Raw genomic sequence first — 72089 nt, 5'->3', positions numbered from 1 at the left:
GCTAGTGATTATGCCATAGGTGCTGGTCTAGGACAAAGAGTTGATAAGAAACTAAATGTTATTCAATATGCTAGTAAAAATCTAGACAGTGCCCAGAAAAATTAGGCTACTACTGGAAAAAAAATTAGCAGTTGTATTTTCTTGTGATAAGTTTAGACCTTATATCGTTGACTCTAAAGTAACTGTTCACACTGATCATGCTGCTATTAAATATCTTATGGAAAATAAAGATGCTAAACCTAGACTTATTAGATGGGTTCTCCTACTACAAGAATTTGATTTGCATATTATTGATAGAAAGGGAGCTGAGAACCCCATTGCAGACAACTTGTCTAGGTTAGAGAATGTTCTTGATGACCCACTACCTATTGATGACAGCTTCCCTGATGAACAATTAGCTATCATAAATGCTTCTCATACTGCTCCATGGTATGCTGATTATGCTAATTACATTGTTGCTAAATTTATACCACCTAGTTTCACATACCAGCAAAAGAAAAAGTTTTTCTATGATTTAAGACATTACTTCTAGGATGACCCACACCTTCATAAATAAGCAGTAGATGGTGTTATTAGACATTGTGTACCTGAGCATGAACAGGAACAGATCCTACGCAAGTGTCACTCCGAGGCTTATGGAGAACACCACGCTGGAGATAGAACTGCGCATAAGGTATTGCAATCCAGTTTTTATTGGCCTACTCTCTTCAAGGATGCCCGTAAGTTTGTCTTGTCTTGCGATGAATGTCAAAGAATTGGTAACATTAGTAGACGTCAAGAAATGCCTATGAATTATTCACTTGTCATTGAACCGTTTGATGTTTGGGGCTTTGATTATATGGGACCATTTCCTTCCTCTAATGGGTATACACATATTTTAGTTGCTGTTGATTACGTTACTCAGTGGGGTAGAAGCTATTCCAACTAGTAGTGCTGATCATAACACCTCTATTAAGATGCTTAAAGAAGTTATCTTTCCGAGGTTTGGAGTCCCTAGATACCTAATGACTGATGGTGGTTCACATTTTATTCATGGTGCTTTTCGTAAAATGCTTGCTAAGTATGATGTTAATCACAGAATTGCATCTCCATACCACCCACAGTCTAGTGGCCAAGTAGAACTGAGTAACAGAGAGCTTAAATTGATTTTGCAAAAGACTGTTAATAGATCTAGACAGAATTGGTCCAAGAAACTTGATGATGCATTATGGGCTTATAGAACTACATATAAAAATCCTATGGGTATGTCTCCATATAAAATGGTTTATGGAAAAGCATGTCACTTACCTCTCGAACTAGAACATAAGGCATATTGGGCCATTAAAGAGCTCAATTATGATTTCAAACTTGCCGGTGAGAAGAGGTTATTTGACATTAGCTCACTTGATGAATGGAGAACTCAAGCATATGAGAATGCCAAACTGTTTAAAGAAAAAGTTAAAAGATGGCATGACAAAAGGATACAAAAGTGTGAGTTTAAAGTAGGTGATTATGTGTTGCTTTTCAACTCTCGTTTACGATTTTTTGCAGGAAAACTCCTCTCTAAATGGGAAGGTCCTTACGTTATCAAGGAGGTCTATCGTTCCGGTGCCATAAAAATCAACAATTTCGAAGGCACAAATCCGTAGGTGGTGAACGGTCAAAGGATCAAACATTATATCTCAAGTAATTACATAAATGTTGAAACCAATGTAATTGAAACCATAACCCCGGAGGAATACATAAGGGACACTTTCTAGAACGTTTCAGAATCCGAAAAGGAATAGGTATGTGGTACGGTAAGTAAACCGACTCCAAAATAGTTCTAATGGCACTTTCTCTCCGCTTTGGAATATTTAAGAAAATAGGAAAATAAGAAGTAGTCCAGGAAGGAAATGAGGCGTCCACGAGGGTGGAGGGCGCGCCCCACCCCCTGCCTCGTGGGCACCTTGTTTGCTCTCCGGACTCCGTTTTCTTGCACGATACTTCTTGTCGTCTGTAAAAATTCATTATATAATCTCCCGAAGGTTTTGACCACCGTACCACGACGAAATCCTCTGTGTTTTTTTTGAGTTGTTTCTGCCACAGATTAGAGCAATATGTCGTCCCAGGATTCGGAGGGAGAAAGCTATGTGGTTGATTACCTTGCAGACCCTAAGGTCTACGGGGACTTGGAGCATTATGGTTGGACCACTGAGGAAGAAGAAGAGTATGAGCCTAAGGGAAAGGAGGAGACGAGCTCAGATGAAGATGAAGTCCCATTACCTCAACCTGGGGACATGCATGTGGAGTTTAAAAAGTCAAGCCTCCCTGACAGAGCAAAGAAACCTAAGATCGAGTTTATCCCTTTTCGTCTCTTTCACGAGAACAAACGGAACTATGCAAAAGGATATTAAGCCTTGAGCAAAAGATCGATGATCTAAGGGAGCAAAATTCCATCCTCAAGCGCAAATTAAGGAAGAAGCCTACATCATCAACAACTCCATCATCATCACCTCCAAAGAAGGAGACATAATCACATGGATATGGGCACTCCCCTTGGCAACTGACAAGCTTGGGGGAGGTGCCCCGGTATCGTATCACCATCACACTCCTATCTTTACCGTTTTTTCTTAGTTTGATCCTTTTGGTAATATCTTGATCTAGTAGAATAAAGTTTTAGAATGATCTAGTTTTGAGTTTTGCTTTATGATTCCTCTATGTAATTGAGTCCATGAGCTATATATAATAAAGATTAGTCTTGAGTCGAGGGCTTTGCTATCTTGCTATGATCTTGAGGGAATAAAAGAAAAAGAAAGAATAAGAAGAAATAAAGAGATCATATGTATCTTATGGAGAGTAATGACTTCACATATTGAGAGTATGATGAATAAAAGTTGTTGAGAGTTGACAAACATAGTTTTGGTCATCGTTGCAATTAATAGGAAGTAATAAAGAAAGAGAGGTTTTCACATATAAATATAGACATCTTTTATGATTGTGAGCACTCATTAAAATATGACATGCTAAAGAGTTGATGTTGGACAAGGAAGACAACGTAATGGGTTATGTTTTCTTATATCCTAAATAAAGTATATTGTCATGGATCATCCAACATGTTGAGCTTCCCTTTCCCTCTCATGCTAGCCAAATTCTTTGCACCAAGTAGAGACACTACCTGTGCTTCCAAAATATCCTTAAACCTGGTTTTGCCATGAGAATCCACCATATCTACCTATGGATTGAGTAAGATCCTTCAAGTAAGTTGTCATGTTGCACGCAATAAAAATTGCTCTCTGAATATGTATGATTTATTAGTGAGGAGAAAATAAGCTTTATACGATCTTGTGATGTGGAAGCAATAAAAGCGATGCACTGCATAATAAAGGTCCATATCACAAGTGGCAATATAAAGTGATGTTCTTTTGCATTAAGATTTCGTGCATCCAACCATAAAAGCACATGACAACCTCTGCTTCCCTCTGCGAAGGGCATATCTTTTACTTTTGTCTTATACCTTTTACAAGAGTCATGGTGATCTTCACCTTTCCTTTTTACATCTTATCCTTTGGCAAGCACATTGTGTTGGAAAGATCCTGATATATATATATATATATATATATATATATATATATATATATATATATATATATATATATATATATATATCTATACTCCTATATAGTGTATCAATATGAAAGGATATAGACCGTTGGATCTTTGTAATCCGACGGCTCACACTCAACTAGTTCAGATAGAGGACTGTGTGGCCACATATAGACCGTTAGATGGAGTGATCGGACGCCCCATGGTGGAGGGATTCGCGTGCACATCTTCGCTGGCAGACTGCCAATGCAATAGAGAGTACGTGCAGGTTCATGATTCTTCCGCCGGACACAGCATCCAAGAAATCTCTGGGAGGCTCCCATGGAGTGCTACCCTACAGTACTACTACTAGCAAGCCATTCCACCATGCAAAAGAAGTACTGCTACACGTGATGAGAGAGAGAGAGGGAGAAGTGCATGCAGCAGTGCATGCATGGCAAGGCCAAAATGTTAACTGGAGGGATTTTATTTAGTACAAATAATCAGAAGCTTAATACTACTATTCACTAGCTTCTTTTTTCAATTGATTGGTCTGCCTGGTTATCAGATTACAAACGCAAATAAAGTGAAAGCTTAATATGTGTTGTAATTAAATAGCTTATTACCTTGTCTTATAAATTCATTTTATAAATATGATCCAGGTTTTTTCATTGTCTCCATCAATAATCCCTAAATCCACACGTGCATGGCACGTGCCATCGACTAGTGTATATATATATACATATATATATAGGGTGGGTCTATTATGATAACACCCCCTTAAGACCTTATTCTACACACCCGGGGCTTATTCTGATAACACCCTAACTAGCCCACGCGAACCGAACCACACGCAAAAAAAAGAAACTCACCCCACCTCCCCCCACTCCTCCGCCGATCCCCTCCACCTTCTTCCTCCCATGCCCAGCCCCCGATCCACCTTCTTCCTCCCATGTACCAGCCCTCGATCCACCAACCCACCGCCGCGCCCCCCAGGCCGGCAAACTACCACCGCCGGTGCTCCGCCCAACCGCCCCACCTTCGCTGGTGCGCCCCTCCCTCGACAAGTCCACTCCCTCCCATCCCCACCTCCCTCGTCGCCCCGCCCCGACCTCCCCGCCAGCCTCGACCAACTCCTATGGTGTATCCGTCGGGAGGTGGCCAGATCTGAGCTCCGATGGGCAACTGCTCATCCAAATCGCTGGGACGCGCCCCCATCCACACCGCAACCACCCCCGTTCCCTCATGTGTACTGCAGCAAAGCCGACCGGCGAGCTGCCTCCTCCCCGCCGAGATCCAGCAAGCCGCAGGCTAGCTCCCCCTGACCCTGTGCACTTTGGTGCGTCGGGGCACGACCACAAGGTAGGCAGAGGAGGTGCCCGCAGCACAGGAAGAGGTGTGGGGGGGTCGTTGGAGGCGCTGCCAGCATTCAGTTCATCAGGTACACCATGCAGCTCGGCAGCACACGCGTGTCTTACGGTCATGTGTGTGAATGCAGTGCACCACGTTGGTGGGCTGATGAAGGAGGGATTCTGATCCATGGGCGTCCCTGTCCTCTGTTCCAACTCCCCTCCTCTGCCGATGGAGCAGTACGGCCATGGCGGTGCAGCTGTTTTACTTGCGCACATCACTGCAATTTCTGTTGGGGAGTCAGTGCGGTGCGGCTGGATGTCCAGTCCACCGACGATCGTGCTTGCTTGCAGTCCGGTGGCACGAGGCTCGTGGTCGGATGTATAGTGCAGTGCAGTGCTATTCGCCCTTCCAAGATCAACTGCACCGCCCTTCCCCCGCGCCATGCAGTCCAGTACGTGGGTGCACGCAGCACGCCCCACCGGCGTCGTGGCCGTGCAATCCAAACTGTGCATGCAGTACTCTAGGTGTAGTGCATCGACCGCACGGCTTGCGGTTCAGGCATCACGCGAGTTGCCGTTCGGTGCCTTTTCCAGCGAGGAGCAGTGGCAGTAGTAGCTACTAGAGCAGAGTAGTGGGTGGCAGTCTGGCATGGAGGTTGTTTGATCCATTGCTCATGGCCTCTGCTGGCTCCGCCGCTACTCTTCTCTCATTTCTTCTGCTCATTGACTGCAGGTTGCCTCTGTCCAGCCGCTAGCAAGCTGGTTCCTTCCTTCTGAACTGATTCCTCTCTGCTGCATATTTCCTCCTCTGAGCCAACTACTGCTGTCGCATGAAGGCATCTATTATTGAGCTTTTTTTCTCCTCTGATTTTCCAATCGAATCTTGGTGTTGTAGCTTCAATGGGTTTGTGCGCACAAGGAAGAAAATATAGCTGAGCAGCAAACCCACTGAAAACCTATGAGTAGATGAGGCCGGCGAATCCCTGCAGAAAATGGAAGATCCTATCCATCAGTTCTTGCATCTTTGTCATGTTTTTCTAGTGATTGCTCTGATGATCCCTTGTGCAAGATAGGCTGAAGGCCCAGCCTTCTTTGGTACGACATCAACATAGTACTCTTTGTGCTGAAACCATGCCTTTTTTGTTGTTGTGAAACACAAGTTTATTATAGTACTAGAATCATTAGCAAAGAATGTCTGGGAACTTGCTTTCAGTCAGATATAGGTTATTTTTTCAAGGCAGAAATGGGCGTTTACAAAAACCTACGAAACTAGTAGATTGCAATGCTCATTATCTGAGACCACAAGTTATCTTGTTTAGTTGCATAAGGTGGAAGGAGAGAGTTTCCAAACTGCATGCCATGGCCAGGGCTCATGTTTTATACTTTGTAATTGAGAAGTTATCTTGAGGGCTCATGTTTTATACTTTGTAATTGAGAAAATGCAGAGAGGAAATGAGAGTAAAAAATGGGTGTGGATGAATGCTTGTGTGTAATGTGTAGCGTGCAAACAAAAAAATGTAGTCCACTCGCGTCGTCCCCGTAGTGCATATTTCATTAACCAAACAAATGTATGCAGTGCACTAGGGGGAAACTAAACTCTAGAGAAAAAATAAAGAGGAAACTACAGTGCACTCCGGTCTTAAAAGAAGTCCACTCCGAACGACTTTGAAGTAGACTTCACTTGGAAAAATGTATTTAAAAAATTTATGTTGTGTTTGTTGGAAGACATTTAAACTAGTAAAAGAAAGTAATGAGGTTCACCCTCAAGAGTGTTGGGGTTCACTTCCCGTCCTCTATGCGGTCCACTCGTTCATAATTTTTTTATAGAAAAGATAAAAGAATCCACACAGCTCGCTTAACCCTTGTATGCAGTGCGGTTTTTCGTTTGAAGTAGTGTGATTTTATGTTGCATGAAGCTCACTCGTCGATTTGAGTGTCGAAAAATGTTTTCGTGTGTTTCAGAATTCAGTCGACTACGTTAACACTTGCAGTGCCTTTGGTTTTCGAATGTCGTTCACTTTTGAGAGTGATGTCGTTCACTTGCGCCCAACATGAGAAGTGTGAAAATTTTAGCGAAACAACAAGATAGAATTGTGGTTCACTTTGATATATGTCACGGTTCACTTGCCTCATCTTTGCGGTCCACCCTCGTTCATAAAAAAAAGTTGGAAAAAACACAACAAAAACTTTTGCGAGGAAGTTTATGTCCGACAAAAAGAAATCATGAAATTCACTTGACTGCCTGCTGCAGTGCGGTTTTCCGATTGAAGCGGTGCGTTCTTCTGTCCGATGAAAGGTCCACTCGCTTGGTCAACGCGCGTAAAAATTAAGAAGTATGAAAAAAAATACAACAAAAACTCATGAGGTTCATTTTTGATAGTGTTGCGGTTCATTTTTGGGAGTGTTGCGGTCCACTCTCGTTCATAAAAAAGTTGAAAAAAAGACAACAAAAACTTGTGCAAGAAAGTTTACGTTTGACAAAAAGAAATGATGCAGTGCACTTCACTGTCTGTTGCAGTGCGGTTTTCAGTTTGAAGCAGTGCGTTCTTCTGTCCCACAACGATTTTGGTGTCGCGAAAAAACAGAGTGTCCGCTTTTCACTAATTTTAAAACTGCTCTTAAACAGTAAACAATTAGAGAGTGTGTTCTACATGAAAAAGTTCCGTCTTGTCGATATCTTTCCAATGGCATATCATTTGAATCATTTTGACAAGCAGTTTGTAAAAATTTCACGAAAAACGGCCGCTACCTCTCAAAGTCAGCCACACGATTTTCAAAATTAACTAAAAATCGTAAGGAATCTCAAAACCATTTCAACATATGAAAGTTGCGCCTTGTCCGTAGCTTTCCAACGACGTATCATATGTCTCGTTTCGACAAACGGCTAGAAAACTGAAGCAAAAACACTACCGAAAATTTCAAAAAATTTGAAAAACAGAGTTCCGCGATTTAGTAAATTTGAAACTGCTCTTAAACCATAATGAATTAGAGAAATATTTATATATGAAAAAGATGCACCTCGACGATATCTATCCAACGGCGTATCATTTGCTTCATTCCGACAAGCGGTTTAGAAAAAAACGCGAAAAAACGCTCGCTGCCACTCGTCATCCGCCTCACTATTTTCAAAACTGCTCTTAAACCGTGTGGAATCTCGAAAAGTGTTCAACATGTCGAAGTTGCGCCGAATCCATAGATTTTCAATGGTTTATTACACGCCTCATTCCGATAAACGGTTAAAAAATTAGAGCGAAAACAGTACCGAAAAAATAACGCGTGCAGTTTTTTCCGACAAGAAGTTCACTAGTCTCTATTGCAGTGCTCGTCGTCAAAATGATGCAGTGCGCTTCTGTTGAGCGTGCAGTGCCGAAGTGGTGTGCAGAATAGTTATTCTGCTAATATTAGCAAAATAGACCGTCTGTGTGTGTGTATATATATATATATATATATATATATATATATATATATATATAGGAAATGGTTGTGTACTCCTGGGAGTACGTACTCCCGCTCCTCATATACCACATAAATGAGTTTTCTATACCTCTTTATTATTTTTAATATACTTCATTAGTAATTATTAGATACCCCAAAATGAGTTTCATGGAAAAATTCATGTGAGTCTACATATTTCTAAATGTTTACGTATATACTGATGTGTTTGTACGTGAAAAAGGTATATGACAAAAAGTACGTCCCAGATGATATTTTTTCAACAAAACTCATACTGAGGTATCTTAAAATATTTAATGAAGTATATTGAGAATGATAAAGAGGTATAATTAATACGTATATGATGTATATTGAGGATGGGAGTACATACTCCCAGGAGTACAGAAAAGGAGTCATATTATTATTGTTGACATTACCCTTGAGGTAAAACGTTGGGGGGCAACACTATAAGCATGTGGTGTGTGTGTGTGTGTGTGTGTGTGTGTGTGTGTGTGTGTGTGTGTTGCTGTTAGAAGAATGATCATGATGCCCTCATGTCCGTATTTTATTTTATCGACACCTTTATCTCTAAACATGTGGACATATTTTTCGTTATCGGCTGCCGCTTGAGGACAAGCGAGGTCTAAGCTTGGGGGAGTTGATACGTCCATTTTGCATCATTCTTTTATATCAATATTTATTGCATTATGGGATGTTATTACACGTTATGTCACGATACTTATGCCAATTCTCTCTTATTTTACAAGGGTTACATGAAGAGGGAGAATGACGGCAGCTGGAATTCTGGGCTGGAAAAGGAGCAAATATTAGAGACCTATTCTGCACAACTCCGAAAGTCCTGAAACTCCACGGAAGTTATTTTTTGAATTAATAAAAAGTACTGAGCGAAGAAAATACCAGAGGGGGCCATCCTCCGGCCACGAGGGTGGGGGCGCGCCCTACCCCCTGGGCGCGCCCCCTGCCTCGTGGGCCCCCTGGCAGGCCTCCGGTGCCCATCTTCTGCTATATGAAGTCTTTTACCCTGGAAAAAATCATAAGCAAGCTTTCGGGATGAAACACCGCCTCCACGAGGCGGAACCAATCTAGGGCTCCGGCGGAGCTGTTCTGCCGGGCAAACATCCGTCCGGGAAGGGGAAATCATCACCATCGTCATCACTATCGATCCTCTCATCGGGAGGGGGTCAATCTCCATCAACATCTTCACCAGCAGCATCTCCCCTAAAACCCTAGTTCATCTCTTGTATCCAATCTTTGTCCCAAAACCTCAGATTGATACCTGTGGGTTGCTAGTAGTGTTGATTACTCCTTCTAGTTGATGCTAGTTGGTTTATTCGGTGGAACATCATATGTTCAGATCCTATATGCATATTAATACCCCTCTGATTACGAACATGAATATGATTTGTGAGTAGTTATGTTTGTTCCTCAAGACATGGGAGAAACCTTGCTATAAGTAGTCATGTGACTTTGGTATTCGTTCGATATTTTTATGAGATGTATGTTGTCTCTCCTGTAGTGGTGTTATGTGAACATCGACTACATGACACTTCACCATTGTTTGGGCCTAGAGAAGGCATTGGGAAGTAATAACTAGATGATTGGTTGCTAGAGTGACAGAAGCTTAAACCCTAGTTTATGCGTTGCTTCGTAAGGGGCAGATTTGGATGCATATGTTTCATGCTATGGTTAGGTTTACCTTAATTCTTCTTTCGTAGTTGTGGATGCTTGTGAGAGTAGTTAATCATAAGTGGGATGCTTGTCCAAGAAAGGGCAGTACCCAAGCATCGGTCCACCCACATACCAAATTATCAAAGTAACGAATATGAATCAGATGAGCGTGATGAAAACTAGCTTGACGATAATTCCCATGTGTCCCCGGGAGCGCTTTTCTCTATATAAGAGTTTGTCCGCAAAAAGGATTGGGCCACCTTGCTGCACCTTATTTACTTTTGTTACTTGTTACCCGTTAAGAATTACCTTATCACAAAACTATCTGTTACCCATAATTTCAGTGCTTGCAGAGAATACCTTACTGAAAACCGCTTGTCATTTGCTTCTGCTCCTCGTTGGGTTCGACACTCTTACTTGTCGAAATGACTATGATAGATCCCCTACACTTGTGGGTTATCACTATTCATCTCCACCGTCGATCTCCTCCAGCCTCCACTGGCTACCGTTCATCCACCGTCGACCTCCTCTAGCCTCCATCTGCGACTGTTCATCCACAGGCTCCTGTCCATCCAGCCTCCAGCGCGCACTACTCCACCGGCTACTGTTCAACCAGCCCTTCCCACGGGCTACTATTCAACCACCCCTCCACGGGCTACTGTTCATCCAGCCCTCCACCGGCTACTGTTCAACCAGCCCTCCACGGGATCGTCTTGTTCATCTTCCCTCCATGGGGTCCTGTTCATCCACCCCTAACCAGCTCGATCGGGGTCCTGTTCACCAGAGGCAACACCATGGGGTCCTGTTCATCCACCCCCACCAGGAACTGTTCATCCAAACCCCCCAACATTGCTCACTGTTCATCAAGGGAAGGAGGCGGCAGGACGTTCGATCGGCTTCAGTTAGTAGCAGTAGCGAAAGAATCACTCGGGTTCAGTAACGTAGCCAGTGCAATCGCCCGGGTTCAGTTAGAGCCAAACGCCTCGCTCGGGTTCAGTTAGAGCCCAACGCCTCGCACACACGCGCATACATGTACAAGAGAAACATGCATCGCTCGGCCCCCGACCACCCATCGTAACCAGGAACTCCCTGAAATTTTCCTCGCCCTCGCTTCTACCACGGTTTTTTCCGTCATGGATGTCCCAAAGAATGTCATGCAGCTGCGTCTCCAACCCGCCCAAGACGAATAGTCAATTTTCTGTCATAATTTTTTTTCATAGAAGTAGGAGCCCACCACATCTATGATGATATCGGGTTTTGTCACAATTATCATCATAGAAGTGTCATAAGTATGACAGAAAAATTTCGTTCGGCCCAAAATGTCATGGATGTGTCTTTTTTTTGTAGTGCCACCTGGTGCACCTCCCTCAGGTATTATTTCCACCAGAAATTCATAAATATTCAGAAAAAAATCGTGTTAGGTTTTCAGAGCATTCTGAGAACTTTTATTTTTGGATCATTTTTTATTGCACAGAAAAAGCTGAAAATAGAAAAAGCATGGCATTTTATTTTATTTGATAATTAAAAACAGAAAAACAAAAGGTAGGGACAGAAGGTAGTGCTTACTAAATTCATCAACTTCATACCTCTCAAAAATGATCCATTAATAAGGTTGATCAAGTCTTATTAACAACCACTTTCGATTAGCATGAAACCGAAGAACTTTCGTAAATCACTAAATTACCTCAATGGGGATATGAATGTCCCCAACAATAAGCATTTCATATTTCTTTTTGACAGTAGGTAGAGGTAGTTGAAAACTTCCAATAGTGATTGCCGGAGATTTTTCAATAACATTAATACCATTCACTTGGAATTGTTTCTTCGCAAAGTGCACCATATGCTAATTACCATTGATATGAAAAGTGACCTTGCTTTTATTGCAATCAATAACAGCCCCTGCGGTATGCAAGAAGGGTCTACCAAGGATAATTGACATGTTTTCATCCTCGGGCATCTCAAGTATAACAAAGTTAGTCAAAATAGTAACATTAGCAACAACAACGGGCACATCCTCACAAATAACGATAGGTATGGCAGTTGATTTATCAGCCATTTGCAATGATATTTCAGTAGGTCTGAGTTTATTCAAATCAAGTCTTTTATATAAAGAGAAAGGCATAACACTAACACTAGCTCCCAAATCACATAAAGCAGTTTTCACATAATTTCTTTTAATGGAGCAAGGTATAGTTGGTATTCCCGGATCTCCAAGTTTTTTAGGTACTCCATCTTTGAAAGTGTAATTAGCAAGCATATTGGAGATTTCATCTTCCGGTATTTTTCTCTTATTAGTGATGATGTCTTTCATGTACTTTGCATAAGGAGGCATTTTCAAGATATCAATCAAGCGTGTGCACAAAAGGACAGGCCTAATCATTTCAGCAAAGCGTTCAAATTCTTCATCATCTTTCTTTTTAGTTGACTTAGGTGGAAAGGGCATAGGTATTTGAACCCATGGTTCCCTTTCCTTTCCATGTTTTCTAGCAACAAAGTCTCTTTTGTCATATCTTTTATTCTTAGGTTGTGGGTTATCAAGATCAATAGCTGGTTCTATCTCAACATCATTATCTGGTTCTTTATCATTAGGTTGAGTGTTTTCATGAACCTCATCATTACCTTTTTCATTATCACAAGGTGAGTGTTCATTACCAGATTGAGTTTCAGCATCAGATATAGAAACTTCATTATCATTAAGAGGAGGTTTTTCTATTTCAGGTTCACTAGAAGCAGGCAAAGTCTTATCATTTTTCTTCTTCTTTTTCTTTTTAGAAGAACTAGGTGTAGTGGTGTTGTTCCTTTGAAAATCTTATTCAATTCTCTTTGGGTGTCCCTCAGGATAAAGTGGTTCCTGAGTCATTTTACCTCCTCTAGTTGCTACTCTAACAGCAAAGTCACTTATATTATTGTTCATTTCATCAAGTAACTCTCTTTGAGATTTAGCAACTTTTTCTAATTGAGTTTGAACCATAGAGGCATGTTTTCCTACACCTCTAACATCATTTGAGATTCTAAATAACAATTCACTTAAGTGAGCAATCATATCAGAGTTGTATTTCAATTGTTTCATGACATTTGCATTGAAGTGATCTTGCTTTCTAATGTAATTATCAAACTCATAATGGCATTGACTAGGAGGTTTATTCTGAGGATCATCACTAGCATTGAATTTCATTAAAGATTTTACCTCTACCACCTTGGTGGGTGGTGGTGCTTCAATCCCATGTATTTCTTTGATAGGTGGTAAATTTTTACCATCCTCGGCCTTAATACCTTTTTCCTTCATAGATTGCTTTGCCTCTTGCATATCTTCAGGATAGAGATATAAGATACCCCTCTTCTTCGGAGTGGGCTTAATAGGTGCTTCAGGAGGAGTCCAATCATCATAATTTTTCAATATGTTATTCAATAATTCCTCAGCTTGTTCAATGGTTCGTTCCCTGAAAACACAACCAGCACAACTATCTAGGAAGTCCCTAGAAGCATCGGTTAGTCCATTATAGAAGATATCAAGTATTTCATTTTTCTTAAGAGGATGATCAGGCAAAGCATTAAGCAATTGGAGAAGCCTCCCCCAAGCTAGTGGGAGACTCTCTTCTTCAACTTGCACAAAGTAAAATATTTCCTGCAAGGCAGCTTGTTTCTTATGAGCAGGGAAATATTTTTCAGAGAAGTAATAGATCATATCCTGGGGACTACGCACACATCCAGGAGCAAGAGTATTGTACCAAGCTTTAGCATCACCCTTTAATGAGAACGGAAATAACTTGAGAATATAGTAATAGCGAATCTTCTCATCATGAGCAAAAAGGGTAGCTATATCATTCAACTTAGTAAGATGTGCCACAACAGTTTCAGTTTCATAACCATGGAAAGGATCTGATTCAACCAAAGTGATCAGCTCTGGGTCGACAGAGAATTCATAATCCTTATCAGGAATAACAATAGGTGAAGTAGCAAACTCAGGATCACATTTCATTTTAGCATTCAGAGATCTTTCTTTATACTTGCACAATAATTTCTCTAGATCATCTCTATCCTTACAAGCAAGAATATCTCTAGTTGCCTCCTCACTCATAGTATAACCTTCCGGTACCTTCGGCAATTCATATCTAGGAGGACTAGTTCTAGTAGGTGTTTCAGTAGTTTCAGTTTCAAGTTCATCATCAGATTGAACAATATCATGTTGTCTTACTCTAGCACTTTGTTCCTCGAGAAATTCACCTAGTGGCACATCCTCAAGCAAGTTACTAGCATTCATAGCAGAAGTAGCATCATCAATAACTAGCGACATATCAGAATTAATAGCATGTTGTGGTGTTGCAACTTTACTTATAACAGAAGGCGAATCTAAAGCAGAACTTGATGGAAGTTCCTTACCTCCCCTTGTCTTTGAGGGAAAATCGTAGTCTTAGCATCCTTCAGATTCTTCGTAGTGATAATATGATAATAATCCCAAGTGACTCAACAAATATAGTTATGCTCCCCGGCAACGGTGCCAGAAAAAGGTCTTGATAACCCACAAGTATAGGGGATCGCAACAGTTTTTGAGGGTAGAGTATTCAACCCAAATTTATAGATTCGACACAAGGGGAGCGAAAGAATATTTGAAGGTATTAGTGGTGTCTACTACACAACCTTCTTCTTGTAGACGTTGTTGGGCCTCCAAGTGCAGAGGTTTGTAGGACAGTAGCAAATTTCCCTCAAGTGGATGACCTAAGGTTTATCAATCCGTGGGAGGCGTAGGATGAAGATGGTCTCTCTCAAACAACCCTGCAACCAAATAACAAAGAGTCTCTTGTGTCCCCAACACACCCAATACAATGGTAAATTGTATAGGTGCACTAGTTCGGCGAAGAGATGGTGATACAAGTGCAATATGGATGATAGATATAGGTTTTTGTAATCTGAAATTATAAAAACAGCAAGGTAACTAATGATAAAAGTGAGTGTAAACAGTATTGCAATGCTAGGAAACAAGGCCTAGGGTTCATACTTTCACTAGTGCAAGTTCTCTCAACAATAATAACATAACTGGATCATATAACTATCCCTCAACATGCAACGAAGAGACACTCCAAAGTCACTAATAGCAGAGAACAAACGAAGATATTATTGTAGGGTATGAAACCACCTCAAAGTTACCCTTTCTGATCCATCTATTCAAGAGTTCGTAATAAAATAACATGAAGCTATTCTTTCCGTTCGATCTATCATAGAGTTCGTACTAGAATAACACCTTAAGACACAAATCAACCAAAACCCTAATGTCACCAAGATACTCCAGTCTCACCTCAAGTATTCGTGGGCATGATTATACGGTATGCATCACACAATCTCAGATTCATCTATTCAACCAACACAAAGTACTTCAAAGAGTGCCCACAAAGTTTCTACCAAAGAGTCAAGATGAAAACATGTGCCAACCCCTATGCATAGATTCCCAAGGTCACGGAACCCGCAAGTTGATCACCAAAACATACATCAAGTGAATCAATAGAATACCTCATTGTCACCATGGGTATCCCACGCAAGACATACATCAAGTGTTCTCAAATCCTTAAAGACACAATCTGATAAGATAACTTCAAAGGGAAAACTCAATCCATTACAAGAGAGTAGAGGGGGCGAAACATCATAAGATCGAACTATAATAGCAAAGCTCGCGATACATCAAGATCGTGCCAAATCAAGAACACGAGAGAGAGAGAGAGAGAGAGATCAAACACATAGCTACTGGTACATACCCTCAGCCCCGAGGGTAAACTACTCCCTCCTCGTCATGCAGAGCGCCGGGATGATGAAGATGGCCACCGGTGAGGGATCCTCCCTCCGACAGGGTGCCGGAATAGGGTCCTGGTTGGTTTTTGGTGGCTACAGAGGCTTGCGGCGGCGGAACTCTCGATATATTGTGTTCCTCGATGTTTTTAGGGTATATGGATATATATAGGCGAAAGAAGTCGGTCAGGGGAGCCATGAGGGGCCCACGAGGGTGGGGGCGCGCCCAGGGAGGTAGGGCGTGCCTCCCTGCCTCATGGCCACCTCGAAGCTGCCCTGACGTCTACTCCAAGTCTCCTGGATTGCTTCCGTTCCAAAAATAACTCTCCCGAAGGTTTCATTCCGTTTAGACTCCGTTTGATATTCCTTTTCTGCGAAACACTAAAATAGGCAAGAAAACAGCAATTTGGGCTGGGCCTCCGGTTAATAGGTTAGTCCCAAAAATAATACAAAAGTGTATAATAAAGCCCATAAATGTCCAAAACAGATAATATAATAGCATGAATACTTCATAAATTATAGATACATTGGAGACGTATCAGCATCCCCAAGCTTAATTCATGCTCGTCCTCGAGTAGGTAAATGATAAAAGAAATAATTTATGAAGTGTGAATGCTAGCAGGTGCATAAGTTTGATCAATGATAATTTCAATCACCTTTTCTAGCATCATTATATGTCATAACAGTAGCTTATCTCATAAAACTTCTCATGATCAAGTAACAAGCTATTCAAACGTTAAAGCATAGACCATGAACTTTCTTGAAAACCAGCAAACTATGTTCTCAGTCATCAAATAATTGCAATTCATCTTATTTTCAGGAAGGGTCTATGTAAGAGCTTTGATTTAGCAAATCCCACATACTCAACTATCATATAGTCTTCCATGATTGCTACCACTCAAAGCATATTTTTAAAACAAATAGCATCGATCGAATACAGAGAAAGATAGGGGCTTAATGTTTCGCCTCCCAACTTACTTATCATATAGATAATTGTCAACAGTAATAACTCATGATAAAATATATTTGAATGGCCATATATGCTTAGATCTTTCCCCATCACACGATGCTTGCCAACTAAAGAGTAGGTTGGAATGAGAAGGAATACTACTGACTCTTGCATAAAAGTAAAAGATAGGCCCTTCGCAAAGGGAAGCAGGGATTTGCAGAGGTGCTAGAGCTTGAAGCTTTTAAACAGAGATGAAAATAATTTTGAGAGGTATGCTTTCATTGTCAACATAACAACCAAGGGTTCCCAGTTTCTTCCATACTAAATACATTATATGCGGTTCCCAAACAGAATGGTAAAGTTTTTACTCCCCCTCCACCAACAATCATCAATCCGCGGCTTGCCCGAAACAACGGGTGCCTCCAACTAACAACAATCCTGGGGGAGTTTTGTTTGCAATTATTTTGATTTGATTTTGATCTTTTGATCATGGGACTGGGCATACCAGTTACCAGCCATTTTTCTCATGAATGATGAGCGGAGTCCACTCATCATGAGAATAACCCACCTAGCATGGAAGATACTGACAGCCCCTAGTCGCTACATGAGCAATTCGGGCATACAAAACAGATTATTATTTGAAGGTTTAGAGTTTGGCACATGCAAATTTACTTGGAACGACAGGTAAATACCGCATATAGGTAGGTATGGTGGACACTCACGGAAGAAACTTGGTTCAAGGGATTTGGATGCACAAGTAGTATTCCCTCTTAGTACATATATTTTGGCTAGCAAAGGATTCTAAATAGCAAGCACCACATGTTGGAGGATCTATAACAATATAACTTCTATACAAATATACCCAAGCATAACTCATTATGTTGTCTTCCTTGTCCAACTTCAACTAATTTGCTCAAGTTTGAAAATAATTAATGGGGCTCACAATCATAGAAGATGTCCAAGATAGTATATTTATATGTGAATTCTCTCTTCCTTCAATATTCTTTCGTGAATTGTTCAAATGACCAATAAAATTACCACCTCTACTTCTTATAAGTGAAGTCATTATTCCCCTGGGATAAGCATATGAAACATATATAATTTCAGATTTATGATATTCAACTCATTCAACCATTTACTCATAGGATATAAGTGAAGCACACAAGTAAATGACAAACTACTCCAAAAAGATATACATGAAGATCAATGAGTAGTTAAATAATTAAGTAGCTATGTGAAGACTCTCTCTCAATTTAGAATTTCAGATCTTGGTATTTTATTACAACATCAAGAAAAACGAAATAAAATAAAATGATGCTCCAAGCAAAACACATATCATGTGGTGAATAAAAATATAGCTCCAAGTAAAGTTACTGATGAACGAAGACGAAAGAGGGGATGCCTTCCGGGGCATCCCCAAGCTTAGGCTCTTGCTTGTCCTTGAATATTACCTTGGGTTTCCTTGGGCATCCCCAAGCTTATGCTCTTGTCACTCCTTATTCCATAGTCCATCGAATCTTTACCCAAAACTTGAAAACTTCACAACACAACACTCAACAGAAAACTCGTAAGCTCTGTTAGTATAAGAAAATAAATCACCACTTAGGTACTATTATGAACTCATTATAAATTCATATTGGTGTAATATCTACTGTATTCCAACTTCTCTATGGTTCATACCCTCCGATACTACTCATAGATTCATCAAAATAAGCAAACAACACATAGAAAACAGAATCCGTCAATAACAGAACAGTCTGTAGTAATCTGTATCATTCGAATACTTATGTAACTACAAAATTCCTACCAAATTAGGAAAGCCTGAGAAAATTGTGTATAAATCTAGAGCAAAAAGAATCATTTCAAAATCATGTTTCTGTGAATTATTAAAACTAATTTACTGGGTGCAAAAGTTTCTGATTTTCAGCAGGATCAACACAACTATCACCATAAGCTATCCTAAAGGTCTTACTTGGCAATTTATTGAAACAAAAGATATAAAACATGATTACTACAGTATCATAATCATGTGGACACACAAAAACAGTAAGGGTAAATATTGGGTTGTCTCCCAACAACTGCTTTTCTTTAATGCCTTTCTAGCTAGGCATGATGATGACAATGATGCTCACATAAAAGATAAGAATTGAAACATAAAGAGAGCATCATGAAGAATATGACTAGCATATTTAAGCCTAACATACTTCCTAGGCATAGGGATTTTGTGAGCAAACAACTTATGGGAACAATAATCAACTAGCATAGGAAGGCAAAACAAGCATAACTTCAAGTTTTTAAGCACATAGAGAGGAAACTTGATATTATTGCAATTCCTACAAGCATATGTTCCTCCTTCATAATAATTTTCAGTAGAATCATGAATGAATTCAACAATATAACCAGTACCTAAAGCATTCTTTTCATGATCTACAAGCATAGAAATTTTATTACTCTCCACATAAGCAAAATTCTTCTTTATTCGGAATAGTGGGAGTATCATAAGAGACTCGAATACTATAAATTGTTTCCATATTAAAAGAGTAATGTTCAGAAAAAGGGTAATCATAATCATGACAAGTTTTATAAATATAATCATCACTACTATTTATAGCACAAGTTTCAGCACAATAATCATCATAAGTAGCAACTTTGTTCTCATCATAATCAATTGAAACCTCTTCCAAAATAGTGGATTCATCACTAAATAAAGTCATGACCTCTCCAAATCCACTTTCATAAATATCACAATAAGATTCAACATTCTCCAAAATAGTGGGATCATTACTTCCTAAAGTTGACACTCTTCCAAACCCACTTTCAACAATATAATCATCATAAGTAGGAGGCATGCTATCATCATAACAACTTTGCATATCAAAACTTGGGAGGCTAGAAATATCATCTCCATTAAACATAGCATCCCCAAGCTTGGGACAAACATTAATTGCAGAAAATATATTCTCAAACATGTAGCATCCCCAAGCTTGGGCCTTTTCATATCACAAGCATAATCACTCTCATCATTAATACTATGGATAGCACCAATAGTATAGCAATTATCATCATCACAATGAGTAATAGGAGAAACATCATTTGGGAGGGATACCTTTCTACCTTTGCTTCTCCTGCTTTCCTTTTTCTTCTTCACATCATGTGTGGGTTTAGCCCTCTTTTTTGAGCTCCTTATTAATGAGATTGGTTGAATAGAAAGCTCCTCCTCGTTACCTGATTCATCATAAGAAATAATACGAGGATATTGGGAAGTCTCTTCCCTTTCATTAGTATTCTATTCATCTTCTATTTGCTTTCCTTTCTTTATGTAATTGGCAATATAAGTACTTTCAATGCAATTCACCGCACAATACATATAAATTTCCTCTAGATCAATATCAAGGAATTTCTCAAGGTTATATTCTGGAATATACTTAGTTATACGTTTCATTTCTTCATAACCCAAAAGCAAACTAAGTTCATTATGATGTGTAAGGGAAATCAAGTCATCACAATTTTTGGACATGATTCGATCATGAAACAATTTGCATCGGAGATTTAAATGACCACGTTCATTGCAAAGTTCACAAGTATGGCAAAGAAATTTTAAATTTTCAGCACAAACATCTAGCCTTTCTTGCAACCATTTAGTTTCTAAATACTTATGTCTCTTGTAGAATCTATCTTCTCTATTTGGTGTGTACTTGCAAACTCTATGCACTCCACAAAAATGGGCATGCTTATAAGAGACATTTTCATCATTACTAGTGCAATCATCATTAGTACTATGGATATTCAAAGAGTTCATACTAACAATATTGCAATCATGCTCATCATTGAAAGATTTAGTGCCAAACATTTTATAGACTTCTTCTTCTAGCACTCGAGTACAATTTTACTTTCCATCATTCTCACGAAAGATATTAAAACGATGAAGCGTATGAGGCAAACTTAATTCCATTTTTTGTAGTTTTCTTTTATAAACTAAATTACTGATAAAACAATAAACTAAAAGATTCGATTGCAAGATCTAAAGATATACCTTCAAGCACTCACCTCCCCGGCAACGGCGCCAGAAAAGAGCTTGATGTCTACTACACAACCTTCTTCTTGTAGACGTTGTTGGCCCTCCAAGTATAGAGGTTTGTAGGACAGTAGCAAATTTCCCTCAAGTGGATGACCTAAGGTTTATCAATCCATGGGAGGCGTAGGATGAATATGTTCTCTCTCAAACAACCCTGCAACCAAATAACAAAGAGTCTCTTGTGTCCCCAACACACCCAATACAATGGTAAATTGTATAGGTGCACTAGTTCGGCGAAGAGATGGTGATACAAGTGCAATATGGATGATAGATATTGGTTTTTGTAATCTAAAATTATAAAAACAGCAAGGTAACTAATGATAAAAGTGAGCGTAAATGGTATTGCAATGCTAGGAAACAAGGCCTAGGGTTCATACTTTCACTAGTGCAAGTTCTCTCAACAATAATAACATAACTGGATCATATAACTATCCCTCAACATGCAACAAAGAGTCACTCCAAAGTCACTAGTAGTGTAGAACAAACGAAGAGATTATTGTAGGGTACGAAACCACCTCAAAGTTACCCTTTCTGATCGATCTATTCAAGAGTCCGTAGTAAAATAACATGAAGCTATTCTTTCCGTTCGATCTATCATGGAGTTCGTACTAGAATAACACCTTAAGACACAAATCAACAAAAACCCTAATGTCACCTAGATACTCCAATGCCACCTCAAGTATCTGTGGGCATGATTATACGATATGATCACACAATCTCATATTCATCTATTCAACCAACACAAAGTACTTCAAAGAGTGCCCCAAAGTTTCTACTGAAGAGTCAAGACGAAAACGTGTGCCAACCCCTATGCATAGATTCCCAAGGTCACGGAACCCGCAAGTTGATCACCAAAACATACATCAAGTGCATCAATAGAATACCCCATTGTCACCACGGGTATCCCACGCAAGACATACATCAAGTGTTCTCAAATCATTAAATACTCAATCTGATAAGATAACTTCAAAGGGAAAACTCAATCTATTACAAGAGAGTAGAGGGGGAGAAACATCATAAGAACCAATTATAATAGCAAAGCTCGCGATACATCAAGATCGTGCCAAATAAAGAACATGAGAGAGAGAGAGATCAAACACATAGCTACTGGTACATAACCTCAGCCCCGAGGGTGAACTACTCCCTCCTCGTCATGGAGAGCGCCGGGATGATGAAGATGGCCACCGGTGAGGGATCCCCCTCGGGCAGGGTGCCGGAACAGGGTCCCGATTGGTTTTTGGTGGCTACAAAGGCTTGCGGCGGCGGAACTCCCGATCTATTGTGTTCCTCGATGTTTTTAGGGTATATGGATATATATAGGCGAAAGAAGTCTGTCAGGGGAGTCATGAGGGGCCCACGAGGGTGGGGGCGTGCCCAAAGAGGTAGGGCATGCCTCCCTGCCTCGTGGCCACCTCAAAGCTGCCCTGACGTCTACTCCAAGTCTCCTGGATTGCTTCCGTTCCAAAAATAACTCTCCCGAAGGTTTGATTCTCTTTGGACTCCGTTTAATATTCCTTTTCCGTGAAACACTGAAATAGGCAAGAAAACAGCAATTTGGGCTAGCCCTCCGGTTAATAGGTCAGTCCCAAAAAATATATAGAAGTGTATAATAAAGCCCATAAACGTCCAAAACAGATAATATAATAGCATGAATACTTCATAAATTATAGATACGTTGGAGACGTATCAATTAGCAGCTGAGTTGTCAATTCAACCACACCTGGAGATTAATTATCTATAGCAAAGTAATTAGTAGCACAGTAGTATGGTAGTTTTGATGATAGCAGCAGTAGTAATGGTAACAGTAACAGTGGTAGCAGTGACGATAGCAGTAGCAACTATAGTAACTTAGCAAGAACAATATATGATAAATTCGTAGGCATTGGATCAGTAACTCGTTGGATGATATTCATCATGAGACAGTTATAACCTAGGGCGATACGGCACTAGCTCCAGTTCATAAATATACTGTAGGCATGTATTCCGTAAATAGTCATACGTGCTTATGGAAAGAACTTGCATGACATCTTTTGTCCTACCCTCCTGTGGCAGCGGGGTCCTATTGGAAACTAAGGGATATTAAGGCCTCCTTTTAATAGAGAACCGGAACAAAGCATTAACACAAGGTGAATACATGAACTCCTCAAACTACGGTCATCACCGGGAGTGGTCCCGACTATTGTGACTTCGGGATTGCCGGATCATAACATGTAATAGGTGACTATAACTTGCAAGATCGTATCTAGAACATGGATATAATGGTGATAACATAAACGGTTCAAATTTGAAATCATGGCACCCGGGCCCAAAGTGGCAAGCATAAGTCATAGCAACATCAATCTTAGAACATAGTGGATACTAGGGAGCAAGCCCTAACAAAACTAACTCGATTACATGATGAATCTCATCCAACTCCTCATCGACCAATGAGCCTACGAAGGAATTACTCACTCTCGATGGGGAGCATCATGGAATTGGCGATGGAGATGTGTTGGTGATGACGAAGATCGAAGATCCCCCTCTCCGGAGCCCCAAACAGACTCTAGATCTGCCCTCCTCAGGAAGAACGGGGCTTGGCGGTGGCTCCGCCTCATGAAATGCAATATTTCTTTCTCCCTCATTTTTCTGGAAATATGGGATTTTATAGCGTCAGTTTGAGGGTCAGCGGGGCCACCAGGTGGGCAACACCCACCTGGGCGCGCCTGGGGGGGGGGGGGGGGCTGGCGCGCCCTGTTGGGTTGTTCCCACCCAGGTGCCCCCCTCAGGTCCATCGTGGCTCCAGAAATTATCTTATTTGATATAAAAAATCCTCGCAAAGTTTCGTTCCATTCCGAGAACTTTTATTTCTGCACAAAAATAACACCATGGTAGTTCTACTGAAAATAGCGTCAATCTGGGGTTAGTTTCATTCAAATCATGCAAATTAAAGTCCAAAATAAGAGGAAAAGTGTTGGGAAACGTAGATACGTTGGAGACGTATCAGTAGTGCCCAGACATTTTGAGCACATGCTCACTAGCTGAGCTATTCTCCTCCATCTTGTAGGCAAAGTACTTGCCAGAGGTCTCATACCTCTCGACACGGGCATGAGTCTGAAATACCAATTTCAGCTCTTGGAACATCTCATATGCTCCATGGCATTCAAAACATTTTTGAAGTCCCGATGCTAAGCCGTAAAGCATGGCGCACTAAACTGTCAAGTAGTCATCATTATGAGCTTGTCAAACGTTCATAAAATCTACATCTGCTCCTACAATAGGTCTGTCACCTAGCGGGGCATCAAGAACATAATTGTTCTATGCAGTAATGACGATAATCCTTAGATCACAAACCCAGTCCGCATCATTGCTACTATCATCTTTCAACTTATTTTTCTCTAGGAACATATCAAAAATAAATGGGGAGCTACATCGCGAGCTATTGATCTACAACATAGATATGCAAATACTGTCAGGACTAAGATCATGATAAATTAAGTTCTATTAATCAAATGACTTAAGAACTCCCACTTAAATAGACATCCCTCAAGTCATCTAAGTGATATGTGATCCAAATCAACTAACCCATGTCCGATCATCACGTGAGATGGGGTAGTCATCAATGGTGAACATCTCTATGTTGATCATATCTACTATATGATTCACGTTCGACCTTTCGGTCTCTAGTGTTCCGAGGCCATGTCTGTACATGCTAAGCTTGTCAAGTTTAACCCGAGTATTCCGCATGTTCAAAACTGTCTTGCACCCATTGTATGTGATCGTAGAGTCTATCACACCCGATCATCACCTGGTGTCTCAACACGACGAACTGTCGCAACGATACACACTCAGGCAGAACACTTATACCTTGAAATTTAGTGAAGGGATCATCTTATAATGCTATCGCCATACTAAGAAAAATAAGATGCATAAAGACAATCATCACATGCAATCAAAATATGTGACACGATATGGCCATCATCTTGTGCTTTTGATCTCCATCTCCAAAGCATCGTCATGATCTCCATCATCACCGGCTTGGCACCATGATCTCCATCGTTGCGTCGTGGTTGTCTCTGAAGGGAATATGCCCTAGAGGCAATAATAAAGTTATTATTTATTTCCTTATTTCATGATAAATGTTTATTATTCATGCTAGAATTGTATTAACAGGAAACATAATACATGTGTGAATACATACACAAACATAGTGTCACTAGTATGCCTCTACTTGACTAGCTCGTTAATCAAAGATGGTTAAGTTTCCTAACCATAGACATGAGTTGTCATTTGATTAACGGGATCACATCATTAGGAGAATGATGTGATTGACTTGACCCATTCCGTTAGCTTAGCACTTGATCGCTTAGTATGTTGCTATTGCTTTCTTCATGACTTATACATGTTCCAATGACTATGAGATATGCAACTCCCGTTTACCGGAGGAACACTTTGTGTGCTACCAAATGTCACAACGTAACTGGGTGATTATAAAGGTGCTCTACAGGTGTCTCCGAAGGTACTTGTTGAGTTGGGGTATTTCAAGATTAGGATTTGTCACTCCAATTGTTGGAGAGGTATCTCTGGGCTCTCTCGGTAATGCACATCACTATAAGCCTTGCAAGCAATATGACTAATGAGTTAGTTGCGGGATGATGCATTACATAACGAGTAAAGAGACTTGCCGGTAACAAGACTGAACTAGGTATTCAGATATCGACGATCGAATCTTGGGCAAGTAACATAGCCATGACAAAGGGAACAACATATGTTGTTATGTGGTTTGACCGATAAAGATCTTCGTAGAATATGTGGGAGCCAATATGAGCATCCAGGTTCTGCTATTGGTTATTGACCGAAAATGTGTCTCAGTCATGTCTACATAGTTCTTGAACCCATAGGGTCCGCACGCTTAACGTTCGATGATGATTTATATTATGAGTTATGTGTTTTGATGTACCGAAGTTAGTTTGGAGTCCTGGATGAGATCGGGGACATGACGAGGAGTCTCGAAATGGTCGAGACGTAAAGATCAATATATTGGATGACTATAATCGGACATCGGAAAGGTTCTGAGTGATTCGGGTATTTATCGGAGTACCGGAGAGTTACGGATATTTGCTGGGGAGTATATGGGCCTTACTGGGCTTTAGGGGAAAGAGAGAGGGGAGGTTGCGCCCCCCCCCCAAGCCCTAGGCCGAATTGGACTAGGGGGAGGGGCTGCGCCCCCTCCTTCCTTCTCTTCTCTTTTCCCTTTCCTTGACTCCTACTACTACTTGGAAGGGGGGAATCCTACTCCCGGTGGGAGTAGGACTCCTCCAGGGCGCGCCATAGCAGGGCCGGCCCTCCCCCCTCCTCCACTCCTTTATATACGGGTGCAAGGGGGCACCTCTAGACACACAAGTGGATCTGTTGATCTCTCCCAGCCGTGTGCGGTGCCCCCCTTCCACCATATTCCACCTCGGTCATATCGTAGCGGTGCTTAGGCAAAGCCCTGCGTCGGTAGCAACATCATCACCGTCATCACATTGTCGTGCTGACGGAAATCTCCCGCAAAGCTCTGCTGGATCGGAGTACGTGGGACGTCATCGAGCTGAACGTGTGCTGAACTCGGAGGTACCGTACGTTCGGTACTTGGATCGGTCGGATCATGAAGACGTATGACTACATCAACTATGTTGTGCTAATGCTTTCGCTTTCGATCTACGAGGGTACATGGACTCACTCTCCCTGCTCGTTGCTATGCATCACCATGATCTTGCATGTGCGTAGGAATTTTTTTGAAATTACTACGTTCCTCAACAGTGGTGTCAGAGCCAAGTTTATGCGTAGATGTTATATGCACAAGTAGAACACAAGTGAGTTGTGGGCGATACAAGTCATACTGCTTACCAACATGTCATACTTTGGTTCGGCGGTATTGTTGGATGAAGCGGCCCGGACCGACATTACGCATACGCTTATGCGAGACCGGTTCTACCGACGTGCTTTGCACACAGGTGGCTGGCAGGTGTCAGTTTCTCCAACTTTAGTTGAATCGAGTGTGGCTACGCCCGTTCCTTCTGAAGGTTAAAACAGCACTAACTTGACGAAATATCGTTGTGGTTTTGATGCGTAGGTAAGAACGGTTCTTGCTCAGCCCATAGCAGCCACGTAAAACTTGCAACAACAAAGTAGAGGACGTCTAACTTGTTTTTGCAGGGCATGTTGTGATGTGATATGGTCAAGACGTGATGAGATATAAGTTGTTGTATGAGATGATCATGTTTTGTTGAAGTTATCGGCAACTGGCAGAAGCCTTATGGTTGTCTCTTTATTGCATAAGATGCAAGCACCAAATAATTGCTTTACTTTATCGCTATGCGATAGCAATAGTTGCAAGAGCAATAGTTGGCAAGATGACCATGTGATGACACATTGATATAGATCAAGATGATGGAGATCATGGTGTCATGCCGGTGACGATGGAGATCATGACGATGCTTTGGAGATGGAGATCAAAGGCACAAGATGATGATGGCCATATCATGTCACATATTTTGATTGCATGTGATGTTTATCTTTTATACATCTTATTTTGCTTAGTTTGGCACTAGCTTTATAAGATGATCTCTCACTAAATTTCAAGGTATAAGTGTTCTCCCTGAGTATACATCGTTGCGAAAGTTCTTCATGCCGAGACACCACGTGATGATCGGATGTGATAAGCTCTACGTTCAAATACAACGGGTGTAAGATAGTTTTGCACACGCAGAATACTCAGGTTAAACTTGACGAGCCTAGCATATGCAGATATGGCCTCGGAACACTGGAGACTGAAAGGTCGAGCGTGAATCATATAGTAGATATGATCAACATAGTGATGTTCACCACTGAAAACTACTCCATCTCACGTGATGATCGGACATGGTTTAGTTGATTTGGATCACGTGATCACTTAGATGATTAGAGGGGTGTCTATCTAAGTGGGAGTTCTTAAGTAATATGATTAATTGAACTTTAATTTATCATGAACTTAGTCATGCTAGTATTTTGCAAATAATGTTGTAGATCAATAGCTCGCGTTGTTGCTTCCCTGTGTTTTATATGTGTTCCTAGAGAAAACTAAGTTGAAAAGATGATAGTAGCAATGATGCGGATTGGATCCATGATCTGAGGATTACCCTCATTGCTGCACAGAAGAATTATGTCCTTGATGCACCGCTAGGTGACAAACCTATTGCAGGAGCAGATGCAGACGTTATGACCGTTTGGCTAGCTCAAAATGATGACTACTTGATAGTTTAGTGCACCATGCTTAACGGCTTAGAATCGGTACTTCAAAGACGTTTTAAACGTCATGGACCATATGGGATGTTCCAGGAGTTGAAGTTAATATTTCAAGAAAATACCCGAGTTGAGAGATATGAAGTCTCCAACAAGTTCTATAGCTAAAAGATGGAGGAGAATAGCTCAAGCAGTGAGCATGTGCTCAGATTGTCTGGGTACTACAATCGCTTGAATCAAGTGGGAGTTAATCTTCTAGGTAAGATAGTGATTGACAGAGTTCTCTAGTCACCATCACCAAGTTAGTAGAACTTCGTGATGAACTATAGTATGCAAGGGATGACGAAAATGATTCCTGAGCTTTTCGTGATGATGAAATCGATGAAGGTAGAAATCAAGAAAGAGCATCAAGTGTTGATGATTGACAAAACCACTAGTTTCAAGAAAAGGGCAAAGGGGAAGAAAGGGAACTTCATGTAGAATGTCAAGCAAGTTGTCACTTCCGTGAAGAAGCCCAAAGCTAGACTAAAGCCTGAAACTGAGTGTTTCTACTGCAAAGGAAATGGTCACTGGAAGCGGAAATTCCCTGAATATTTGGTGGATAAAAAGGATGGCAGAGTGAACAAGGGTATATTTGATATACAGGTTATTGATGTGTACCTTACTAGTGTTTATAGTAGCCCCTGGGTATTTGATACTTGTTCGGTAGCTAAAAAATAGTGACTCGAAACAGGAGTTACAGAATAAACAGAGACTAATTGAGGGTGAAGTGATGATGTGTGTTGGAAGTGGTTCCAAGATTGATATGATCATCATTGCACACTCCCTATACTTTCGGGATTAGTGTTAAACCTAAATAAATGTTATTTGGCGTTTGTGTTGAGCATGAATATGATTTGATCATGCTTATTGCAATACGGTTATTCATTTAAAGTCAAAAAATAATTGTTGTTCTGTTTACATGAATAAAACCTTTGATGGTCATACACCCAATGAAAATAGTTTGTTGGATCTCGGTCGTAGTGATACACATATTCATAATATTGATTCCAAAAGATGCAAAGTTGATAATCATAGTGCAACTTATTTGTGGCACTGCCGTTTGGGTCATATCGGTGTAAAGCGCATGAAGAAACTCCATAAAGATGGACTTTTTTGAATCACTTGGTTATGAATCATTTGATGCTTGCGAACCGTGCCTTTTGGGCAAGATGACTAAAACTCCTTTCTCCAGAACAATAGAACGAGCTACTAACTTGTTGGAAATAATACATATCGATGTATCCAGTCCAATGAGTGTTGATGCTCGTGGTGGGTATCGTTATTTTCTGACCTTCATAGATGATTTGAGCAGATATGAGTATATCTACTTAATGAAGCACAAGTCTGAAACATTTGAAAAGTTCAAAGAATTTCAAAGTGAAGTGGAGAATCATCGTAACAAGAAAATAAAGTTTCTACAATCTGATCGTAGAGGAGAATATTTGAGTTACGAGTTTGGCCTTCATTTAAAACAATGTGGAATAGTTCCACAGCTCACGCCACATGGAACACCATAGCATAATGGTGTGTCTGAACATTGTAACCACACTTTATTGGATATGGTGCGATCTATCATGTATCTTACTAATTTACCACTATCATTTTGGGATTATGCATTAGAGACAGCTGCATTCACTTTAAATAGGGCACCATCAAAATCCGTTGAGATGACGCCTTATAAAATGTGGTTTGGCAAAAAACAAAAGTTGTCGTTTCTTGAAGTTGGGCTATGATGCTTATGTGAAAAAGTTTCAACCTGATAAGCTCGAACCCAAATCGGAGAAGTGCGTCTTCATAGAATACCCAAAGGAAACTATTGGGTACACCTTCTATCACAGATCCGAAGGCAAGATATTCGTTGCTAAGATGGATCCTTTCTAGAGAAGGAGTTTCTCTTGAAAGAAGTGAGTGGGAGGAAAGTAGAGCTTGATAAGGTAATTGTACCTTCTCCCGAATTGGAAAGTAGTTCATCACAGAAATCAGTTCGAGTGATTCCTACACCAATTAGTGAGGAAGCTAATGATGATGATCATGGAACTTGGGATCAAGTTACTACAAAACCTCATAGGCCTTCCAAAGTACAGTCTGCACCAGAGTGGTACGGTAATCCTGTTCTGGAAGTCATGTTACTAGACCATGATGAACCTATGAACTATGAGGAAGCGATGATGAGCCCAGATTCCGCGAAATGGCTTGAGACCATGAAATCTGAGATGGGATCCATGTATGAGAAAAAGTGTGGACTTCGGTGGAGTTGCCCGATGATGGGCAAGCCATATTGTATAAATGGATCTTCAAGAGGAAGACAGACACCGATAGTAGTGTTACTATCTACAAAGCTCGACTTGTCGCAAAAAGTTTTTTGACAAGTTCAAGGTGTTGAATACGATGAGATTTTCTCACTCGTATCGATGCTTAAGTCTGTCCGAATCATGTTAGCAATTGCCACATTTTATGAAATCTGGCATATGGATGTCAAAACTGCATTCCTTAATGGATTTATTAAAGAAGAGTTGTATATGATACAACCAGAAGGTTTTGTCAATCCTAAAGGTGCTAACAAAGTGTACAAGCTCCAGTGATCCATCTATGGACTGGTGCAAGCATCTCGGAGTTGGAATATACGCTTTGATGAGTTGATCAAAGCTATAGTTTTATATAGACTTGCGGTGAAGCATGTATTTACAGGAAAGTGAGTGGGAGCACTACAGCATTTCTGATAAAGTATATGTGAATGACATATTGTTAATCATAAATAATGTAGAATCTTCTGGAAAGCATAAAGGAGTATTTGAAAGGAGTTTTTTCAAAGAAAGACCCCGGTGAAGCTGCTTACACATTGAGCATCAAGATCTATAGAGATAGATCAAGACGCTTGATAATATTTTTCAATGAGTAAATACCTTGACAAGTTTTTGAAGTAGTTCAAATTGGAACAGTCAAAGAAGGAGTTCTTGCCTGTGTTGCAAGGTGTGAAGTTGAGTAAGACTCAAAACCCAACCTTGGCAGAAAATAGAAAGAGAATGAAAATTCATTCCCTATGCCTCAGTCATAGGTTCTATAAAGTATGCTATGCTGTGTACCAAACCTATTGTATACCTTGCTCTGAGTTTGGCAAGGGATTACAGTTTTGATCTATGAGTAGATCACTAGATAGTGGTCAAGATTATCCTTAGTGAGGACTAAGGAAATGTTTCTCGATTATGGAGGTCATAAAAGAGTTTGTCGTAAAGAGTTACATCGGTGTAAGCTTTTACACCGATCCAGATGACTCTAAGTCTCAATCTGGATACATATTGAAAGTGGGAGCAATTAGCTAGAGTAGCTCCGTGCAGAGCATTGTAGACATAGAAATTTGCAAAATACTTACGGATCTAAATATGGCAAACCCGTTGACTATACTTCTCTCACAAGCAAAACATGATCACACCTTAGTACTCTTTGGGTGTTAATCACATGACGATGTGAACTAAGATTACTGACTCTAGTAAACCCTTTGAGTGTTGGTCACATGGTGATGTGAACTATGGGTGTTAATCACATGGTGATGTGAACTATTAGTGTTGAATCACATGGCGATGTGAACTAGATTATTGACTCTAGTGCAAGTGGGGGACTGAAGGAAATATGCCCTAGAGGCAATAATAACGTTATTATTTATTTCCTTATTTCATGATAAATGTTTATTATTCATGCTAGAATTGTATTAATCGGAAACATAATACATGTGTGAATACATAGACAAACATAGTGTGACTAGTATGCCTCTACTTGACTAGCTCATTAGTCAAAGATGGTTAAGTTTCCTAACCATAGACATGAGTTGTCATTTGATTAACGGGATCACATCATTAGGAGAATGATGTGATTGACTTGACCCATTCCGTTAGCTTAGCACATGATCGTTTAGTATGTTGCTATTGCTTTCTTCATGACTTATACATGTTCCTATGACTATGAGATTATGCAACTCCCGTTTACCGGAGGAACACTTTGTGTGCTACCAAACATCACAACATAACTGGGTGATTATAAAGGTGCTCTACAGGTGTCTCCGAAGGTACTTGTTGAGTTGGCGTATTTTGAGATTAGGATTTGTCACTCCAATTGTAGGAGAGGTATCTCTGGGCCCTCTCGGTAATGCACATCATTATAGGACTTGCAAGCAATGTGCTAATGAGTTAGTTGCGGGATGATGCATTACATAACGAGTAAAGAGACTTCCCGGTAACGAGATTGAACTAGGTATTGAGATACCGACGATCGAATCTCGGGCAAGTAACATACCGATGACAAAGGGAACAACATAGGTTGTTATGCGGTTTGACCGAAAGATCTTCATAGAATATGTGGGAGCCAATATGAGCATCCAGGTTCCGCTATTGGTTATTGACCGGAGATGTGTCTCGGTCATGTCTACATAGTTCTCGAACCCATAGGGTCCGCACGCTTAACGTTCGGTGACGATTTATATTATGAGTTTTGTGTTTTGATGTACCGAAGGTAGTTCGGAGTCCCGGATGAGATCGGGGACATGACGAGGAGTCTCGAAATTGTCGAGACGTAAAAATCGATATATTGGATGACTATATTCGGACATCAGAATGGTTCCGAGTGATTCGGGTATTTATCGGAGTACAGGAGAGTTACGGGAATTCGACGGGGAGTATATGGGCCTTATTGGGCTTTAGGGGAAAGAGAGAGGGGAGGCTGCGCGCCCCCCCAAGGCCTAGTACGAATTGTACTAGGGGGGGCTGCGCCCCCTCCTTCCTTCTCTTCTCTTTTCCCTTTCCTTGACTCCTACTCCTACTACTTGGAAGGGGGGAATCCTACTCCCGGTGGGAGTAGGACTCCTCCAGGGCGCGCCATAGGAGGGCCAGCCCTCCCCCTCCTCCACTCCTTTATATACGGGGGCAGGGGGCACCTCTAGACACACAAGTTGATCTATTGATGTCTCCCAGCCGTGTGCAGTGCCCCCCTTCAACCATATTCCACCTCGGTCATATTGTAGAGGTGCTTAGGCGAAGCCCTGCGTCGGTAGCAACATCATCACCGTCATCACGCCGTCGTGCTGACGGAACTCTCCCACAAAGCTCTGCTGGATCGGAGTTCGTGGGACGTCATCGAGCTGAACGTGTGCTGAACTCGGAGGTGCCGTACGTTCAGTACTTGGATCGGTCGGAACTTTAAGACGTACGACTACATCAACCGCATTGTGCTAACGCTTTCACTTTCGGTCTATGAGGGTATGTGGACTCACTCTCCCTGCTCGTTGCTATGCATCACCATGATCTTGCATGTGTGTAGGAAATTTTTTGAAATTACTACGTTCCTCAACAGTCTCGCCAACTATTGCTTCTACAACTTTCGCTAACGCATAGTGATAAAGTAAAGCAATTACATGGTGTTTGCATTTCATACAATAAAGAGACAACCATAAGGCCCCTGCCTATTGTCGATAACTTTTACGAAACATGATCATCTCATACAATAACGTATATCACGTCATGTCTTGACCATATCACATCACAACATGCCCTGCAAAAACAAGTTAGATGTCCTCTACTTTGTTGTTGCAAGTTTTACGTGGTTGCTACGGGCTTCTAGCAAGAACCGTTCTTACCTATGCATCAAAACCATAACGGTGTTTTGTCAAGTTTGTTATTTTAACCTTCTTCCAGGACCGTCCGTAGTCAAATTCGATTCAACTAAAGTAGGAGAAACAGACACCCGCCAGCCAGCTTTATGCAAAACTAGTTTCATGTCTGTCGGTGGAACCGGTCTCATGTGCGTGGACATGTAAGGTTAGTCCGGGATGCTTCATCCCACAATATCGCCGAATCAAAATAAGACGTTGGTGATAAGCAATATGACTATCGCCTCCCATAACTCTTTATGTTCTACTCATGCATATCATCTACACATAGACCTGGCTCGGATGCCACTGTTGGGAAACATTGCATGGAAAACAAAAAAATTATACGCACACGCAATGATCTATCCATGGAGATGCATAGAAGCGAGGGGGAGAGTGTGTCTATGTACCCTCGTAGACCAAAAGTGGAAGCGTTTGAAAACGCGGTTGATGTAGTCGAACTTCTTCTAGCTCCGACCGATCAAGCACCGAACGTACGGCACCTCCGAGTTCTGCACACGTTCAGCTCGGTGACATTCCTCGCCTTCTCGATCCAGCAAGGTGTCGAGGTAGTAGATGACTTCCGTCAGCATGATGGCGTGGTGATGGTGATGGTGAAGTGATTTGCGCAGGGCTTCGCATAAGCACCGCAAGAATATGACCGGGGGTGTAAACTATGGAAGGGGGCGCTGCACACGGCTAACAATTGATGTTGTGTGTTCTAGGCGCCCCCCTACCCAAGTGGCGCCCCCTTTCCTTTTTCCACCGGAGAAGAAAGGAAGGGGGAAGAAGAGAAGGAAGGGAGGCTGAACCCCCTCTTCTCCTTCTCCTATTCATCCACCTGCCATAGGGGGGGCACCACCCCTTGTGGGATGGTGTGCTCCCCTCTCATGGCCCATATGGCCCATATATTTGAAGGAAATATGTCCTAGATGCAATAATAAAGTTGTTATTTTATATTTCCTTATTTCACGATAAATGTTTATTATTCATGCTAGAATTGTATTAACCGGAAACTTGATACTTGTGTGAATACATAGACAAAACACTGTGTCCCTAGTATGCCTCTACTAGACTAGCTCGTTGATCAAAGATGGTTAAGTTTCCTAGCCATGGACATGTGTTGTCATTTGATAAACGGGATCACATCATTAAGAGAATGATGTTATGGACAAGACCCATCCATTAGCTTAGCATAATGACCGTTCAGTTTTATTGCTACTGCTTTCTTCATGTCAAATACATATTCCTCCGACTATGAGATTATGCAACTCCCCGACACCGGAGGAATACCTTGTGTGCTATCAAACATCACAATGTAACTGGGTGATTATAAAGATACTCTACAGGTATCTCCGAAGGTGTTTGTTGGGTTGGCATAGATCGAGATTAGGATTTGTCACTTCGAGTATCGGAGAGGTATCTCTGAGCCCTGTCGGTAATACACATCATATGAAGCCTTGCAAGCAATGTGATTAATGAGTTAGTTGCGGGATGATGCATTACAGAACGAGTAAAGAGACTTGCCGGTAACGAGATTGAACTAGGTATGAAAATACCGACGATCGAATCTCGGGCAAGTAGCATACTGATGACAAAGGGAATAACATATGTTGACATAGCGGTTCGACCATTAAAGATCTTCGTAGAATATGTGGGAACCAATATGAGCATCCAGGTTCTGCTATTGGTTATTGACCGAAGAGGGGTCTCGGTCATGTCTACATAGTTCTCGAACCCGTAGGGTCCGCATGCTTAACGTTCGATGATGATATGTATTATATGAGTTATATGTTTTGGTGACCGAAGGTTGTTCGGAGTCCCGGATAAAATCACGGACATAATGAGGAGTCTCGAAATGGTCGAGAGATAAAGACTGATAAATTGGAAGGTGGTATACAGACACTTGAATGGTTCCGGTGTGTTTCGGATATTTATCGGAGTACCAAGGGGTTACCGGAACCTCTCAGGGGAAGTAATGGGCCATATGGGCCATAGGGGAGAGGCAAGGCAGCCCATAAGGGGGTGCCCCCCCCCATGGGGAGTCTGAGTTGCACAAGGGGAGGGGGCGTGGCCCCCCTTTCCTTCTCCATCTCCCTCTCCTTCCCTCTTTCCCCCTCCGATAGAAGGAAGGGGCCGAATAGGACTAGGAGTCCTAGTAGGACTCCCCACACTTGGGGCGCGCCCTAGGCCGGCCTCCTCTCCCTCCCTCCTTTATATATGGGGGCGCCCCTATGAGACACAACCATTGCTCATAGCCGTGTGTGCCACCCCCCCTCCACATTTTAGGCCTTCGGTCATATTCTCGCAGTGCTTAGGCGAAGCCCTGCACCGATCACATCATCCTCACCGTCACCATGCCGTCTTGCTGACGGAACTCATCTACTCCTTCGACCCTCTACTGGATCAAGAGCTCGAGGGACGTCATCGCGTTGAACGTGTGCAGAACACAGAGGTGCCGTATGTTCGGTACTTGATCGATCGGAACAAGAAGACGTTCGACTACATCAACCGCTTTGAGCAAACGCTTCCACTTTCGGTCTATGAGGGTACGTGGACACACTCTCCCCCTCTCATTTCTATGCATCTCCTAGATAGATCTTTAGTGGGAAATTTTTTGAAATTGCATGCTACGTTTCCCAACAGTGGCATCAGAGCCAGGTCTATGCATAGATGATATGCACGATAAAACACAAAGAGTTGTGGGCGGTGATCATCATACTGCTTACCACCAATGTCTTTTTTGATTCGGCTGTATTGTTGGATGAAGCGGCCCGGACCAACCTTACATGACCACGTTCATGAGACCGCTTTCATCGACATACATGCAACTAGTTTTGCATAAAGGTGGTTGGCGGGTGTCTGTTTCTCCAACTTTAGTTGAATCGAATTTGACTGTGGCCGGTCCTTGTGAAGGTTAAAATAGCAAACTTGATAAATCACCGTTATGGTTTTTTGTGCCGTAGGTAAGTACGGTTATTGCTAGAATACCGTAGCAGCCACGTAAAACTTGCAACAACAAAGTAGAGGACATCTAACTTGTTTTTGCAGGGCATGTTGTGATGTGATATGGTCAAGACATGATGTGATATACGTTGCTGTATGAGATGATCATGTTTTGTAAAAGTTATCGGCAACTGGCAGGAGCCTTATGGTTGTTGCTTTATTGTATCAAATACAAACGCCATGTAGTTGCATTACTTTATCACTAAGCAGTAGCGATAGTCGTAGAAGCAATAGTTGGCGAGACGACCACGACGCTACGATGGAGATCAAGGTGTCAAGCCGGTGATGATGGAGATCATGACGTTGCTTTGGTGATGGAGATCAAAAGCACAAGATGATGACGGCCATATCATGTCACATATTTTGATTGCATGTGATGTTTATCTTTATGCATCTTATTTTGCTTAGTACGGTGGTAGCATTATAAGATGACCCCTTAACTAAATTTCAAGGTATAAGTGTTCTCCCCGAGTATGCACCGTTGCGAAAGTTCTTCGTGCTGAGACACCACGTGATGATTGGGCGTGATAGGCTCTACGTTCAAATACAACGGGTGCAAGCCATTGTTGCACAAGCGGAATACTCGGGTTAAACTTGACGAGCCTAGCATGTACAGACATGGCCTCGGAACACTGGAGACCGAAAGGTCGAACGTGAATCATATAGTGGATATGATCAACATAGAGATGTTCACCATTGATGACTACTCCATCTCACGTGATGATCGGACATGGTTTAGTTGATTTGGATCACATATTATTTAGATGACTTGAGGGATGTCTATCTAAGTGGGAGTCATTAAGTTATATGATTAACTAAACTTTAGTTTATCATGAAATTAGTCATGATAGTATTTGCAACTTATGTTGTAGATCAATAGCTCGCGTCGTAGCTCCCCTATGTTTTTTGATATGTTCCTAGAGAAAACTAAGTTGAAAGATGATAGTAGCTATGATGCAGACTGGGTCCGTGATCTGAGGTTTATCCTCATTGATGCATAGAAGAATTATGTCCTTGATGCACCGCTAGGTGACATACCTATTCCAGGAGCAGATGTAGACGTTTTGAACGTTTGGCTAGCTCAATATGATGACTACTTGATAATTTAGTTCACCATGCTTTACGGCTTAGAACCGGGACTTCAAAAACATTTCGAATGCCACAGAGCATATGAGATGTTCCAAGAGCTGAAATTGGTATTTGAGACTCATGCCCGTGTCGAGAGGTATGAGACCGCTGACAAGTACTTCGCCTAAAAATGTAGGAGAATAGCTCAGCTAGTGAGCATGTGCTCAGAATGTCTGGGTACTACAATCGCTTGAATCAAGTGGGACTTAATCTTCCAGATAAGATAGTGATTGCCAGAGTTCTCTAGTCACCATCACCAAGTTACTGGAACTTCATGATGAACTATAGTATGCAAGGGATGATGAAAGCGATTCCCGAGCTCTTCATGATGCTGAAATCGACGAAGGTAGAAATCAATAAAAAGCATCAAGTGTTGCTGATTAAATAAGACCACTAGTTTCAAGAAAAGGGCAAAAGGGAAAGAAAGGGAACTTCAAGAAGAATGGAAAGCAAGTTGTCACTCACGTGAAGAAGCCCAAAGCTGGACCTAAGCCTGAAATTGAGTGCCTCTACTGCAAAGGAAATGGTCACTGGAAGAGAAACTACCCCAAATATTTGGCGGATAAGAAGGATGGCAAAGTGAACAAAGGTATATTTGATATACAAGTTATTGATGTGTAGCTTACTAGTGCTCGTAGTATCCCCTGGGTATTTGATACCTGTTCGGTTGCTAAGATTAGTAACTCGAAACAGGAGTTTCAGAATAAATAAAGAGTAGTTGAGGGTGAAGTGATGATGTGTGTTGGAAGTGGTTCCAAGATTGTTATTGTCATGATCACACAATCCCTATTAGGCCTGGGCGTTCGGTATAAACCGAAAATTCGGTTTCTACCGTTTGTTTTTTTTTGTTCGGTTTGCAAAGTGAGAAACCGAAAATACCATTACGAAATGAATAACTGAAAATTTGGTTAACCAAGTTTTCCGGTTTGGTTTTCGGTTTATACCGAACTAGCTGCATATGCCATCCGACTGTGTAGCTTCTTTCCACCTGCGCTACTATATAGACTAGTTATTGACCTCCTTGTGTGTGCCTGGCCGAGGTGGTACTAAAGAAAACTAGCAGCACCTCATGGGAATCACAAGCGGGCTAGCATGCATGCACATGGTTGGCCATGGTCAAACTGTCAAAGAAAGGGATGTCCCATCTTGTCATTTTTTTAAAACGTCCAAGTTTGCTGGTGGCACATGGGCTAGTGGCCAGCTACGTCTAGACCTTGCCTATAAAAAAACAACATCGATGCCTTCAGCGTAGGGAAGTGTGTGAGGTCGGCGTTGCGTACGAAAAGATGGGACAACAGCATTCGCTCCAGCCTGTTTTGTGTCTGCTTACTGTCTTTTGTCACACATACACATAGACTTCGGTTTTGTTTGGCTAACCGAATCAAAAACCAAACCAACCAAACTTAGTTTGGTTAGTACAAGCAGAAACCGATTTTTTCTGTACTATTGACAAAAACCAAAAATTCGGTTTTTTCAGTTTCAGCTTCGGTCCGGTGTTCGGTTTGTCGGTTTTTATGCCCACCCCTACTCCCTATACTTTCGGGATTAGTGTTGAACCTAAATAAATGTTATTTGGTGTTTGCATTGAGCATGAATATGATTAGATCATGTTTATTGCAATACGGTTATTCATTTAAGACAGAGAATAATTGCTATTCTGTTTACATGAATAAAACCTTCTATGGTCATACACCAATGTTAATGGTTTATTGAATCTCGATCATAGTGATACACATATTCATAATGTTGATGCCAAAAGATGCAAAATTGATAATGATAGTGCAACATACTTGTGGCACAGCCGTTTAGGTCATATTGGTGTAAAACGCATGAAGAAACTCCATGCTGATGGGCTTTTGGAATCACTTGATTATGAATCATTTGATACTTGCGAACCATGCCTTATGGGCAAGATGACTAAAACTCTGTTCTCCGTAACAATGGAACAAGCTAATGACTTATTGGACATAATACATATTGATGTATGGGGTCCGATGAGTGTTGAGGATTGTGGCGGGTATCGTTATTTTCTGACCTTCACAAATGATTTGAGCAGCTTTGGGTATATCTTCTTAATGAAACACAAATCTGAAACATTTGAAAAGTTCAAAGAATTTTAGAGTGAAGTGGAGAATCATCGTAACAAGAAAATTAAGTTTCTACGATCTTATCGTGGATCTGAATATTTGAGTTATGAGTTCGGCCTTCATTTAAAACAATGTGGAATATTTTCACAGCTCACGGCACCTGGAACACCACAGCGTAATGGTGCGTCCGAACGTCGTAACCGCACTTTATTAGATATGGTGCGATCTATGATGTCTCTTACCGAGTTACCACTATCATTTTGGGTTATGCATTAGAGATAGATGCATTCACGTTAAACAGGCCACCGTCAAAATCCGTTGAGATGACACGGTATCAATTGTGGTTTGGCAACAAACCTAAGCTGTCGTTTCTTAAAGTTTGGGGATGTGATGCTTATGTCAAAAGGCTTCAGCCTGATAAGCTCGAACCCAAATCGGAGAAATGTGTCTTCATAGGATACCCTAAGGAAACAATTGGGTACACCTTCTACCACAGATCCGAAGGCAAGATCTTTGTTGCTAAGAATGGGACCTTTCTAGAGAAGGAGTTTCTCTCGAAAGAAGTGAGTGGGAGGAAAGTAGAACTTGATGAGGTAGTTGTACCTTCTCTCAATTTGGAAAGTAGCTCATCCGAGAAATATGTTCCTGTGATGCCTAGACCAACTGGAGAGGAAGCTAATGATAATGATCATGAAACTTCAGATCAAGTTGCTACAGAACCTCATAGGTCAAACAGAGCACGATCCGCACCAAAGTGGTACGGTAACCCTGTTCTGGAAGTCATGTTGCTTGATCATGACGAACCTACAAACCATGAAGCTATGATGAGCCCAGATTTCGATAAATGGCTTGAGGCCATGAAATATGAGATAGGATCCATGTATGAGAACAAAGTGTGGACTTTGGTGGATCTGCCTGATGATCGGCGGCCCATAGAGAATAAATGGATCTTCAAGAAGACTGACGCTAATGGTAATGTTACTGTCTATAAAGCTTGACTTGTTGTAAAAAGTTTTTGACAAAGTTTAAGGAGTTGGCTACGATGAGATTTTCTCACCCATAGTGATGCTTAAGTCTGTCCGAATAATGTTAGCAATTGTCGCGTTTTATGATTATGAAATCTAGCAAATGGATGTCAAAACTGCATTCCTTAATGGATTTCTTAAAGAAGAGTTGTATATGATGCAACCAAAAGGTTTTTTCGATCCTAAAAGTGCTAACAAAGTGTGTAAGCTCCAAGGATCCATCTATGGACTGGTGCAAGCATCTCAGGAGTTGGAATATACGCTTTGATGAGGTGATCAAAGCATATGGTTTTATATAGACTTATGATGAAGCCTGTATTTACAGGAAAGTGAGTAGGACCACTACAGCCTTTCTCATAAGTATATGTGAATGACATATTATTGATCGGAAATGATGTAGAATTTTTTGGAAAGCATAAAGCAGAGTTTAAAAGGAGTTTTTCAAAGAAAGACCTCGGTAAAGCTTCTTGCATATTGGGCATCAAAGATCTATAGAGATAGATCAAGACGCTTGATAAGATTTTTCAATGAGTACATACCTTGACAAGATTTTGAAGTAGTTCGAAATGGAACAGTCAAAGAATGAGTTCTTGCCTGTGTTGCAAGGTGTAAAGTTGAGTAAGACTCAAAACCCGACCATAGCAGAAAATAGAAAGAGAATGAAAGTCATTCCCTATGCCTTAGGTTCTATAAAGTATGTTGTTGTGTACCAGACCTATTGTGTACCTTATCATGAATTTGGCAAGGGGGTACGATAGTGATCCAGGAGTGGATCACTAAACAATGGTTAAAGTTATCCTTAGTTACCTAAGAGGACTAAGGAAATATTTCTCGGTTATGGAGGTGATGAAGAGTTCGTCGTAAAGAGTTACGTCAATGCAAGCATTAACACTGATCTGGATGACTCTGAGTCTCAATCTGGATCCATATTGAAAGTGGGAGCAATTAGCTAGAGTAGCTCCAAGCAGAGCATTGTAGACATAGAAAATTTGCAAAATACATATGGCTCTGAATATGGCAGACCTGTTGACTAAACTTCTCTCATAAGCAAAACATGATCACACCTTAGTAAACTTTGGGTGTTAATCACATAGCGATGTGAACTAGATTATTGACTCTAGTAAACCCTTTGGTTATTGATCACATGGTGATGTGAACTATGGGTATTAATCACATAGAGATGTGAACTATTGGTGTTAAATCACATGGCGATGTGAACTAGATTATTGACTCTAGTGCAAGTGGGAGACTCGAGGAAACATGGCCTAGAGGCAATAATAAAGTTTTTATTTTATCTTTCCTTATTTCATGATAAATGTTTATTATTCATGCTAGAATTGTATTAACCGGAAACTTGATACATGTGTGAATACATAGACAAAACACCGTGTCCCTAGTATGCCTCTGCTAGACTAGCTCATTGATCAAAGATGGTTAAGTTTCCTAGCCATGGACATGTGTTGTCATTTGATTAACGGGATCACATCATTAGGAGAATGATGTGATGGATAAGACCCATCTATTAGCTTAGCATAATGATCGTTCAGTTTTATTGCTACTGCTTTCTTCATGTCAAATACATATTCCTCCGACTATGAGATTATGCAACTCTTGGACACCGAAGGAATACCTTGTGTGCTATCAAACGTCACAACGTAACTGGGTGATTATAAAGATGATCTACAGGTATCTCCGAAGGTGTTTGTTGGGTTGGCATAGATCGAGATTAGGATTTGTCACTTCGAGTATCGGAGAGGTATCTCTGGGCTCTATCGGTAATGCACATCATATGAGGCCTTGCAAGCAATGTGACTAATAATTTAGTTGCGGGATGATGCATTACAGAACGAGTAAAGAGACTTGGCGGTAATGAGATTGAACTAGGTATGAAGATACTAACGATCGAATCTCGGGCAAGTAACATACCGATGACAAAGGGAATAACGTATGTTGACATAGCGGTTCGACTGATAAAGATCTTTGTAGGATATGTGGGAACCAATATGAGCATCCAGGTTCCGCTATTGGTTATTGACCGGAGAGGGGTCTCGGTCATGTCTACATAGTTCTCGAACCCATAGGGTCCGCACGCTTAACGTTCGATGACGATATGTATTATATGAGTTATATGTTTTGGTGACCGAAGTTTGTTCGGAGTCCCGGATGAGATCACGGACATGACGAGGAGTCTCAAAATGGTCGATAGGAAAAGATTGATATATTGAAAGGTGGTATTCGGACACCGGAATGGTTCTGGAGTGTTTCAGATATTTATCGGAGTACTGAGGGGTTACCAGAACCTCCCAGGGGAAGTAATGTGCCATATGGGCCATAGGGAAGAGGCAAGGCAGCCCACAAGGGGGTGGCGCCCCCTCATGGGGAGTCCGAATTGGACAAGGGGAGGGGGCGCTCCCCCCCTCCCCTTTCCTTCTCCCTCTCCCTCTCCTTCCCCCTTTCCCCCTCTGATAGAAGGAAGGGGGGCGAATAGGACTAGGAGTCCTAGTAGGACTCCCCCCCCCACTTGGGGCGTGCCCTAGGTCGGTCTCCTCTCCCTTCCTCCTTTATATACGGGGGGCTCCCCTATGAGACACAACAATTGCTCATAGCCGTGTGTGGATCCCCCTTCACATTTTACGCCTTCGGTCATGTTCTCACAGTGCTTAGGCGAAGCCCTGCGCGGATCACATCACCATCACCGTCACCACGTCGTCGTGCTAACGAAACTCACTACTCCTTCGACCCTCTGCTGGATCAAGAGCTCAAGGGACGTCATCGCGCTGAATGTGTCCAGAACACGGAGGTGTCGTACATTTGGTACTTGATCGGTCGCAACGAGAAGACGTTCGACTACATCAACCGCGTTGAGCAAAGCTTCCGCTTTCGGTCTATGAGGGTACGTGGACACACTCTCCCCCTCTCGTTTCTATGCATCTCCTAGATAGATCTTGCATGAGCGTAGGATTTTTTTTAAATTGCATGATACGTTTCCCAACAATATTCCCCTCGCGGTTTCTGGTAACCCCTCGGTACTCCAATAAATATCCAATACATTCCCGAACACTTCCGGTGTTCGAATACTATCGTCCTATATATCAATCTTTACCTCTCGACCATTTTAAGACTCCTCGTCATGTCCGTGATCTTATCCAGGACTCCGAACAACATTTGGTCACCAAATCACACATATAATACAATATCGTCATCGAATGTTAAGCGTGCCGACCCTACGGGTTCGAGAACCATGTAGACATGACAGAGACACCTCCCCGGTCAATAACCAATAATGGAACCTAGATGCTCATATAGGCTCCTATAGATTCTACAAATATCTCTATCGGTCAAACCGTTATGACAACATATGTTATTCCCTTTGTCTGTTGGTATGTTACTTGCCCGAGATTCGATCGTCGGTATCTCTATACCTAGTTGAATATCGTTACCGGCAAGTCTCTTTACTCGTTCCATAATACATCACCTCGTGACTAACTCCTTAGTCGTTTGCTTGCAAGCTTATGATGCGTATTACCAAGAGGGCCCAAAGATACCTCTCCGATACTCGGAACAAATCCTAATCTCGATCTATGCCAACTCAACAAACACCTTCGGAGATACCTATAGAGCATATTTATAATCACCCAGTTATGTTGTGACGTTTGATAGCACACAAGGCATTCCTCCGGTATCCGGGAGTTGCATAATTTCATAGTCGAAGGAATATGTATTTGACACGAAGAAAGCAATAGCAATAAAACTGAACGATCATTATGTTAAGCTAACGGATGGGTCTTGTCCATCACATAATTCTTCTAATGATGTGATCTCGTTATCAAATGACAACTCATGTCCATGGTTAGAAAACCTTAACCATCTTTGATCAATGAGCTAGTCTAGTAGAGGCTCACTAGGGACATGGTGTTTGTTTATGTATTCACACATGTATCAAGGTTTACGATCAATACAATTCTAGCATGAATAATAAACCTTTAACATGAATAAGGAAATGTAAAATAACAACTTTATTATTGCCTCTAGGGCATATTTCCTTCACCAAGCTTGGAATAAAACTCCTCTTCGCATCGGCATGCCATACGCAAACTGACGGTCAAACAAAGGTCACCAACCAGACCCTATCTACACTTCTTCAACTCTTGATGAAGAAGAACATCAAGGAGTGGGATGAATGTTTGCCCATCGCCGTGTATGTCTACAATCGAGCATGTCACTCTTCTACCGGCAAGTCCCCCTTCGAGGTCCTCAACATATTCAGGATGTTGTCTCCATTGGACATCCTACTGCTACCACTACAAGAGTGCATCAACATGGACGCGAGTGTACGAGCAAGCTATCTCAAGAAGGTGCATGAAGATACAAGGCACACAATTGAACCCAAGTACAATGACTCGCGACCAAGATCAACGTCAACAAGCACCCCATGGTATTCAACATCGGTGATCTTGTATGGCTACACCTTTGCAAATAACGCTTCCCCAATGAGTGCAAGTCCAAGCTACTACCTCGCACTGATGGACCTTTCAAGGTGCTAGCACGCTACAACAACAATGCATACAAGATAGACATTCCATGCGACAAGTACAATGTGAGCGACATCTTCAACATCAAGGATCTATCTCCCTTCCATGGTGATGAGGTTTTCAATCCCAGGTCGAATCTTTCCCAAGGGGGGTGATGTGGATCATCCTACGGTCATCCCCATGGACCTACCTTTGTCTCCCAAGACACCGCGCGGACCAATGACTAGAGCTCGTGCAAGGTCTATCGAAGCCGAGGTGAACTCGCTCCTCTCCGAACTTACGTGCTCAACATGTGAGACATGGCTACTACCTCAAGTGGAGACCTTGTGTGTGATCAGGTACTTGGAGGAAGGCCATGAAGCTGCCACCACCAATGGACAAGATGGCGAGGACACCAAGCGCGAGAAGCAAGAAGAATTGCAGCGAGAGAGCTATAGGCCCCGGACGACCAGTCCCCGCCGGACGTCTGACGCCTGGAGACTAGCCATCCAGAAGGCCCGGCTAATGGACGCTACGGCGGCCGGACGACCGACAAGTACCGGACGACCAACAAGTACCAGATGTCTGACACACTTCAACGACCAGACGTTCGACCGACTCCGGATATCATGTACCACAAGTCTAGAGCCAAAACGCCAGAAGACCGAAGCCTTCTGGATGACCGACGCACCGGACGTTCGACAGCGTCCGGAAATCCGACAACGCCTCAACAGAGCTGAAATGCCGGATGTCCAATCCTTTTTTCTACCGGACGTCCGGTCCCTCACGAGACACCGAACGACCGGTAATGACCGTACGTCTGAAGCCCGTGTGTGCACAGCCCGTGGATCTTGGCCCATGTATTCCTATCTCTCTCTCTCTCTCTCTCTCCCTAGACTATAAATACCCCTTCATGTGCATGTTTTAGGGTTAGCATTGTGATAGCCCAAGATAGAGAAAGAGCTTTGTTCATCCACTTACCCCTACTCACATGGAGATCAAGGCCTCCATGTGAGAAGATCCCCCAAGTGGATTCAAGACCCCTTCATGGGAAGATCCTTCTAAGATTCAAGACCTCTCTCCTCCAAGGATTGGGATGAACTAGCTACACTTTGTACCCTCTAGTGTTGACTTTGGATTATTGTGTCTCCTCTTGTGTATGTGGATTTAGCATAGGTGTGATTTGGATCTTGCTGATTGAGTGTTTTCCCTCTCGTGTTCTTCATGGGATCCCCTCCATTTCACGCTCCATTTCATGAAAGATCGGCCCATAGGGTTCCACCCTACATCAGGTGATCTCCAAGCCTAGGTCGACATCATATCTTACCACTAAGGGCTTGTTTGGTTGCACATGCACCATACCCAGGGGAGCAAAGCCCCATTGGGGGAACTTTCATGGCAAGTGGTATCCCATCCAACACATGGAGGAAATTTATGTTGTCATTTGAACATGGAGGGGCTGATTAGTTCTTATAGCTGATTCGAGGCGACTGAGGTTGCACGGCAGATGCAGAAAGGAGGCAAGGGAGCAGGGGACGAGGTGGGCAGCGGAGGCTGCGGTTGAGCTTTGCATCCTCGCGAGGTGCATGGGGAGAATTCTCCTGGCGCCAGGAGGTAGTGATTTCCTACCTAGGAAAGAAAGTGCATCGAGGATGGAAAGTCCTTGTCTGATGACACCAAATGGGCCCTCTAGAAAAAACGGGGCATATTTGATCGTGTTTCCACACCTAAGGAAATGAAGGGGATCCCCCGGGATCCCTTGCGCATACAAACCTTGAGACGGTTGTAATATTCCCTATTCGATGTAAAGGGACCATCCTCTAGGAGCTAGTCTAGTTTTTCTATCAACGTTCACCTCCATACCAGGAGTACCTGGGATCGTGCCTTCACTTTGAAAGACTTGGAATAATTGACTATCAGTTACTCATTAGCCTGGTTGGGACAAAGATGATGGGTTGGAAATGTAAAAATGCAATGAGAGATATAAGGGTGGCACGTGCAGTTCATGCTTTAGGCATGAGCCAGCTATGATCTCGTGATTATACCAATGTTAGGGTGTGTCATTAGAAGATTGGAAAAATGAGAGGCCTCATCTCGCAGAGGTACACGCGAAAACATCTCCTGGGGGACACTCCAATCCCTATTCAACTCGAAGATCATTTATGGCTGGAAACCGCTCAATTACCTTGGGATCAAGGGTCTAGTAGCTAGAGCATTTTGGCCAGGCTTTGAGTCGTCGCTAGCCTTGATTTTGATGGACTAACTCGGATCATCCCTATATCAATTCAAAGCTCCCATGTGACTAGTAGGCGTCAACTGCAATCTTTGTGTGTGGTAGAAAGATGCTATTTTTTTAGCGATTGGATAGGTGTGGGCTACTGCATGAGGTGCCATGATTTTTTAGGCGGCTTTCTATTAAAAGTGGGTTGTTCTTTAGGAGCTAGAATATTAGAATTGGATCAAATATGTTGTACAGAAGAGAATAGGATCCATAGATAACCAAATTTCGCACAAATGCCTGAAGAATGCTATAAGAGGAGAGGAACTAGGATAGGCAAGGAGAATAAAAATGGATTCAAAGACCCTTTAGTGGAAAGATAAGGCATGTAGCCGAACATGACTCGGGAAACCTCCCACGCTTACGACGTAGAATTAATTAGTCGCTTTTACTCATACATTTTGCTCCCTACCAAGGATATTGCTCGCCATTTTCACACTGGTAAGAACCTATAAAAGACACCACAATGGTCACTTGTAGCTCCATATCTCCTATGACCAATAGCTAACTCTTAGAGTGAAAGCTAAACTTCTTGGGATGACCTGTCTCGCCATTGGTTGCGAGAGGAGATTTTTTCCCACAATTAGCCACGCGAAGTGAGCTCAAGGGAAGTACGAGGCTTGTTGACAAACTTATCCGATGACATGACATCAAGTGTGATACAACCCAACTTGTGTGGAGATAATTTTAGGGGGCAATCCCAATCTCGTGTACAGCCATCCCGACCTTCTATTCACGCACCTATTAACACAAATAGTTGCTGAATTAGAACCCCCCCCCCCCCCCGATAGGCATTAATGGACCAATACACCGACAAATCTTTATTGTGACTTTTTTACTCCATCTGTTTTGGATATCTTGTTGTCCCTTTGTGCAACTAACCGTGTAGGAATTGATTCCATGAAGCAAAGTTTACCCTCAACTCCAAGTACGATTGCTACAACTCTTCACCAACCTAGGGAACACATCAAATTCCATGAAAGAGAATGTAGGGTTTTACCTCACCATATGAGCCCAAACCTGGGTACCTCCCCCCTCCCCGTATGAACTCCCCTCTGGTACTTATGACTATTCTCGCTACCCTACCGAGGGATCAGACGATTTTCTGCACTGTCATACATCATGAGGGTCGCCTGAACAAGAGTGGCTCTACCAGCCGCCCAGATGAATCTCTTCTACCATGGCATGAGCTTACCCGCGACTTTTGTTAATGTGGCATTGAAAATCAATCTTCCAAAGGGGGTGTACCGATAGGGGGAATCATAGATATTTCATGGGGAAGGTGGAACATGTAACCAGAAAGCTCTCAAGGACCTAGTCCAGGTCGATGTGGACCCATCTTATCGGAGCGACGAGGATTTTCTTTAAATTCAGCACAAGCCCGGCCATTTCCCCCAAGCCGACAAGAATGGAACAATGTATGTGTTGGCGAAGAAATCATATACTCCCTCCGATCCAAAATAACTGAGGTAGCCTCTATACAATACATCATCTTGGTTGTTGCACCATGACGCTCGCACAAATGAACTGTAGCTATAGGCAAACTACTCGAGCACTGGGTTAACAAGATCAAGTCATGCAGGCTTGTGTTTGGAAAGTGCGGTTGGATTCCTAAGCTACCTAATTTCTTGAAGAATCTCAGTCGTATTTCTAAGCCTTAGATCACATTCAGCCATCATTATCTAGAAATTACTTCACACATATATGTGACCTGCACACACAAAATTACAATAGCCCCATTCTACTATAGTCACGCTAAAAAGGCAGCCTAGCTCACATGGTTAGGGAAGTGCGTATACGGACACAGACCATAACTTAAGTCCCTCTCAGCCATCCATTAAAGATCCGACGTACCAGATTGACACATATTTCGAACGGAATTTTCTTAAGTGTTCAAAAAAATTGAAAAAAATTGAATAAATCATAAATGTTTCGTTTTGTAGTCTGTGAAAATTTCAATCCATTTGGACGTATCGTTTGTGAATAAACTTTATTTATTTATTTGAGCTTAGAAGGTTGTTAAATCACAAAAGCATACATCCAAATGGGTTGAAACTTTCTCAGAATATAAAAGAGGTAATATCTCCCGGAGTCACATGACTTGCGTATAATGTTCATTTTGGTGCTAAAACTTTGAAAGTACGGATTTGTGGTTATTCAACTCGCGTTCTCGTGCAAATACGGTGCTTCCTCTCACATCTAGTCGTATGGCCAGCTCACATGGTGTGCCAACTTGGCGGAGGCCCACTTGCCCGTGGCTAAAGTACACACGGCGTTGTGTGACTATAGCATGCAGGATTTTTTAGAAAACCCCCTTGCAATTTGTTTAATTGTGCACAAAAGGCCTCAAATATAATGAAAAAATGGGACAATGAGGTTCAAACCCATGACCTGTTACTAAAAGGTAGGCGTACAACGATCACACCAGCACCGGTTCACGTTGAACATCTGGAACTAAACTTTATTTAACAATACACAAAAAGCCGATAAATAGGCCCATATGTCTAATGGGATACTAACAACGGGTTAGGCTAAACATGTAATTAAGCTAATTTACGCAGGGCCCATCCGTCCGTGTGTTAGATTGAAGTTTGGTCGCATGGATAATTTTGCAGAAAAATAGGGGAACGAACGGAATCAATTTCTTGACTTCAAGCGTGTTAGTGCACGAGCCAACCACAACACCAAGTACATGTTACTACCCACAAAGAGGAACATTTAATTATTTTATATTTTTGCAATGACGACTACTCATATTCCTGTTTTTCTCTCTCGGACCGAATTTCTGATAACTTATTTAAACTTTTTTGTCAAACTAAATACTTTTAGATGTTAAAAAATGAAATCAAAATTCATTTCAAAATTTTAGGCAAAAAAACTAGAATTGTTGAGATATTTTGAAACCCGGATTTTCCAGCCCCTTCCGAAAAAAAGGGAACAAAAAAAAATCGCTTGCAGAAAAGTTTTGTACGTAATAGATTAAACATTATATATTTTCCCCTCAAAAAAGGAAAAAAATTATATGTTTTGACGGCTTTTCTTGGCCCAAAAAGGCAATATTTTCTGGAAACCCAAGAAAAAAGGAGTCTAGAAAAAGAAGTACGTACATTGTATATGAGGTCAGGAGTTCGAATAGTCATGAGTATGTAGTCGGTGTAGTTGTTAGCTAGTGTGTGCACTGTATATAAGGTCGGGAGTTTGAAACAAAATTGTGCACGCCGCATAGAGCAGCTCTAATCACTAACAGGGGGGCCGTAGCCACGTTGTCGTGTCACATAAGCGCAGGATACGTCTGAATACGAGCGAAGTGACTGTATTTACACGAGAACCCAAGTTAAATGACTATAAATCTGTATTTTTAAAGTTTTAGCACCAAACTGAATGTAGAACGGTTATGTGACTTTCGGTGATATTACCACAATATAAAATGAAACATTTATGATTTATTGGATTTTTTTTCAAATTTTTTCTGAACACTTAAAAAATTCAGGTTTGGAAAATGGGTCAATCTGGTACGTCAGGTATTTAATGGATGGCTGATAGAGGAACGCTAAGTTATGGCGAGACTTAACATCACGAAGCCAGAAGCTGCGTCCTGCATATACAACCCAGCCTCCCAGGTTCAAGTCATCTCAAATGCGAGTTTGTGTTCTTATAGAAATGGCAGAATTGTATATCTCTTTTTTCAGCAAAGAGAGCAAAAAAATTACGTTGAAAGTGGAGGATCAAGATCCTTGGATACAAGAAGGTCCCTCAGCATACTGTTGGTTGGTCCACAGGGAGTAGTACAAGAAGACCCTTGAATAGTCGCACGCACCCCCACCGGCCACACTGACACTGCTGCGTACTATCTCCGTCCAAGATTTTCGAGCTGCCATATGCACAAACATAACAGCTCAGGGCCCCTCTCCTCTCCTCCGATCAGTGTGAGGCAACTATTCATGCCATGTGACCTTGCTGAGAACCAACTGATTACATGCACCCCCGAAAGAAAAGAATAAGAAAAATACCACCACAAAACAAAACAACGCCATGATTGATTGACAAACAGCGGGCAATGCCCCCGAAGCCCAGTAGGCGCAGCAGTGCGGAGACCACATCGAGATCTACAAACGGCACACATTGCATGGCTGCCATTCTCATCGGGATGACCGACGATTGCAAATAGTTATCACAACTGAGATCTTCGCACAACTAAATGTCATTTCAGGTCACATTTCGTCGGCTGATACACAAAAGAAGAGCTAACTCAGAGCTCAATATACTTGTAAACCTATTGACATTCCTACTATACACCAGGACAAGGTAGCAGCAAAAGCTTTGGGTCTACGATTACTCAAAAGCAGAGGGCGAGGGAATAATACATAATTGAGTTGCTAAGGGAAGGGAAGAGCATTAATATCGGTTAGAGATGCTCTTCTTGTCTCGGTCCCAGGCAGCCCTCAAAGCGTCATAAGATTGTTGTTTCCTTCCAACCACTCGCTGCGAATCTTGCCGGGCTGGGCTGCTGTAGTCCTGATAATGCTGTTGATCATTTGCCTTTCGCCAGCTCCTGCTCGCAGAATCGCTACTTGGGGCCGAAACGGAGACGGAATCGACAACCATGTCGCCCTCGAGCAAGCGAAGAACCTAAAAGAAAGATATGGAAAAATGGTACAAGTTGCCAAAATTTAGTTTCCCAACAGGCATTTACACAAAATAACTCAAGGCCGAGCCCAGAAAGAACTTACATGAGACATGCGAGGCCTTGAATGAGGATCACGTCGTATGCACAGGTTTGCGGCATGCAACATGCAACGGACCTCATTTTCGCTGTATCGGTCCCCCAAGCATGGGTCTATGAGCTCGTCGACTGCATTATCCTCCAAGAGATGGCGTGCCTATCATACATAAAAACTTCATTAATACTCCAATCACACCGTGCACGCAGTTTTGACATAGCAGCACTAGCATTGTAGCCAACTCTGAAATCCTTGGGCATAAGTTTTATTAGTCAAAAAGACTTGATTGCGATTTCGCAACAAAAACTATGACAACTTGCAAGAAGATGGAGGCAATAGACCATATATCATTAACACCAACCTTAAGCGTGCTAACTATGCAAAAAGGAGTCGTCTTACAAAGAAACTCACCCATTCAGTTAGAAACTGTTGGCCCTTAGGTCGGCTAATGTCAACAGCCTTGCGCCCAGTGACAAGTTCTACCAACACGACACCAAAACTGTATACATCAGCCTTCTCTGTTATTTGTCCACTCTGCGCATACTCTGGTGCCAGATAACTGCAAAAGTCGCTAAGAATCATTGAGTGCTCCAAATTACTTAAGGTGACAAATTATTGGAAATTCCAGTACATACCCAAATGTGCCGATGACTCTTGTTTCAACACCCATGTCTCCATCGGGTTGCCATCGTGCTAGACCAAAATCTCCAACCTATCAGAACATGATTGAAAACATACAACCCTGTCAGGAAATTATATGCTTGGTGGTCATGCATAATACTCCCTCCGTTCCTAAATATTTGTCTTTTTAGAGATTGCAAATGGACTACCACATACGGATGTATATAGACATATTTTAGAGTGTAGATTCACTCATTTTGCTTCGCATGTAGTCACTTGTTGGAATCTCTAGAAAGACAAATATTTAGAGACGGAGGGAGTATAAGACTGGATAATGGCATAATTAAAAAAAAGGTATCTGTAAGATAATACTGGGGAAGTTAAACAGAAAGTATTGCAATTTAATCAAATTTACACAAGACAAGACGCTATTATGGTCTAGAAAAGTGCAGTTACAAGATAGGCCAACCCAATTAAGTATACAGAATGGCTTCATCCATCAGGCACACAAATTTAACATCATATCTGGAAAGACGTTCAATGCAATCCCAGAGGACAAATGCCAATTAGTAAATTCCAATAGCGCAGTCCATACCAGAGGTTCAAAATCATGTGTGACAAGGATGTTGTTTGGTCTCATGTCCCGATGGATAATGCAGCCAACTCTACATTCCTCGTGTAGATACCGCAACCCTCGAGCAGCACCAACAGCAATCTTTTGTCTAGCTGCCCATTCCAGTGTGTCTTTATTATTGCGACCTGAAAGATATTTCACAAACAGCTTAACAGGTAAACAAACATAGATTTATTGCAATATCACTAACTTTTGCTTGCTACTGGTAAAAGGCAGAACAACAATATGCATGTAATGAATACTAAGTGCCATAGTGAGCCTGCAGACTGGAAAATGTGTCTATACAGACATGCAAGAGAGAAAAATCATACCATAAAGATGTGAGTCCAAGGATCCATTGCAGATGTACTCATAAACCAGTAAACGCCTCCTTTCCTCAACACAAAAACCAATGAGCATTACAACATTACGGTGTTGTGCACAACTCAGAACTTCCACCTCTGAGCAAAATTCAACATCACCCTGGGAACTAGCAAGCTTATGTTGCTTGACAGCAATTGCCTGACCATCAGGAAGGACGCCTCGATGAACAGATCCAAATCCACCTTCAGCCAGGAAATTTGCCTGGGAGAAACCACCCGTTGCAAGTTCAAGTTCAGCGTAACTAAACCACCGAGGAGGTTTCCCAAACACAGGAGCCTTGTGCTGACATATCGAACACAATGGAGGCGGCCCAGGAGGTGCGCTCCTTGCTAACGAGACAGCGTCCCTGACATTTCCTCTAAAGTTTAAGTCTGATCTGCTTCTCATAGAACTTATTTCATGCAAAAGATCTAACTTGGAGATCTTCTCAAGCAAAGTATCTGCAGTTGGGGTGCGAGTTTTTCGTGGCGGTTTTGAGGATGCAGATCCCTGTAGAATTTCGACCATCCATGGCTGAAGCGAGAAGGTTGCTGAGGGACTCAATATTTCACTGTCGGTATCAGAAATATTGACATCCGAATGCTGGATCTTATCCTTTGTTGCTTGTACCTCTTTCTTTAGAGAAACAGTTGTTTCAGAAGCACAAAATGGAGAAGTCCCTGGATCTGAACTTGAGACTGAGGATGTTCCCGCTTCGGTACTTCCAAAAGGCGTCTCTAAGTCTGGGCTGCTATTTGGTGTTACAGCTGGTCCTCGAACTGAACTCCGCGGCTCCTTTACATCAGTTGCTGTTTTACCAACAGAACTATCCAACACTGCTGGAAGTGAACAGGATCCTTTGGACTCTTTATCGGGAGATCCCATAAGATTCAGACGGAGAACTTTAGGCTGAGAACGCTTCATGACAACAATGTTGCACTGTAACTCTTCCATGCAACGCTTCTCTTCATGCTTCAACTCCCTAAGAGCAGCAGCATGGGCAGCTAAGCAAAGAGAAAACACAAGATACCTGAACGTACAAAAGAAAATTACAGTAATAAGTGTTGATCATTACTTATCTAGCACAACCCAGCTTGCTTGTGCTCGCTTAGATTCAGCAGCTACGACACCAGGAGGAGATCCAGAAACAACCTTAACCTTAACATTTATCTGCACAAATGAGAATCGTCATAAAAAAGATTGCAGTGTGTGATAGGAGTCAAGAAAACATGTACAGAAGCATTAACAGTGATCCTGATTAGCCTGCTGGCTACCGATTGTTATTCTGTCACTTCATCAATAAAGCTCCCATTTTCGTTTCGAAAAAAATATAAAGCTCCCATTTTCACCGCACAAAAAAAAAACATGTACAGAAGCATGTACAAACCTTGCTTGCATCATAAACATCATGAAGTTTGAGCATCATTTGGGAACACAGCTCTGAGACATCTGACTTCTGATCCAACATGGTCTTATGGCCACTTGCGCAATCTCCCGCAAATAGAGGAAAGCCCCAGAACTTCCTGCCTGAAAGAGGGAAACCATAGTGCATTGAAGCCACTACCACAAAATTCAAAACTCAACCCAGAACTCGTGGAAGCTACTGGACAAAGTGCAGCAACTTCAGTGATCATGGTAACAGAAGAGTTTAGAGACCAATGATGGCAACCCATATATGCATTTAGCTGTGCAACTAATGTGCATATAGGATGCACTATTATAGCTAAGCCCCCAAAACAACACGGCAGTACAACAAAAAGTAGAAAAGTGCATTTGCGAAGGACGGATAGGATTGCAAGGAAAGGAAACAATACCAGAGCTCTGTGCCGGGATGACAACGAGGAGTATGATGCTGCCGCCGGGCTGCACGACGTGCGTCAAAGCCCAGACGATGGCTGTCTTGGAGATCTCCCTAATGGCAGCACGCACCGCCACCACCACCTTCTCCTCAGCAGCAGCAGCAGCCGGTGCGCCCTTGTCAGCCACGGCCTTCCCCTTCCTCTGCTGCAACAGCAGTTGCTGCTGCTTGATAGAGCTAGCCATCACCTCCTCTCCAGCGATGCCTACAAATCAAGAAGCTCCCCCTAAACAGCTGAACCACGGAAGTGCTGGCCAAACCCAAGAAGCAAACAAGTAGGGAGTAGTAATGCCTAGTGCAAACAACGCAACAACCAGCCCCAAGTGCTTAAATGCAGATGAGATAGGAGGAGCTACCTCCCTGACAGTTGCCAGCGGCGTTGGACACCGAACTCTGTTGAGAGAACCAAAAGGCAGCCAAAGACCAGTAAAGATGGCGGCAAGGCAGTAAAAAGGAGACGGCCTTTCCCCCTCAGCTGGGTCCCGGATTCTCGACGACCAAGCTCAAGCTGCTGCGGATTGAGAGAAAGATCGCCCACTTTATGGCTGGCCGCAGAGCGGGCGCCACTGCCGCCTGTGAATGTCCTCGCCTCCACTGTAGCCGGAATAGGGACACGGGGAAGGGGAGAGAGCTCCAGCTCCAGCTCGCTCTCGCTGTCTGGGATGAGACGACGAGGTGACCCCGCCTCCCCGTTGCGCCAAACCGGTCAGATTGCACAGTGCCGCCTCGTCCTCCCAGCCTACACGATTCCCAGCACGCCGTAGGAATCCCCAAATCATTGAAAAATCGTTCGAATCTTCGCACAGATCTCGCCGCGCTCTCCGCCTCGAAATTGGCCTCCACGACCACGAGTGGGACAAAATGGAGTCAGTTTCTACGGAAATTTCCCCATTCCACCATATGCAAGCAGATCTCCGACGCGATATTTGACTCGCATTGCCTTCCATAAACGAACACCTACTCTTCCCAAATACCCGGGAAACTTGCCCGCCATACCAGGGCGGAGTTCGGGGGCATCTGAACCGACGCGAATCGAAGCTATTCAATCAAAAACGAAAACGACAGCTCAATCAAAATGGGGGGAAGAGAAGAGACCCACCGAGAAGAGAAGACGAGGAGCGCCCGGCCCGACCCGCCGCCGGAGAAGACGACCAAGAGGAAGCTCCGCCTCGCGCGCTGCCGCCACCCCTACGACCTGGGTACGATGCGAAACCTAGGGCGCTATAGTGCCGTACGCGTGGGAGCGGGGGCGGGTGGAGGCGGTGGCCATTAAAGACCCAAGGAGCGCAAGCAATTAAACCTCCATTGCTGTGCGTGACGCTAACCTCTTCAGGCTTCAGTTCCTACTTCCTACTAGTGGTACCGTCGTTCGCCGTCCAGGAGTAGCTACCCGTTCTACCCTCCAGCCTTGGTCGCATTAACGGCGCTGCCACTCAAATGCAACGCGTTTGAAAACCGGTCGGCGTCGCCGGCCATCTGATTGGGATCGGACGGCCAAGGAGTCTCACAGGATTGAATGCGGCTCAGGGTGCTGTCTCGTGAGCAGACGGTCCCAGCTTCCAGGTGGGGACCACGCGACAGTGTCAGGCAGTGCACGGCCCCGGCGTGGTCCCGGTGCACGAGGAGGGCGCTGACATGGTCCTGGTGGGCCATCGCCGTCTCCTCCTTCCTACTCCTACAGGGTTGATCTGATTTCTGAACTTTTGCTGCAGTTTGGCGGAAAATTTCCCAGCCTTTTTACAGGCTTTTCTTCCCTTGGATGGATGCAGCAACCCGTAGGGGCTACCTTGTATAGGGACTTGCATGTTTTTTTGTGTTTATTGTGTGTTGTACTTTCCATTGCGATGTGATGTGAGAGCAGTGGTACTATCGACCAACGGATGCTATGGGTTAAAACAAGTAAAAGGTGACAAGGCTATGGGTTAAAACACTTTTTACGTACTTTTATCTACTTCCTTCATCCGAAAATAGTCGTCGGAGAAATGAATATATCTAGATGTATTTTAGTTCTAAATACATTTATTTTTATGCATTTATTCGACAAGTATTTCCGGACAGAAGGAGTAGGTGCAAAACGTTCTTGCCTTGGCCATTCGACTGGAAGAAAATGAAAACATGACCCAGGTAGATTGTTTATAGATGATATCACTACACTACAAGAATATTAATACTACATATCAAAGTTGTATTAGAGCTGCATTATTTAATTTGAATCAGAAAGAGTATTATATACTCTCTCCGTTCCTAAATACTTGTCTTTCTAGTCATTTTAACAAGTGACTACATACAGAGCAAAATGAGTGAATCTACACTCTAAAACATGTCTACATACATCCGTATGTAGTAGTCATTCAAAATGTCTAGAAAGACAAATATTTAGGAACGGAGGAAGTAGTACTGTATTATCTAAGTGAGCATGCAAAGAGCCGTGTACCGTTGGCGACGCCCAAAGATGATTGCAACCAACAGTTTGGCTATGTGCGTAGCGTTTTAACAAATCAATTATCTACCTATGTGTCAGCGTGTGTAGTGTGTGTATAAGAAAATTGATGAGCTCCGGCTGTCCTTTGAAATATAACGCCGATGTCCCCAGCCAAGTGGTAGTGCCGTAGTGGTAGTACGTTTCAGACAATTCAGTGGCCCTCCGATCCGTAGTATAGTAGGTTTGTAGGTACGTGCAGTTAACCGTCCACATTGAATCAAGAATCATGATAGGTTTGTTCTTGTCTGCCTTGTAACACTACTTTGCACGCTAAACGTACAATATGTGTCCCCACCAAACCCAGCACCGAAGAGCCATCTGCGCAGTAACAACATCAACAAGAAATACTCACTATCCTTTCAAATTAAATACTCGCGACACATAAATGGACGTGTAGAGGATATCCAAAAAAATGGAGGTGTAGAATAGATTGACAGGCTCCTCCCCAAAGAAAAGAAAAGGCTAGGTTTCCTCCGTCTTCTGCCGACTCCGCCACCGGTCCGCCTTGTCTCGGTAGCCTTAGGGCCATGGCGGCGCCGGTGGATCTCGGCCCTTGCCGACGGGTGGGCTCCGTCTTTAGATGTTCCTTCAAGTTTTGTTAGGGTTTATGTCCCGTTCAGGAAGACGAGATGGCGGCGGCTTTCTGAAGATGAAATAAGGTTCTCCCGGCCTAGTCCCCGTTTCGGTGGTGCGTCTAGCATTGTCGGTGGGCGTGTGGAGGCGTGTCTCCGGTGGATCTGTCATTGGTGGATTTGCTCGGATCTTGTCGTAGTTCGTCTACGTTCGTGCGTCTTCAGGTTGGATCCTTCTGATATATGCTACTCTCCAACGACGGCGGTTGTTGTTTTGGTGCGTTGGCCCTATGGGGCCTTAGTACGATGACTTCCCGACTGTCTACTACAACAAGGTTTGTTCGGCTTCAGCGAGGGAGGGGCGATGACGACGGCGCGCTTTCGGCTCGCTTCAGTGCTTATAGTCGTTACTAGATGGTCTATGGATCTGGATGTAATTTTTATTATTTTGAGTGTTCGTTGTACTATCATGATTGAAGATGAATAGATTATATTAGAAGTTTTTCGCAAAAAATGAAGAGATGACTTTTGGCCCCGAAGTTCTGATGGCTTCTTTACTTTATGGCGCATGCTACGTGTCGGTTAGCAGATTTTTTTAAAGATCTGCTCGGTCGCTGGTCATCCTATCTGCACATGTGCTGATCATCGCGTTGCTCGCGACATGTTCTTGTAACAAGAGTATTATTGCCAAAAAGCTATGTGGCTCGCGCAACAAGAGTCTTGTTCTTGCAATAGCAACAGGCCTTTGTTGCACACAAAAATTCATCTCAGCTCTAGGCCCCTTGTCATAATGCCATCATTCACCGCCACCTGCCGGATCCGCCTCCGGTGTGTTCTGGTGGAGCAGATCGGTGTCCGAGGGAAACCTTGGCTGCCTTAGGCTGACCGGCAGCGGCGACGCCGATTTTTGGCGCCGCTTTCCTCCTTGGGGGCGTTGCTGAGGGCACCATCTCTCCTCTTCAACCCATGTCCGGGTGAAAGCCCAAGATCCGATGCGGATCGGGCGTCGGCGGCGCCCTAGGCACCGTAACCTTCCTGGAGGCGACGCCAAGGACATTGGGATCGGATGGAAGGGTCTGCAGGTGAGGGATGGGGGTGTGCTGCCTCCTTTCGGTGGAGCGGTGTTTCGTTCTACATATTCTTGGCGGCGGCTCTTGGCGGCATGGAGCAGCGGAGGCTTGGCGTCAGATGTGTGGTGACGGACACGCGCAGGAGGTCGACGCTGTCTGGCGTCGTGGTGGCGTCGGCGGCAGCGAGACCGAGCAAGACAGTTACAACAGTACAGCTCTGAAGATGGATATGTGGTAGGTGGTTGTGGCGGCCTCATACCCGGCGGCCGGCTTGGTTGAGGAGCACGCCGGACTGGTGGGTGCCCATACCCGGCAGGCGTCCAGGTTGGGACCTCAGATCTTAGATGTTAGGTTTGGCTGCGAGGTCTGCTTGGTATTAGGCCCAAACCATCAGCGCCCCTTCATCAGTTAGATAGGAGTAGCGACAGAGGTTGCGAAGATGGTGGCTTTGATCTTACTGTTGTACAACTTTATAAAATTTTGTGCTAATAATTAATAAAGTGGTCATATGCATCGACCAGATGCAGAGGCCGGGGGCATTCCTCCTTTTCGAAAAAAAAATTCACCACCACCATTTGCAACACCGTTGTTCCAACGGAGCGCACAACGGCTCCCGGAAGAGCATGCGGAGAGCACCGAACCAGCTCATGGGCATGCATCGGCCCATACGGGCATGCTGGAGCACAAGGCGCAACTGGGGAGTGGGGACTCGCCGGCAGCGCGGGCCGTCAAATCTGTTCCACGGCGGCCTTGGCGCTCGGCGCCGAGCTTGATTCCAAGCGAGGCGAGGCCTACAACAACGGTAGAGGGGAAAGGAGCGGCACAACTCACCGGGCTCGAACAAGTAGTCGTGGATGTCGGGGAAGCGGCAGTTGAGATGAAACGGCGGCTGATGGAGAGTTGGAATCAACCGGTTTGAGGAGAAGCCTTTGCAATAATGGTAATGTTACGCTCTTTTCTTTCCAATAGGAGGCAATTTGTAAAGGTGTGGAGATGGTCACAAGCCTTCCGGTCAGAAATGGGTATGATGGATGTGCGGGTGGTCGAAACGCACAACTCCGTTAGTCGAGTGGATGCTAGTATTTTCGTTATCTTTTTTTTCCTTCAAGATATTAGGTTTCAAGTTCCACCCAAAAATGAAGATAGTCTCACATGTAAACATGGGAATGCAATATGGCGCTGCAAAATTTCATGAAAACAATTTTCATTCATGATTGACCCACAATAACCGTAGAAAGGGGGCTCCTAAAGCAAAATTTAGTGCTACAAATTTGAGTATTCACCTGCTCGATTTCCCCCTTCCATAGCGATTTGTGCATACTTAATTTTCCTTTTACTTGATGCCAGAAATTATTATTTTTTTCCCGAGATCATGGGAACTCAAGATCACTTAGGGCCCTTTTGATTCAAAGATTTTTCATAGGAATTTTCGAGGATTATAATCCTTAGGATTTTTCCCTTTGTTGGTTGTTTGAATTATATGATTGAATCATATAGGAATTTTTTCTAAGGTTTTCTTTGTACTATTTCCCATAGGATTTCTAGCATCCACTCAAACCTCTTTGGGGGAACCTTTATTTTTTCTATGATGCAATCGAACAACGGAAAATCATGTAGGATTGAGATGCCATGACATTTCAATCCTATGTTTTCCCTGTTCCCGTGTTTTTAGAATCCTACGAATAAAAGAAGCCCTTATTGTCATATGTGATTTTTGATTGATATTGATTGCTCTATATATTGCCAGCTAATTTGTGTGCAACTACACCTAATGCTTTTTGTCACAGAAAAACTTACATTAATTTTAAAGTATCTCCTCCATTTACATATGCTCCTTTATGAAATTAAAGCCAAAAGGTTGTTTGTCATTTTAGGAGTAAACATTTGAGCTACACAATTACATCAACTTTGAAAAAACATGTCACGGACAATTGGATATTGTGTGGTAGAGAGATCCCTCGCTCCCAAGCTCAATAATCCGCAAATTACTGGGTATCCTAAATCCAGCCTTTGAAAAATGGGCTCCAAGTGGTGACAATCAAAAAGTATATAAATGTCACCACGGGCAGGCCATACAATGTCATTGAGGCCTTCTTGTGGTACATGTTGATGTTTGAGTCGGACCTTGCAAATAAATATAACTACAAGAATCCAGAAGCACCTCAGATTTTGCTTAAAATCTTGAATATATCTGCAACCACCGCTTGAATTTGTGGATCAACATTTATATTACTTGTTTGAAATTAGTCAAAACTTGGACTTCAACATATTATCTCAATGAAACATTTTAACATGCATATTCAAAGACATTTAACATTAACAACAAAACACAATCCTAAACAAGAATACACAATTGTTTCTAGCATCATATACCTTGTTCCACGCATGTGCCGTGACTAGAAAGTTGGGTGTTGGAACGTTGCAACAATAGAAGGTAATGTGCGTCAATTGATGTAGAGTCCAAAAAGGCATTTCTCCTCATTTTCTGAAAAAACACTCCAACTAACACAAATAAGTAAAGAGCCCTGGAAGTAGTAAACCTATGCATACTCACTATTGCAGGATGTTGCTAATGCGACACTACGATCACAGACCCTTCGATGAAACTGTGTGAAATGCAATAATCGCAAACAGTGGTATAAAAAAATGTCAAAAAAGGTGCAAAATGTTTGCAATGACAGATGCATCAAACAAGGTTCATATTTTGGTTGTGTGTGTGATTCAGGGCATACGGTTCAGTTCAGTTAACTGTTTGCGATGAGGATGAACAAAAGAAACGGGCTGCCACATGAAGGTGTGTGCGATGTAGAGCATATGGTTCACTCGGATGAACTGTTTGTGCTGAGGCAGAACAACGGGAACGGGTAGCCGTATGAAGGTGTGTGCGATATATGGCATACAGTTCACTCGGATGAATTGTTTGCGTTGAGCCAAGAGAACAGAAACGGTTTAACTTAACAAAATGTGTGTGATACGCGGCAAACAAGTCTGTAATCGGAAATGTGTGGGAAGACCGATAACAAAACAGACGAGTCTTGTTAACAAGCCGTGTGGGTTGTGAGAAAACGATTGCTGGTATATAATTATCTGTGATTGATGAAATCATCACCGACGGGTTCCATTGTTTAGTCCGTGTGCGATGTGATTTGCTCTAATCTACATATCATCAATATATATATATATTTAAAAAGACAATATTGCATAACCAAATTAAGCATACAATTACACAAATGACTACACACATAACATTTTCACACACCAAAGTAAGCAATTACATGCATACTAAACTAGGAGAAACAAGGATCTAATCATCTACTTCTTGTTGCGACGACTCTTGCCATTGCTCTGCTTCCGGCTGGATCCCTGGCTGTTTGGGGAAGGAGGCACTTCTTCATGTCAATGATCCGCTTGTATATGTCGTAGCACGTGTACGCCTTCTTGGTTGCGTACACGACGTGAGCTTTGTCGAGTTTCTCCATCCAGACCGAGTGCCAGGCACGCTTGTTTTTGTTGCATGAATCCTTCATGTCCCTCTCCTCCACATAGGCAAGATTGCCATGAAGCAGGCTATAAGCCCACTATTGTAGTACTTTCTCTTAGCGGCATGGCGGACCAACCGTGTGGGGTGCGAAGTGGCTTCGCTCGTGTGGGGGACGGAGGCCATCCTGCGCGGGCGCTAGGTCTGAGAGGACGGCCTTGTCGTCAGCGTGTGACCTCTCTGTGGCAACCGTTCGCTCCCCACTAGCCTCTTCGTATACCGTGGCAACCGTCCACCGCCTCTTCGCCTTTCCCTCTCGATTTGGAACTGCTGTCACACGCTCTTCCTCCATCCATTTGCCTTCACCCTTCCCTCTACCATTGTTCGATCGTCTTCTCCATGGAGGGAATAGGCTGGAAACAACCCCGTTATTCTTGCCCCGAACTGAAAGATGACGTGGTGGAGGAACTCATTGATCGGTGCGATGTCATCACCTTGGCTAGCATGGCAGGTTCGTTCAAGTCCATTCTCTACTCAACAAATAGGGTTCAGGAGCGGTTTGATCTCCCCTATCTTCTTCGCCATGACATTGGTCGCCGGTGTGGGGACGACGGAAGCCTTGCCTTGTGCAAGTTGATGCCGCTTGATAATGATACATGTGATATTAAGATGCCATCGCTTGAGGATAAGGCTTGGGAAGGCGCAAATGAAGATTGGATTGTTTATATTGGGTATAATTGCGAGTGGGAACTTGTGAATTTTTACACTCGTCACTGGGTTCCACTTCCAAAAATCACAGACTGCCCTGAGGTTGAGCACACAGGTGCTCTACGTACGTTCAAATACGATCATGGTGACTGTCATCTATGGAAGATAGCAATTTGTCGAGTTCCCAACCGCTCTTGGGATTAAAAGAACTATGAAGTTGTTGCTATCTTCGACAAGCTTGTTGCCATCCTTATGATTTTTTTCGGTACGTTTGTCTTCCACCGTAATTATAATTGTTTCATCCACATGCATGCGGGTTAGCTTGTTTCCCTTTACTAATTAACTTTCTTGTGTTTCAGAGGTCATGTGAACATTCCACCACCTTCTTGTGTTTGTGATGTGCCAGGCATCGTAAACGTAGAGCCAGTTCGGTATGTGCCTAGAAAGCTCCCATGCCTGGAATCTGCCTGGTTTTAGGTAAAACCACAAAACTCCGACTGCGATGGCAATGCGAGGACAAACGAGTAGTAAGGATGAAGCGTTTCGGATATTCGAGACATCGGAAATGGTTATATAGGGGCAACTTTATGTATCAAGGCTCCCTATCCATGATGGTTTCTGGGTCGTGTGGGAAGGACCCCGCCCCCTATTGCCCACACTCACTTGGCGATGGTTTCAAATGCCGTCGCGAAAAGGGGTTAAAAACCGTTTGTATAGCACATTATTGTACCAGTGACTCTTGTAAATTTACAAGCCCGAATTTCAACTATCAAGCCTAGGCCCAACCCTAAGCCCGAACATTGTGTTGTAGTCAAGGCTAAGCTCGGCCATGTGTAAAAACCCATAAACCTATATCAAAACAAACTAGCAGCAATCCCTTATAGAGATTTATAGATATAGGAAAATAAATAAGACGTGTATGAGTAGCTACAATTAATATATTACGACCTCTTCTTATTAGACCATAGAGCTAGCTAACTATATTGTACAACCTCTTGTACAACCTCCTAGATGGATTGTCGAATGTGTTACACTCAAACTCATTGACCATTGGACCAAGATCTCTTGTTACCCCCTTCTTCCCGGCACGAACAATTGTACATGGAAGTGGACGCCATCCAAGTTGCATTCTACCAGATTGGTGTATGAAGTGGCTTTCGTTGGTCACATCGATTGGAGTTGAGATCTCCACATTTTGAAGCAATGGGTCGTCCGCTTGTCTTGTTCTCAGCAACCATGTGTGTCACATGATCACCTTGCCAAGCGTGCCCTTCCTCACCAAGCCTCTTGCATGCTTTGTTGCTAAGGCATGGAAATGATAAACACTTGTTGGTGTGTTGTGTATTTGCGGATGAGGTATAGACTCATGTCCTGAGATGGACCGGCCTACCGAATTAGACGCCTGACGCTACTAGCGACATCCTCACCTAGTGGTTAGCTCTTTAATAGGGCATCCCTCCCAAGCTGAGGAAAGGTGTTAACTTCGTGATCCTCTGCTCTCTACACACTCTCTACTTACTACCGCGGTAATCAATAAGATCCGCGATCATTGCGTAGAGCGGCGGATGGCGAGGAATGATAATCTTAAGCGAAAAGTCACTTAGTGATTAGTATATGGATTTTATGCACCTCTTTGTGTACATTAAAAGTAATATTGTTATATATAAAAAGCTTGATAATCTACTATTGTTTTATCTCCATACTCTTGGGAAGGTACTAAATTCTTTGGATACTAGGATTATATAAGTAATATTGTCAATATGAGAATAATTCCGCTATAAGGATTACGAATGGGTAAAAAATCAAATAAATTCCGCTCATCATATCTCAACACTTGTTGTAGAGTTAATTACACCTATGGTACACAAACTTTCATGGTGGGTACAAACTCATACAACAACTTGGAAAATAACACAAATCGATCATATAACTTGAGTATCGATAACATTTTAGTACATTTTTGTCACTTGTCGTTACATGGCATGCCAGCAAGCCCACATTCTCTTCCCTGTCATCATGTGGATCCATCCAAGCAGCAACCAAGAGAAATTAATTGTAACTATGAAATTATTGTAACCGGGTTTCAATCCCGAGACATCTGCTCGCACATGAAAAGTCCTACCCACATGCTCCATTCTGTTAAACTATTTTATATCCCTTTTAGGCGAGAAATGCTACATCGACGGACAAATTACTTAAGGTTTACACGCGGGTGCCCATCCAGGTGAAATTCACGTGGGTGGAGAGGATTTAAGGGAGGACTTGTAACACTCCGTAAAAACGTACGTGCGTGTATCATTTTTGCTCTTTAGGCCCAAACTATCTTTTAATCCATCACATACGTATACGTTGTGTACACTGCTGCTACCTCTTGAGCACTGTGTTGGTTTTTCCTTGAAGAGGAAAGGGTGATGCAGCAAAGTAGCGTAAGTATTTCCCTCAGTTTTTGAGAACCAAGGTATCAATCCAGTATGAGGCTCCTCAAAAGTCCCTCATACCTACACAAACAAACAAGAACCTCGCAACCAACGCGATAAAGGGGTTGTCAATCCCTTCACGGTAACTTGCAAAAGTGAGATCTGATAGAGATAATAAGATAAGATAAATATTTTGTGTATTTTTATGATATAGATTGGAAAGTAAAAGATGTAAATAAAAGATAGATGGAAACTTATATGATAAAAGATAGACCCGGGGGCCATAGGTTTCACTAGTGGCTTCTCTCAAGATAGCATAAGTATTACGGTGGGTGAACAAATTACTGTCGAGCAATTGATAGAAAAGTGCATAATTATGAGAGTATCTAGGCATGATCATGTATATAGGTATCACATCCGCAACAAGTAGATCGAAACGATTCTACATCTACTACTATTACTCCACACATCGACCGACACCTGCCTGCATCTAGAGTATTAAGTTCATAAGAACGGAGTAACGCATTAAGAAAGATGAGATGCTATAGAGGGATAAAATCATGCAATATGATATAAACACCATCTTTTTATCCTCGATGGCAACAATACAATACGTGCCTTGCTGCCCCTGCTGTCACTAGGAAAGGACACCGTAAGATTGAACCCAAAGCTAAGCACTTCTCCCATTGCAAGAAAGATCAATCTAGTAGGCCAAACCAAACTGATAATTCGAAGAGACTTGCAAAGCACACATAAAAGAATTAAGAGAAGATTCAATTATTTCTCATAGATAAACTTGATTATAAACCCACAATTCATCGGATCTCGACAAACACACCGCAAAAAGAGTTACATCAAATAGATCTCCAAGAAGATCGAGGAGAACTTTGTATTGAGATTCAAAGAGAGAGAAGAAGCCATTTAGCTAATAACTATGGACCCGAAGGTTTGTGGTAAACTACTCACAACTCATCGGAGAGGCCTTGGAGATGATGTAGAGGCCCTCCGTGGTCGATTCCCCCTACGGCGAAGCGCCAGCGAAGGCTCCAAGATGAGATCTCACGGATACAGAAGGTTGCGGCGGTGGAAATAGTTTTTCGTGGTGCTCCTGGATGTTTTCGGGGTATGTGGATATATATAGGAGGAAGAAGTAGGTCCGTTGAGCCACGAGGGGCTCACGAGGGTGGGGGGGCGTGCCCACCCCCTAGGGCGCGCCGAGCACCCTCGTGGCCACCTCGTTTGCTGCTTGACGTCCACTCCAAGTCTCCCGGATTGTGTTTGTTCCAAAAAGATCGCTCCCGAAGGTTTCATTCCGTTTGGACTCCATTTGATATTCCTTTTCTTCGAAACACTAAAATAGGCAAAAAAAAACAGCAATTCGGGCTGGGCCTCTGGTTAGTAGGTTAGTCCCAAAAATGATATAAAAGTGTAAAGTAAAGCCCATAAACATCCAAAACGGGTAATATAATAGCATGGAACAATCAAAAATTATAGATACGTTGGAGATGTATCAAGCATCCCCAAGCTTAATTCCTGCTCGTCCTTGAGTAGGTAAATGATAAAAACAGAATTTTTGATGTGGAATGCCACCTGGCATAATTCTCAATGTAATTTTCGTTATTGTGGCATGATTGTTCAGATCAAAATTATTCAAGATAAAAGTCCATAAAACATAAAAATAGTAATACTCAAAGCATACTAACAAGTAATCATGTCTTATCAAGATAGCATAGCCAAAGAAAGCGTATCCCTACAAAATCATATAGTTAGGCCATGCTTCATTTTCATTACACAAAATACTCCCATCATGCACAACCCCGGTTTCAGCCAAGCAATTGGTTCATACTTTTTAACGCGCTTCAGCCTTTTCAACTCTTACGCAATACATGAGCGCAAGCCATGGACATAGCACTATATGTGGAATTGGGTGGTGGTTGTGAAGACAAAAAGGGAGAAGATAGTCTCACATCAACTAGGCGTATCAACGGGCTATGGAGATGCTCATTAATAGATATCAACGTGAGTGAGTAGGGATTGCCATGCAACAGATGCACTAGAGCTATAAATATATGAAAGCTCAACAAAAGAAACTAAGTGGGTGTGCATCCAACTTGCTTGCTCACGAAGACCTAGAGCACTTTGAGGAAGCCCATCATTAGAATATACAAGCCAAGTTCTATAATGAAAAATTCCCACTAGTATATGAAAGTGACAACATAGGAGACTCTCTGTCATGAAGATCATGGTGCTACTTTGAAGCACAAGTGTGGAAAAAAGATAGTAACATTGTCCCTTCTCTCTTTTCTCTCATTTTTTCCTTTTTTTTATTTGGTGGGCTTCTTTGGCCTTTTTTTTATTTGGGCTTCTTTGGCCTCTTTTATTTTTTATAAAGTCCGAAGTCTCATCCTGACTTGTGGGGGAACCATAGTCTTCATCATCCTTTCCTCACTTTTATTGATTTACAACTCAAAAATTACAATTCAATACTTAGAACAAAATATGACTCTACGTGAATGCCTCCGACGGTGTACCGGGATATGCAATGAATCAAGAGTGACATGTATGAAAAATTATGAAGGTGGCCTTGCCAAAAATACGATGTCAACTACATGATCATGCAAAGAGCAATATGAAAATGATGGGGCGTGTCATAATAAACGGAACGGTGGAAAGTGCATGGCAATATATCTCGGAATGGCTATGGAAATGCCATAATAGGTAGGTATGGTGGCTGTTTTGAGGAAGGTAAATGGTGGGTGCATGATATCGGTGAAAGTTGGGCGGTATAATAGAGGCTAGCAATGGTGGAAGGGTGAGAGTGCGTATAATCCATGGACTCACATTAGTCATAAAGAACTCATATACTTATTACAAAAGTCTACTTGCCCTCGAAGAGTTACCCATGCATGCTCCTAGGGGAAGGGTTGGTAGGAGTTAACCATCGCGCGATCCCGACCTCCACACATAAGGAAGACAATTAAAAGAGCACCCCATGCAACAAATTTGTCACACAACTTTTACCATATGTGCATGCTACGGGACTTGCCAACTTCAACACAAGTATTTCTCAATTTCATAATTACCCAACTAGCATGACTCTAACATTACCACCTTTATATCTCAAAACAATTATCAAGCATCAAATTGATCATAGTGTTTAATGCACTTTCTATGATAGTTTTTATTATACCCAACTGGGATGCTCATCATTCTAGGACCAAATTTATAACCATAGCAAATACCATGTTGTTCTAAAAGACTCTCAAAATGATATAAGTGAAGCATGAGAGATCAACAGTTTCTACAAAATAAAGCCACCGCCGTGCTCTAAAAGATATAAGTGAAGCACTACAGCAAATCTTGTCTAGCTCAAAAGATAAAAGTGAAGCACATAGAGTATTCTAATAAATTACAAATCATGTGTGTCTTTCCCAAAAGGTGTGTACAGCAAGGATGATTGTGGTAAACTAAAAGTCAAAGACTCATATCACACAAGACGCTCCAAGCAAAACACATATCATGTGGCGAATAAAAATATAGCTCCAAGTAAAGTTACCGATAGACGAAGACGAAAGAGGGGATGCCTTCCGGGGAATCCCCAAGCTTAGACTCTTGGTTGTCCTTGAATATTACCCTGTGGTGCCTTGGGCATCCCCAATCTTAGGCTCTTGCCACTCCTTATTCCATAGTCCATCGAATCTTTACCCAAAACTTGAAAACTTCACAACCCAAAACTCAACAGGAAATCTCATAAGCTCCGTTAGTGCAAGAAAGAAAAACCACCACATAAGGTACTGTAATGAACTCATTCTTTATATATATTGGTGTTAAACATACTGTATTCCAACTTCTATATGGTTCATACCTCCCGATACTAGCCATAGATGGATCAAAATAAGCAAACAACACACGAAAAACAGAATCTGTCAAAAAACTGAACAGTCTGTAGCAATCTGTAACTTTCGAATACTTATGGAACTCTAAAAATCCTAAAAAAATAGGAAGTCCTAGGAAATCTGTCTATTGATCTACTGCAAAAATAATCAACGCAAAAGCACGTTTCTGTGATTTATTAAAATTATTCTCGTGTGCACAAAAGTTTCTGTTTTTCAGCAGAATCAAATTAACTATCACCGTAAGTTATCCTATAGGTTCTACTTGCCACAAAGACTAATTAAAACATAAAACCACATCTAAACATAAGCTATATCAAATATTTATTACTAAACAGAAGCAAAAAATCAAGGAACAAAAATAAAATTGGGTTGCCTCCCAACAAGCGCTATCGTTTAACGCCCCTAGCTAGGCATAAAAGCGAGAATAGATCTAAGTATTGCCATCTTTGGTATTCAATTCATAAGTGGCATGAATGATAAATTCATAAGGTAATTTGACTTTCTTTCTTGGAAAGTGTTCCATGCCTTTCCTTAATGGAAATTGGAATCTAATATTCCCTTCCTTCATAACAATAATTGCACCAATCGTTCTAAGGAAAGGTCTACCAAGAATAATAGAACATGAAAGATTGCAATCTATATCAAGAACGATAAAATCTACGGGCACATAGTTCCTATTTGCAACCATAAGAACATCATTGATCCTTCCCATAGGTTTCTTAATGGTGGAATCCGCAAGGTGCAAGTTTAAAGAGCAATCATCAAAATCATGAAAACCTAGCACATCACATAAAGTTTTCGAAATCGTGGAAACACTAGCACCCAAATCACACAAAGCATAGCATTCATGATCTTTAATTTTAATTTTTATAGTAGGTTCCCACTCATCATAAAGTTTTCTAGGTATAGAAACTTCCAATTCAAGTTTTTCTTCATAAGATTGCATCAAAGCATCAACAATATGTTTGGTAAAAGCTTTATTTTGACTATAAGCATGAGGAGAATTCAACATGGATTGCAACAAGGAAATACAATCTATTAAAGAACAATTATCATAATTAAATTCCTTGAAATCCATAATAGTGGGTTCAATGCTATGTAAAGTTTTGACCTCTCTAATCCCACTTCTACCAAATTTAGCATCAAAATCTAAAACCTCCGGATCATTGGGACGCCTTTTAACTAAAGTTGAATCATCTCCAGTCCCATCATTATCAACATTCATATTGCAAAACAAAGATTTAATAGGGGACATATCAATAACTTTTAGATCTTCATCATTATTTTCATGGAAACTAGAAAACACGCTTTTACAAAGCAATCTCTCTTAGCACGCATCCTAACGGTTCTTTCTTTGCACTCGTCAATGGAAATTCTCATGGCTTTGAGAGACTCACTGATATCATGCTTAGGTGTAATAGATCTAAGTTTCAAAGAATCAACACCAAGAGAAAGTCTATCAACGTTCCTAGCCAATTCATCAACTTTAAGCAATTTTTCTTCAAGCAAAGCATTAAA

General features: G+C 42.3%; 1 protein-coding gene and 1 long non-coding RNA gene across 4 annotated transcripts; one reads left to right on the top strand and one right to left on the bottom strand.

Moving 5' to 3' along the window:
* Positions 1–4414: 4414 nt before the first annotated feature.
* LOC123070064 (uncharacterized) lies at positions 4415–6302 on the top strand. Its single transcript, XR_006433339.1, has 2 exons — positions 4415–4905; positions 5042–6302. It is a non-coding gene; the product is annotated as an uncharacterized lncRNA (long non-coding RNA).
* A 45655-nt stretch (positions 6303–51957) lies between these two features.
* Positions 51958–60922, bottom strand: LOC123070063 (inactive protein kinase SELMODRAFT_444075). Of its 3 annotated transcripts, none has more exons than XM_044493083.1 (10): positions 60904–60922; positions 55905–56153; positions 55478–55617; positions 55166–55260; positions 54060–55072; positions 53710–53873; positions 53129–53205; positions 52905–53052; positions 52503–52652; positions 51958–52401 (listed from the first exon to the last, which is right to left on the bottom strand). In XM_044493083.1, the coding sequence occupies exons 2-10, from the start codon at positions 56131–56133 to the stop codon at positions 52168–52170; spliced, it is 2250 nt and encodes a 749-aa protein (XP_044349018.1). In that variant the 5' UTR covers positions 56134–56153; positions 60904–60922; the 3' UTR covers positions 51958–52167. The 3 variants fall into 3 exon arrangements, with proteins under 3 accessions (XP_044349018.1, XP_044349016.1, XP_044349017.1); XM_044493081.1 differs by lacking the exon at positions 60904–60922 and adding an exon at positions 57048–57340; XM_044493082.1 differs by lacking the exon at positions 60904–60922 and adding an exon at positions 56305–56556.
* Between the last annotated feature and the right edge of the window lie 11167 nt (positions 60923–72089).

Source organism: Triticum aestivum, chromosome 3B (genome assembly GCF_018294505.1).
Source record: "Triticum aestivum cultivar Chinese Spring chromosome 3B, IWGSC CS RefSeq v2.1, whole genome shotgun sequence".
NCBI lineage: Eukaryota > Viridiplantae > Streptophyta > Magnoliopsida > Poales > Poaceae > Triticum > Triticum aestivum.
This window is presented reverse-complemented; position numbering and strand designations above follow the sequence as displayed.

Coding starts and splice junctions, on each gene's coding strand:
- LOC123070063 (XM_044493083.1), bottom strand. CDS start 56,133: ATGGCTAGCTCTATCAAGCAGCAGCAACTGCTGTTGCAGCAGAGGAAG. Junction 55,261..55,477: donor ATGTTTATGATGCAAGCAAG/GTTTGTACATGC, acceptor TCATTTGTGCAG/ATAAATGTTAAGGTTAAGGT. Junction 53,206..53,709: donor CACATGATTTTGAACCTCTG/GTATGGACTGCG, acceptor ATGTTCTGATAG/GTTGGAGATTTTGGTCTAGC.